The following is a 64,561-nucleotide window of genomic DNA, read 5'->3' on the forward strand; positions in this document are numbered from 1 at the left end:
GGCCTTTTTGATGCTCAAAATGTAGTTTTAGTGTCAGGGTTACAATTAGGTTATGGTTAGGGTTAGGCATTCATTTTTAATGGTTAGGGTTAGGGTAAGGGGCTAGGGAAACCATTATGTCAATTAAGGTCCTCACTAAGATAGCTGAACGGGCGTGTGTGTGCTGTGTGTGTGTAGCAGTGGTCAGATTGACCTCTTAAATTGAGGTTTGCTGAGATGGAATCTTTTTTTGGCCCATCCTATTCCTCGAGAAATCTGTTGGTAATGTGTGGCCTTGATTGTGACTGGGGACATTTTTTTTTCACCATTAAATTGTTGTTGAGCATTGTTTACCTTGTGTCCTTATAGTTATTTTGTCTCCTTTTTTAAAATATCTGGACATTTTATTGCTACTCTTTATATTGCTTTCTTTGGGGAATGTCATAGTTTCAAAAATAAACTTAGAACTTTACCCGTCTTCATACTGACCTGCTTACTTGTTTGGTTTTGGGACCTAATCTTTCTCGACCTGGAACTTGATTACTTTACTCTATAAAATGTCTTGTGAGCCATGAATGGAAGAAGGTACAACATGTATCACTAAACATCACACACACATCTCCTTGTTCAGCTAGCAACATGCCTTTCTGTTCTGCCATGTTGGGAGATTAGTTGGATGCATTTGTTGTCACAGAGCTTCAAGTGAATGTCTAGTCCATCCATTCATTCGTTCCATTTGCCCTTATGGGGGTCATGAGGGGGCTGAAGCTTATCCCAGCTGCCATAGAGTGAGCGGCAGGGTACATCCTGGACAGGTGTGGTAATCTGACACAGAGAGACAGGTAACCATTCACACTTGCATTCACCTCTTGGGCATTTAAGAATCATCAATTAACCTAACCCCACTAATTGCCTGTCTTTGGACTGTGAGAGGAAGCCGGACTATCTGCAGACAACCCACACAAACACAGGGGAACATGCAAATTCCACACAGAAAGGCCCGGTGAGATAATAATAATGGATTGCATTTAGCGCTTTTCGACACCCTCAAAGCGCTTTACAATGCCACTATTCATTCACTCTCACATTCACACACTGGTGGAGGCAGCTACAGTTGTAGCCACAGCTGCCCTGGGGCAGACTGACAGAAGCAAAGGCTGCCATATCGCAGCATCGGCCCCTCTGGCCATCACCAGTAGGCGGTAGGTGAAGTGTCTTGCCCAAGGACACAACAGCCGAGACTGTCCGAGCCGGGGCTCGAGCTAGCAACTTTCCGATTACAAGACGAACTGCCAACTCTTGAGCCACGAGATGGTGGACTCGAACCTGAGAACAGTGCTAACCACCATGCCACCGTGCAACCATGCAAATGAAGAGAATCTAGTAAATCTTTGCTAGTTATAATAGATGTAATTTATCAACTCTGTTTTTGTTGGTTTCTATAGTATGTCCAAAGAATGTGAATCCTGCAGCAATTTGAGTGCGTGTTTATACTGGTCAGGGATCCCTTGAGACAGAACTGTGGCATCTTTATACATTTCAGAGTCAGCCTCTAAGAAATCCTTGGAACGTTTAAACCTGCATTGCTTCTGTGTGTGTGTGTATTAGTAGGCTTTTTAATGCATTCCCTATATGTGTGCGTGTGTGTCTTATTTTCATTTTTTACTTTTTGTTGCTATGCTGAGGACCCTTCTCTTTCTCAAGTTCTGCCCCGAGTCACTCGGCCTGAGTGTTGTGCTTTTCAGGACAACCTTTAACCCAGTGATTTGTGTCCCACACTAAAAACAGACTTCATTCATTCTCCCTCCACCTTCTGCAGCTGTCTGTCTCTCCAAAATCCTTCATCTCTGTAGCCATAGGCTGGTGAAGTTGCTATATAGCGTGATTTTGGCATTTGTATATGCTGCTGGTAACCCTGTAAGGCTGAGGGTGATGCCATTTTCTGACCACCTGCCATTGACTCCTGATGAGGTGGTGTGTCTCCACTTTAAAATAATCAGTCTTTATTTTAGTTTCTGTTGGTTTAAATTCTACTTCAGGAATAATGAGTGTTGTGGTTCATTCATTCCTGGAAGAAAAGGAAGTAGCTTCTAAGTCTGCATTAAAATCAGAGCAGTTCCTCTATTGTGCTAGCTGGGGGAGATTGGTTGATGTTGAAGCTTGTTTTTCAGGTTTAGAGTGGGGTTGAGGTGAAGCTGTGGAATTTTTACCAAAATCTGCCCTTGGATGTAAGTCTGACGGTGCTGATGGTGCTTGTCTGTCATTTTGCTCCAGCCTTTGTTCTCAAGGAGAAGGTTGACCCAGGGCCAGGTCTATCTGCTTCTGACACTGAGACGTTTGATTAATATCATTTTTCATCCTGCCTGTCAACACTTTCTCTCCCTGATTCCTGCTTTGTCATAAGAAAATAATCTTTCTAACTGCATTAAATGACAATATTCATTTCTTCTAATTAATTTGCTTTATACATATCTTGATTTTTCACTTTTTTAAGTTTCATTTCCCTTTATTGGATTATTTTATCTTATACTGAAATACTTTGTTACACTTAATTTCTGTTGGCTTTTGTAATTTGAGCTCCCCGTGTTGTTCACGTTTAATCTCAGAGACCGAGATTCTCAGTGATTCTCAGTCAGTCATGACTTATGTAACCCACAATGCCACTAACATGAATCTGCCTGTGGTAACATTAGCCTTAACTAAAGCTTGGTTTTAATCTTTTTGTTGTTCTTATTTAATTTTTCTGGATAAAGTTTGGAACGATGTCCCCTTGCTAGAAGACATCAGTTCAGCTCTGTTGTAAATGGGTCAATATCTACAACACTGTAGAAGAGATGGATAATATCTAAAATATTTGTTTTAAAAGCCCAGAAAATAAATAAATGAATAAATAAAAATAAAAAAACGTGGGAAAGAATAGCTTTAAATTTTAAATTTTTGTACAAGAAAAAAAGGTTGGAAACATTTTTAGCCATGAAACTGGAGCATTTAGTTTTATTTGGTTTGCCTATTTTTACTCAAGCCTCATTGGATTTAAATCGTCATTTCTGTTTCATGCATGTTTTGCAGATTGTTTAAAAGGTATTTTATAAGAGTGCTATTTATGTGTTTTTACTTCTCTTGCCATCATATTCCAATCTTATATGCAATAGCAATTACAATGTTCAAGAGGGCTAAATCGCAAACTGCAACTTTTAAATATCATGAACTGTGATCTCTGTAACATTTTATTTATTTTCATTTGTTTATTTCATTTGCAATCGGTTCCTCTCAAAGGAACAAGTACATATTTATTTGATGAGTAACTCAAACCCATGCAGACTGCCTTGTTTTCTGAGATTTGGTGAGATAGTTCTTTGTGTATAGCTAGAGAACTGCCTCCACAGGTGACTACATTACATGAAAAATGTAGATTTGGATATACACTTCTTTTATATATTATCAGTTCTTTTTTTTCTTTTTTTTAAAAAAAGATGTAAATAGCAAATTTTAAAATAAGTTCATACACCAATAAAAATACTTTAAAAGGTCATTCTGATTATGATTCAGATTTCAGGATGGACTGCGAACACTTGCACAATCTAAGCTCACCCAGAGACCTTTGACCCCCTTCAATCCTCACAGCTGACCTTCTTGACAGCCTCTTCACCTTTCTCAAGTTGGCAGTAATAGAAGGCATGCTAAAGAAGTTTTCATTCCTTTCTGGAGAGATACCGAACAGAAGCAGAAGTTGCATGTAGGGTTTGACGTGTTGTGTCAATCAGAATCAGAGAAACTTTATTAATCCCAGAGGGAAACTGAGTTGTCATAGCAGCAAATATACAACAAACATCACACACTCTTATAAAATGAGTGTAGAAACAGAGATATTGATAGAAGTTAATATTGATAGTCTTAAGTTAAAAGTACGTGTTTTTTGTTTTGTTTTTAATGACATTTTTGACAGTTGCTCCAACTGTTTGCTTAAATGTTACTGTAGGTTATTTTTCTACAAGCAGGCAAATGGTCATAAATTGAATGCCAAACTAATGAGAATGTGGTTAAGATTTGCAGGGCATGGCATTTCTTTCTAAAAGAGATCTTAACAGTGATATTATATTACACAAGTCAGGTCCAATACTGTATGTTAGTGCAACTAACCATGATTTTCCTCTTGCACTCAAATCAGGCTTTAACTTACAGCAAAATGTATACAAATCAAATTTCCTATGTCATTTTGTTTCTGTGTTGAGGATACCCTCTTTACTGTGAGGACATCCTTACTCCTGCATTTTACTTGTTCCAGAATCTTGTAGTGAGATGATGACAATAACATCTTCTGAGAACCTTATATTCAGTAGTTCTGAGATTAAAGTAAGCATGTTCCAATTTCTTTTTAGATTTGATTTAAAAAAAACAAAAAGCAAAACAAAATCAATGCATTTTTTTCAGTGAATCAATATGTAAGTTGTTTTTTCTTTTCTTGCTTGTTTGTGAGTTGTTTTTGTTCTCTGGTGTTCTGCTTTAAAATTGTTTATAGAACTCTTGATTCTATTTGATACAAAATCCCACTGTTTAATGTATTTACTGACTGTATTAACACTCATGGTGTCAGTTTTAGTCTTGTTAATGTGTCAAAGAGGCCACATCAGTTGGTAAAATGACCACTGATTTCTTTATTTCTTATTGAGTTCTACATAGTCAAAAAACTTTAGAATTTTAGTAGTATTTGATTTCTGAGTCATTTAACACTGTGTTTTAACATGAAATGTGGTTGTAAAATGTAAAGACAAAGGTTTGGAGCTCATATAGTCAGTGTTGGGAAGGTTACTTTTAAAATGTATTCCACTACAGATTACAGAATACATGCCCCAAAATGTATTTTGTAACATATTCCATTACATTACTCAATGACAGTAACGTATTCTGAATACGTTGGATTACTTAATATATTATCATGCTTTTTACAACTTCATGAATGTACTATTGCTGTGTGATTTATTACGATTACTGAAGGTCCGCAACACCAGACTGCAGATGAGCTGCACACAGGGCTGGACTGGGACAGAAAATTGGCCCGGGCATTTTGACTAGAGACCGGCCCACCATTATAGGAAAAATCATAAAGCCTTTGAATGAAAATAAACACTGTTGTGACAGTAATGTACACTGTTCTGATGGTATATATGTATCAATCTATCAATTGTTTGTTGTAAGACTCAGATAATTATTTTTGTAAAAGTGAGACATTTTAAATGGGAATAAGAAAGTATTTCCTTGTGCCCCCCTTACCCTTTTAATGCCCTACATGGACCCCTGGCAACACTTTGCTAGACCCGCCCCTGCACAGTTACCAGCTGTCAGCTACTTAGAAAAGGATCCTGGTGTTATTTGTCTCTCAGAAACAGTTCATAACTTCCCTTCAACTCATTCATGTCACCTAAAAGGTAAACCTGTTTCTCCATCACAGCTCTGATGATTCAGTAAGGACATCTCCTGGTTTCATCTTCATGTTTCCCTCTCACCAGATAACCAAACCATATCATGACCAGCAGGTTTACAGCTGTGGCTCCAGCAAACATCAGCTGATACTAGAAATTAATATTAAATAAATTCTAACAACAGCTGATCAAGCTTAAAAGTGCTGCTGTTGTTTAGCGCGACATCCGCTGGTTTCCTCTTTCTGGCGCAAAGTGGGCAATAAATAAACAAGAGAGAAAAGCCGATCAGCTGATCATTGATCAGTTTCATGATTGAAGTAGAAACAGGAGAGGGAGGGTGAGAGGATGAGAGAAGAAGAGCCAGCTGTGCAGCATAAACACAGAATAAATCCAGCTTTGTGTCTTTTTTCATTGTAGCTGAAGTCCGGGACAAACTGTTCCTTTTCACCTCAATACGAAACGCATGATATTTTCTCTGAATACGAGATGATTCCGTTTTTACGGGACAGTTTGAAACTCTAATAATTAACCTTATGAATAAAATAAAGTTCAACATCAGTAACATAGCACCCACCCAGCTGTATAGAAACTCCATCATGCTAGCTAGTACGCAGTACGAAAAAGTCAGCATAACGAAAATAAACTCCACCTAAACTTGGTTCATATCTGACCCAGATGGACTGCAGGTCATAACTTCTTACCTGAAGTTCAGTTCACGTGATACTCAGCCCGGTGGCCGCTTCGGGTCTCTCCTCTTGCCTCCCTTTTCCTTCGTCCACCTGCTGGCTTCCACCACTTGCTAATGTTATTGAATCTGTGGAAGCGCCGCGATAGCCACCACACGAAGTAACGAGTAACCATCCATCCATCCATCCATCTTCATCCGCTTTATCCGGGGCCGGGTCGCGGGGGCAGCAGCCTAAGCAAAGAGGCCCAGACCTCCCTCTTCCCAGCCACCTCCTCCAGCTTATCCGGGGGAATACCAAGGCATTCCCAGGCCAGCCGAGAGATATAATCTCTCCAGCGTGTCCTGGGTCTGCCCCGGGGCCTCCTCTCGGTGGGACATGCCTGGAACACCTCACCCAGGAGGCGCCCAGGGGGCATCCTTGTCAGATGCCCGAACCACCTCAGCTGGCTCCCTTCGATGTGGAGCAGCAGCTGCTCTACTCTGAGCCCCTCCCGGATGGCCGAACTTCTCACCCTATCTCTAAGGGAGAGGCCAGCCACCCTTCGGAGGAAGCTCATTTCTGCCGCTTGTATCCGCGATCTCGTTCTTTCGGTCACTACCCACAGCTCGTGGCCATAGGTGAGGGTAGGGACGTAGATCGACCGGTAAATTGAGAGCTTCGCTTTTACACTCAGCTCCCTCTTCACCACGACGGACCGGTGCAGCGTCTGCATTACTGCAGCTGCAGCCCCAATCCGTCTGTCGATCTCCGGCTCCCTTCTCCCATCACTCGCGAACAAGACCCCGAGATACTTGAACTCCTCCACTTGGGGCAGGAACTCATCCCCGACCCGGAGTGGGCACCCCACCCTTTTCCGGCTGAGAACCATGGCCTCAGATTTGGAGGTGCTGATCCTCATTCCCGCTGCTTCACACTCGGCTGCGAACCGTTCCAGTGCGAGCTGGAGGCCCTCATCCGATGAAGCCAACAGAACCACATCATCTGCAAAAATCAGAGATGAGATTCTGAGGCCACCAAAGCGAAAGCCCTCCGCCACTTGGCTGCGCCTAGAAATCCTGTCCATAAAAATTATGAACAGAACCGGAGACAAAGGGCAGCCCTGGCGGAGCCCATCACCCAGGAACGAGTCCAACTTATTGCCGGCAATGAGAACCAAGCTCTTGCAACGGTTGTATAGGGATCGAATGGCCCGTAGCAATGGGCCAGACACCCCATACTCCCGCAACACCTCCCACAGGACACCCCGAGGGACACGGTTGAATGCCTTCTCCAAGTCCACAAAACACATGTAGACTGGTTGGGCAAACTCCCATGCACCTTCAAGTATCCTGGAGAGGATAAAGAGCTGGTCCAGTGTTCCGCGACCAGGACAAAAACCGCATTGTTCCTCCTGTATCCGAGGTTCGACTAGCGGACGAACTCTCCTTTCCAGCACCCTGGCATAGACTTTCCCAGGGAGGCTGAGGAGTGTGATCTCCCTGTAGTTGGAACACACCCTCCGGTCCCCCTTCTTAAAGATGGGGACCACCACCCCGGTCTGCCAGTCCACAGGTACTGCCCCTGATCTCCACGCAACATTGCAGAGGCGTGTCAACCAAGACAGCCCTACAACGTCCAGAGCCTTCAGGAACTCGGGGCGGACCTCATCAACACCAGGGGCTCTGCCACCAAGGAGTTGTTTAACTGCCTCAGTGACCTCGCCCCCGGAAATTGGCGGGTCATTCCCCTCATCCCCAGACTCTGCTTCCTCCTTGGAAGACGTGTCAGTGGGATTAAGGAGGTCCTCGAAGTATTCCTTCCACCGCCTGACAATTTTCTCAGTCGACGTCAGCAGCGCTCCGCCAGCACTATACACAGTGCAGGTAGAGCACCGCTTTCCCCTCCTGAGACGCCTGACGGTTTGCCAGAATCTCTTCGAGGCAGTCCGAAAGTCTTTTTCCATGGCCTCTCCGAACTCCTCCCACACCCGAGTTTTTGCTTCAGCCACTGCCCGAGCCGCATTCCGCTTGGCCTGTCGATACCTGTCGGCTGCCTCCGGAGTCCCACAGGCTAACCAAGCCCGATAGGACTCCTTCTTCAGCCTGGTGGCTCCCTTCACCTCTGGTGTCCACCATTTGGTTCGGGGATTACCACCACGGCAGGCACCAACCACCTTGCGGCCGCAGCTCAATGCAGCAGCTTCGGCAATGGAGACGCTGAACATGGTCCATTCGGACTCAATGTCCCCAGTCTCCCTCGGAATGCTGTTGAAGCTCTGCTGGAGGTGTGCGTTGAAGATCTCGCGGACTGGGGCCTCTGCTAGACGTTCCCAGCACACCCTCACTACGCGTTTAGGTGCACCAGGTCTGTCCAGCGTCCTCCCCCGCCACCTGATCCAACTCACCACCAGGTGGTGATCAGTTGACAGCTCAGCCCCTCTCTTTACCCGAGTGTCCAGAACATATGGTCGCAGGTCTGCTGATACGATTACAAAATCGATCATCGACCTACGGCCTAGAGCGTCCTGGTGCCACGTGCACTTATGGACACTCTTATGTTCGAACAGGGTGTTCGTTATGGCCAAACTGTGATTAGCACAGAAGTCCAATAACAAAGCACCGCTCGGGTTCAGATCAGGGAGGCCGTTCCTCCCAATCACGCCTCCAGGTCTCGCTGTCGTTACCCACGTGAGCATTGAAGTCTCCCAGCAGGACAACAGAGTCTCCAGGTGGAGCACCCTCCAGAGCCCAAGCCATGTGTCGAGGTGAGCCCGACTATATCTAGCCGGTACCTCTCAACCTCAAGCACTAACTCAGGCTCCTTCCCCACCAGAGAGGTGACATTCCATGTCCCTATTGCCAGTCTTGGCAGCCGGGGGTCAGTCCGCCAGGGCCTCCGCTCCTGGCCACCACCCGGCACACAATGCACCCGACCCCTATGGCGCCTCCTGCGGGTGGTGGGCCTGCGGGAGGATGGGCCCATGTCTCCTCTTTGGGCTGTGCCCGGCCGGGCCCCATGAACTAAGGCCCGGCCACCAGACGCTCGCCCTCGGGCACCCTCCCCGGGCCTGGCTCCAGGGCGGGGCCCCGGTAACCCTATCCCGGGCAGGGTAAACTGTTCCCTCGGTATCCTTTTCATAAGGGTCTTCTGAATCGCTCTTTGTCTGGTCCCTCACCCAGGGCCAATTTGCTGCTGAGTAACGACCCTATCTAAATCCCAGTAACGAGTAACGCATTCCTGGTTTTGGCATAATAACTAGGTACCGTGCTTGTTACCACAATAATAACGTAGTTACTGTAACGCGTTACTTAATAACGCGTTAGTTCCAACACTGGTTATTATTATATTTACATGCTTCCAGCTCCCATTTCTGCTCGATGACAACTCGTACTTTTCCACTCACCTTTTTCTCCCTCCTCGCGCTCACAGACACATAACGGGTATGGCAGTCCATTCTCCCTGCAGCACGGACTACAGGGAGTGCAGAATTATTAGGCAAATGAGTATTTTGTCCACATCATCCTCTTCATGCATGTTGTCTTACTCCAAGCTGTATAGGCTCGAAAGCCTACTACCAATTAAGCATATTAGGTGATGTGCATCTCTGTAATGAGAAGGGGTGTGGTCTAATGACATCAACACCCTATATCAGGTGTGCATAATTATTAGGCAACGTCCTTTCCTTTGGCAAAATGGGTCAAAAGACGGACTTGACAGGCTCAGAAAAGTCAAAAATAGCGAGATATCTTGCAGAGGGATGCAGCAGTCTCAAAATTGCAAAGCTTCTGAAGCGTGATCATCGAACAATCAAGCGTTTCATTCAAAATAGTCAACAGGGTCGCAAGAAGTGTGTGGAAAAACCAAGGCGCAAAATAACTGCCCATGAACTGAGAAAAGTCAAGCGTGCAGCTGCCAAGATGCCACTTGCCACCAGTTTGGCCATATTTCAGAGCTGCAACATCACTGGAGTGCCCAAAAGCACAAGGTGTGCAATGCTCAGAGACATGGCCAAGGTAAGAAAGGCTGAAAGACGACCACCACTGAACAAGACACACAAGCTGAAACGTCAAGACTGGGCCAAGAAATATCTCAAGACTGATTTTTCTAAGGTTTTATGGACTGCTGAAATGAGAGTGAGTCTTGATGGGCCAGATGGATGGGCCCGTGGCTGGATTGGTAAAGGGCAGAGAGCTCCAGTCCGACTCAGACGCCAGCAAGGTGGAGGTGGAGTACTGGTTTGGGCTGGTATCATCAAAGATGAGCTTGTGGGGCCTTTTCGGGTTGAGGATGGAGTCAAGCTCAACTCCCAGTCCTACTGCCAGTTTCTGGAAGACACCTTCTTCAAGCAGTGGTACAGGAAGAAGTCTGCATCCTTCAAGAAAAACATGATTTCCATGCAGGACAATGCTCCATCACACGTATCCAAGTACTCCACAGCGTGGCTGGCAAGAAAGGGTATAAAAGAAGAAAAACTAATGACATGGCCACCTTGTTCACCTGAGCTGAACCCCATTGAGAACCTGTGGTCCATCATCAAATGTGAGATTTACAAGGAGGGAAAACCGTACACCTCTCTGAACAGTGTCTGGGAGGCTGTGGTTGCTGCTGCACGCAATGTTGATGGTGAACAGATCAAAACACTGACCGAATCCATGGATGGCAGGCTTTTGAGTATCCTTGCAAAGAAAGGTGGCTATATCGGTCGCTGATTTGTTTTTGTTTTGTTTTTGAATGTCAGAAATGTATATTTGTGAATGTGGAGATGTTATATTGGTGTCACTGGTAAAAATAAATAATTGAAATGGGTATATATTTGCTACATTCTTTAGGGTGACGCCTGTAGCATTCAGCTTAGCACAACAACAACGAAAAAAAGGTGCTGGGCCTTTCTCAATATGTATACTTGTGCGTACTTGCGTTCTCGTGTACTTGTGATACGTCATCAGTCGGAGACCAAGTACTGTTCCAATTCGAAGTCCGCATCAAGCCGAGAACGCGAAAAAAATCCCGGATGTGTTCTCGCTCCGCCCGTTTTGTCGAGCATGCATCGGTGGTGACTTGTGTGGACTTGGTACAGCTAAATATCCCAGAATGCATTTCATCCAAAACTCAAACACGGCAATGGCGGACGAGCGGGGCTAAAAACATTTAAATATTACTCTTTCTGGGTCACAAAATACATGTACACTATTTTTATTCAATTCAATTCAATTTTATTTATATAGCGCCAAATCGCAACAAAAGTCGCCTCAAGGCGCTTCATAGATACAGAGAAAAACCCAACAATCATATGACCCCCTATGAGCAAGCACTTTGGCGACAGTGGGAAGGAAAAACTCCCTTTTAACAGGAAGAAACCTCCGGCAGAACCAGGCTCAGGGAGGGGCGGAGCCATCTGCTGTGACCGGTTGGGGTGAGAGAAGGAAGACAGGATAAAAGACATGCTGTGGAAGAGAGACAGAGGTTAATAACAGATATGATTCAATGCTGAGAGGTCTATTAACACATAGTGAGTGAGAAAGGTGACTGGAAAGGAAAAACTCAATGCATCATGGGAATCCCAATTTGTGCATGTAAATGAAGAGTCCTCTTCACACACTGAGGTTAATTATGGAGTTCCACAGGGTTCAGTGCTAGGACCAATTCTGTTTACATTATACATGCTTCCCTTAGGCAGTATCATTAGAAGACATAGCATACATTTTCACTGCTATGCAGATGACACCCAGCTCTATCTGTCCATGAAGCCAGATAACACACACCAATTAGTTAAACTGCAAGAATGTCTTAAAGACATAAAGACCTGGATGGCCGCTAACTTTCTGCTTCTTAATTCAGATAAAACTGAGGTTATTGTACTCGGCCCTGAAAAGCTTAAAAATATGGTATCTAACCAGATTCTTACTCTGGATGGCATTACCTTGGCCTCCAGTAACGCTGTGAGGAACCTTGGAGTCATTTTTGACCAGGACATGTCCGTCAATGCACATATTAAACAAATATGTAAGACTGCGTTCTTCCATTTGTGCAACATCTCTAAAATTAGAAATATCCTGTCTCAGAGTGACGCTGAAAAACTAGTTCATGCATTTATTACTTCCAGGCTGGACGACTGTAATTCATTATTATCAGGATGTCCAAAAAACTCACTGAAAAGCCTTCAGTTAATCCAAAATGCTGCAGCAAGAGTCCTGACAGGGACTAGAAAGAGAGAGGATATTTCTCCTGTTTTGGCTTCCCTTCATTGGCTTCCTGTTAAATCCAGAATTGCATTCAAAATCCTGCTCCTCACATACAAGGTCTTAAATAATCAGACCCCATCTTATCTTAATGACCTTGTAGTACAATATCACCCTATTAGAGCACTTCGCTCTTGCTCTGCAGAACTACTTGTTGTTCCTAGAGTATTTAAAAGTAGAATGGGAGGGAGAGCCTTCAGTTTTCAGGCCCCTCTTCTGTGGAACCAGCTTCCAGTTTGGATTCAGGAGACAGACACTATCTCTACTTTTAAGATTAGGCTTCAAACTTTCCTTTTTGCTAAAGCATATAGTTAGGGCTGGACCAGGTGACCCTGAATCCTCCCGTAGATATGCTGCAAATGTCACGGATTGCCGGGGCAAGCCGTGTGGAATGTAGGAAGGACCCAAAAGGCAGCAGCTCTGGTGCAGGTGAGTGTTTATTAACAGGGGTGGGTAAGTACAAACAGCGGTGGCGACAAAACATGAAACTGGAAACCTAAACTGGGTAAACTAATAAGACAAACCAGAACGAGGATGCAGGGAGGTCCGGAGAAATACATATGGGAAGACGCAGGGAGACCAAGGGGAAACAACACAGACGAACCAGCAATTACTAAGACAGAAAATACAACTTAAATACACTCAGAGAACACAGGGAGATTACACACAGGTGGGAAACACAGCTACTCCCAGCTGTGTTTCCCACCTGTGTGTAATCTCCCTGTGTTCTCTGAGTGTATTTAAGTTGTATTTTCTGTCTTAGTAATTGCTGGTTCGTCAGGCGATTAACATAACGAGACTAGGGAGGCAAACTGAAAACACTCACATAAGACGCAGACCTTCACAATAAAACAGGAACACACGGGCAGAACAGAGTAAACACTAAACAAAGGAAGAACAGAACCAAAATCGAAGAGAAAACACAAAATGCTGGGTCAAAAGGACCCAGTATCATGACAGAACCCCCCCCCCCCCCCCCCCCCCCCAAGGGCTGGCTCCCGACAGCCCAAAAACAAAACAAAAAAAATAGAAAACAACCCGACCAGGGCGGGAGGAGGGGGTCCAGGACGGAGGGCTCGAGGCAAAACAAAACAGGAGCACCAGAAGGCCAGAAGACAAAAAGAAAAACAAAACACAAGTCCAAAACCAAAAGAAAAGCACACCAAAGCACAGGAAAACCGAGTCCAAAACAGAAAAGACCAGGGGGCCGGCCAGGGGGCCAACAGCACAGGAGTCCAAAACAGAAGAGTTCAGGGGGCCGGCCAGGGGGCCGACAGCACAGGAACCCAAACAGTCCAGGGGGCCGGCCGTGCGGAAGGCAACGGCGGCCACTCAGGCGATGGCGGTCCGGGGGCCGGCCGCGCGGAAGGCAACGGCGGCCACTCAGGCGATGGCGGTCCGGGGGCCGGCCGCGCGGAAGGCAACGGCGGCCACTCAGGCGAAGAGGGTCCGGGGGCCGGCCGCGCGGAAGGCAACGGCGGCCACTCAGGCGATGGCGGTCCGGGGGCCGGCCGCGCGGAAGGCAACGGCGGCCACTCAGGCGATGGTGGCCGGCCAGTAGCCTAGCCAGCGGTCTAGAAAACGGCCGCTTAGCTCCAGACCCAAACGAGGCCGGGCCAGGCGAGGCTGAGGCCACAGCAGGCGGAGATGATGAAGCCGGGCCAGGCGAGGACGATGAAGCCGGGCCAGGCGAGGACGATGAAGCCAGGCCAGGCGAGGACGAAGCTGAAGCCGGGCCAGGCGAGGACGATGAAGCCGGGCCAGGCGAGGACGATGAAGCCGGGCCAGGTGAGGACGAAGCTGAAGCCGGGCCAGGCGAGGACGAAGCTGAAGCCGAACCAGGCGAGGATGAAATTGGACCAGGCGAAGCTGGAGCTGAAGCTGAAGCTAGACCAGGCGAGGATGAAACTGGACCAGGCGAGGCTGGAGCTGAAGCTGAAGCTAGACCAGGCGAGGATGAAACTGGACCAGGCGAGGCTGGAGCTGAAGCTGAAACTGGACCAGGCGAGGCTGGAGCTGAAGCTGAAGCTGGACCAAGCGAAGCACAGGCAGAAGCTGGACCAGGCGAAGCACAGGCAGAAGCTGGACCAGGCGAGGATGAAGACTCTGATGAAGCTGGACCAGGCGAGGATGAAGACTCGGATGAAGCTGGACCAGGCGAGGATGAAGGCTCTGAGGCTGGACCAGGCGAGGCTGAAGGCTCTGAGGCTGGACCAGACGAGGCTGATGATGAAGCTGCAGCCGGCGAGGAGGATGATGAAGCTGCAGCAGGCGGCTGGACGGGCTCCTCGGGCCCCCCAGCTGATGAGGTAGGAAGCTGGACGGGCTCCTCGGGCCCTCCAGCGGAGACATGAGACGAAAACCGGAGCGGTCCTTCGGACCCTCCAGCAGAGACAGGAGACGAAGGCCGGAGCGGTCCCTCGGACCCTCCAGCGGAGACTAGAGACAAAGGCCGGAGCGGTCCCTCGGACCCTCCAGCAGAAGTCAACACTAAGCCAGCAGTCATGGAGTCTTCTGGCAAACACGAAGGCAACTGGCAATGCACTGAGCACTGGCTCTGCCCAGGCAACGCTGACATGGTGCAGTTCTCAGGTGGCTGCATAGACTTCAGGGGTCCAGAATCAGCTGGGGACTGAGACCTAGCCTCTGGGGAAGCCCTGGAGCGGCAAACTGTGCCAATGGCGGCTGAACCGCGAAAAGCCCCTTGAGGTGATATTAGACTTTCTCCCTGCATGGAGTGAATGAGTGAAACCGGGGATACTGGAGCCGGAGCTACTGGGACCTGCGCTACAGGCGGCACTGGAGCTACTGGGGCCTGCGCTACAGGCGGCACTGGAGCTACTGGGGCCTGCGCTACAGGCGGCACTGGAAGGGACACGGGTGGCTCTGGGGCCTGCGCTACAGGCGGCACTGGAAGGGACACGGGTGGCTCTGGGGCCTGAACTGAAAGGGACACGGGAGACTGAGCTGAAAGGGACACGGGAGACTGAGCTGAAAGGGACACGGGAGACTGAGCTGAGGGGGACACGGGAAACTGAGCTGAGGGGGACACTGGAAACTGAGCTGAGGGTGGCTGCCAGGGAGCTAACTGAGCTGAGGGTGGCTGCGAGGGAGCTAACTGAGCTGAGGGTGGCTGCGAGGGAGCTAACTGAGCTGAGGGTGGCTGCGAGGGAGCTAACTGAACTGAGGGTGGCTGCGAGGGAATTAACTGAACTGAGGGTGGCTGCGAGGGAGCTAACTGAACTGAGGGTGGCTGCGAGGGAGCTAACTGAACTGAGGGTAGCTGCGGGGGAGCTAACTGAGCTGGGAGTAGCTGCACAGGCGATACGCAGCTCGCGTTGACATCCGCCACACAAAACACAGCCCCTGAATGAACAGTCACGTTGTCTGGAAAAGACACAGAGTCCTCACTCACCACAGCCGGTAAATTAGAAGTCCGAACGTCCAGCTGTGGGGTGGCGCGTCGGCGGCGCGATCGGCATTTCCTCCCCGCAGACGGCTCCGACGGGCCGGGCAAGATCACATCCGGCGAGTCGGGCAGCGAGGCAGGAGTGGCTGAGAGAAGGTGAGGTGTGTGCTGGAGAAAAGCCTGCATGGTCGGAGGAAGCGATTTTAGAAGCCATGGCAGGCCGGAAAAGAGCCGTTGTAGCCGGCTTTCGACGGTGCGGCGAAGCTCCTCTGGAGGGTTTTCAAGCCACAGCCCGAGGAGAATCTCCACGTTATATGTAACGTCGTCCTGGAGCTCCTCGGACGGATTTACTGCTGCTGGGTCCATGGTGGCTGGTTCGTACTGTCACGGATTGCCGGGGCAAGCCGTGTGGAATGTAGGAAGGACCCAAAAGGCAGCAGCTCTGGTGCAGGTGAGTATTTATTAACAGGGGTGGGTAAGTACAAACAGCGGTGGCGACAAAACATGAAACTGGAAACCTAAACTGGGTAAACTAATAAGACAAACCAGAACGAGGATGCAGGGAGGTCCGGAGAAATACATATGGGAAGACGCAGGGAGACCAAGGGGAAACAACACAGACGAACCAGCAATTACTAAGACAGAAAATACAACTTAAATACACTCAGAGAACACAGGGAGATTACACACAGGTGGGAAACACAGCTGGGAGTGATTAACATAATGAGACTAGGGAGGCAAACTGAAAACACTCACATAAGACGCAGACCTTCACAATAAAACAGGAACACACGGGCAGAACAGAGTAAACACTAAACAAAGGAAGAACAGAACCAAAATCGAAGAGAAAACACAAAATGCTGGGTCAAAAGGACCCAGGATCATGACAGCAATAGACATAGGCTGCCGGGGGATTCCCATGATGCATTGAGTTTTTCCTTTCCAGTCACCTTTCTCACTCACTATGTATTAACAGACCTCTCTGCATTGAATCATATCTGTTATTAACCTCTGTCTCTCTTCCACAGCATGTCTTTTATCCTGTCTTCCTTCTCTCACCCCAACCGGTCGCAGCAGATGGCCCCGCCCTTCCCTGAGGTTTCTTCCTGTTAAAAGGGAGTTTTTCCTTCCCACTGTCCCCAAAGTGCTTGCTCATAGGGGGTCATATGATTGTTGGGTTTTTCTCTGTATCTATGAAGCGCCTTGAGGCGACTTATGTTGTGATTTGGCGCTATATAAATAAAATTGAATTGAATTGAATATATAAGTCACTTAGATCACTTCTAAATGTTAATGTTTGGTTTATTTCAGTGTTTTATTTGTTCCTGAGTAAATCGGTTTGGCTGAGATTAAAGTTAAGCTTCATAACATATTAATCACAGTTAAATTAAGAGGGGACGACAGTAAAAACTCTGGACCTGTGACATCATCAAGTACGCTGGTGTTCCAATTGTAGAAATTGCAAGTCCGTGCTTGCGTTCTCGGCGAGTACGGACTCCCGTGTGATCTCGGCAAGACCGGTCTCGCCGAGAACGCGAGTACGTACTTGCGTACTTAGAATTGAGAAAGGGCTGGTCTCTCTTCCAGGAAACACACAGTCGCAGAGAGAGCGCGTCACCCTGTAACCATGGCAACCGTAACGCTGCCGCCTGCAACAACAGAACGACAGAACAAACAAAACCCAAACAATATGAAACAGGAAAATACCGCCGTGTAATCCATTTATTTCGTTAAAGTAACTGTATTCTAAATACCACCTATTTAAACGGTAACTGTAACAGAATACAGTTACTCATATTTTGTATTTTAAATACGTAACGGCGGTACATGTATTCCGTTACTCCCCAACACTACATATAATTATACTGATAAATGTCTTAAAATAATATCCAAACTGGCAACATGCATGAAATGGACGATAACTTTAACTAGCTTTAACTGTCTTTGAGTTTAAATCGGTGACAACATTTCTAATGATACTAGACTAACAAAAATCTGTGCACAATCATACGGAGCCCCACAAGGGATATGGGAGGGGAAAAAATTAAGATGAACTTTTGCGAGATCTCGCAAAACTAACTCGGGATCTCACAAAAGTTGAATTCCAACAATGGCGGCAGCTACTTAGTTGTAATATTACTCTTTCTGGGTCACAAAATAAACTTTTAAGATATTTTGAGGCGTGAATGTAGCTGTGTAAATGTCAAATATCTGCTCGATTTACAAGACATCACATATTTGCAAAAGTGCTCCGACGTTTTCGGAGACGTCTGACACCCACCATCTCGAAGCTAACGGGAGGTCGAGACCTACTATAGCCGGGGGGAACACCGCTCACCCGGCACATTGTTTTGTGAGATCTCACAAAAGTTTATCTTAATTTTTTTTCTCCCATGTCCCTTGCGGAGCTCCATACAATCACAACTACCATAAATTAAATATCCTTTGTGGTCCTTCTTCCAACATAATGGGTCTCTTTTGTTAATGTTGTGGTGGACCACTAGAGGGCTCCACTCACACCCAGTGTAGAGGAAGTGTGTTCCTGTGTTTTGTGGCGCGATATGCGCAGTTGATGTTGGAGACGAATAAAGAAGGAGTGAGAACTGAGAGCTGTGTCGTTGATGCTTACCTCCACATTGGTGACCCCTGACTCGAGCATGCAACGGGCCGTAGATAACGCACACTCCGCTATGGATGCATCAGCGGCCGCCGGACCTCCGCCTCCTGTTGCAGCTACGTTCGCTGTGGCGCTGAAACTGCCGGACTTTTGGCTCCATGACCCCCCGTCATGGTTCGTACACGTGGAGGCTCAGTTCGCCCTTCGTGGCATCTCGGCTGACGACACGAAGTATCACCATGTGGTGGCCTCGCTCGACCCGCTGGCCACCCGTCACGCGATGGCGCTCCTCCGGGACCCACCCGCCCAAGGGAAATACGCCGCCCTCAAAGAGCTGCTTCTTCGGCGCTATGCCCTCTCCGACGCCGAACGAGCCGAAAAGCTCCTCAACCTGTCAGGCTTGGGTGGCGGTACCGCGCTCGAGCTCATGGAGAACATGCTATCGTTGCTCGGGCCGGATGACGGTGGTTTCCTCTTCGTGCACCTCTTCCTTCGCCAACTACCGGCCGCCGTGAGAGCTGTCCTCGCGAACTCTCCGCTTCTGCCTGCGAAGGATTATCGCTCCCTGGCTGAAGAAGCGGATCGTATTCTCCTGGCTAGCCGCACTTTCGACGTTCACGCCCTGGCTACGGACACGCCGGCGGCACCTTCCACGCCTCCACCTGCCTCCCCCGGAGCATCCGCCCCCTTGCTGACGGCAGGGATTGCTACACGCCGGCACCGCGGAAAGAGCATCTGTTTCTACCATCAGCGTTTTGGCGACAGAGCGCGTCGCTGCCTGCCGCCTTGCGCTTTCACGGCCCAGGGAAACGGACCCGCCAGCGCGCCATAGCAGCCACGACCGCTGGCAATACAGAAAGGCTGCTCTTCATAGAGGACTCGCGCTCCGGGAGACGTTTTCTCGTGGACTCCGGCTCCCAGAAGAACCTCCTTCCCCCGACCGCTGCCGACGGACTAGCAGCGAACTGTGGGCCGCAGCTCATTGCAGCTAACGGCTCTCCCATCAAAACGTTTTGGGAAAGGTTGGTGACTGTTTGTTTTCATGGCCGGGATTTCCAGTGGAACTTTGTTGTTGCTGCTAGCTCTGTACCTATTTTGGGTGCTGATTTCCTGTGTGCTCATGGACTACTTGTCGATGTCGCTAACAGACGTTTAATCGATGCTCTCTCGTTTTCTTCGCTACCCTGTTTTACTCGGGCCGCCGAGCCCCTGATTCGGGCTAATGTAGTGACCTCCGGGGATGCTTTTCAGCGTTTGCTTTTAGAGTTTCCATCGCTGTCTGTCCCTAATTTCTCTAGCACGGTAACGAAGCATGGGGTTGAGCATTATATTCCCACGGTCGGGCCCCCGGTGTTCGCGCGCGCGCGCCGCCTCGACCCCGCGAAACTGTCCGTCGCTCGGGAAGAGTTTGCAGCCATGGAGCGCCTTGGCATTGTACAGCGTTCGAACAGTGCATGGGCCTCTCCGCTTCACATGGTGCCCAAATCGGACGGTCGGTGGCGGCCATGCGGAGATTTCCGCCGTTTAAATAATGCCACGGAGAATGACTGTTACCCCATCCCCCACATTCAGGATTTTTCTGCCAATCTCGCCGGAACGTCGATTTTTTCTAAAATTGACTTGGTGCGGGGGTATCACCAGGTTCCCGTGCGCCCCGAAGACGTTCCTAAAACCGCTGTCATTACCCCCTTCGGCTTGTTCGAGTTTTTGCGCATGCCGTTTGGCCTGAAAGGTGCCGCCCAGACCTTTCAGCGGCTGATGGACTCCGTTTTGCGTGGGCTGCCGTTCGTTTTTGTTTATCTGGACGATATATTGGTGGCCAGCTGCTCAGCGAGCCAGCACGAGTCCCATCTGCGCCAGGTTTTCCAGCGTTTGGAAGCGCACAGCCTGATCATCAACCCTTCCAAGTGCCAGTTTGGGTTGCCTGTTCTGGATTTCCTCGGGCACCGCATTTCCGCTGAAGGTGTGGTTCCGTTGCCCGACAGAGTCCAGGCCGTTTCGGCTTTTCCGCGTCCCACGTCGGTTAAAGCGTTGCAGGAGTTCTTGGGGATGATAAATTTTTACAACCGCTTTCTCCCCAGAGCTGCCCACCTGCTACAGCCACTCTATGCTGCCTTAAAAGGTAAAACAGCCAAAGATCCGGTTGACTGGCTGCCTGAACGCGTCCGTGCGTTTTCCGCAGCCAAGTCTGCGCTGGCTGACGCCGCCCTGCTGGCCCACCCGCTTCCGTCGGCGGAGATCGCGTTGACCACCGACGCCTCGGACGTGGCAGTGGGCGGAGTGTTGGAACAGCGGGTTTCAGGTCTCTGGCAACCGCTCGCCTTTTTCAGTCGTACGCTCCGGGATGCTGAACGCAAGTACAGTGTTTTTGACAGGGAGTTGCTGGCCCTGCACCTCGCGACACGGCATTTTCGTTTTTTCCTCGAGGGTCGCAACTTTGCTGCGTACGTTGACCACAAACCTTTGACGTTTGCGATGTCCAAGGTCTCTGACCCATGGAGCGCATGCCAGCAGCGCCAGTTGGCGGCCATTTCTGAGTTTACCACAGACATTCAGCATGTGGCTGGTAAGTCCAATCACGTCGCTGACTGTCTCTCACGTGTGTTGGTTTCTCCGGTGTATGTCGGCATCAACTACGCTGCCATGGCCGCCGAGCAACGTGCTGACCCGGACGTCCTTGCCCTTCAGTCAACAAAAACGGGCCTCGTGCTGGAGGACACCCCGGTGTGGGACGGCGGTCCGCACCTTCTTTGCGACGTTTCCACCGGTCGCCCCCGCCCGGTGGTTCCCCTTTCGTGGCGTCGTCGTGTTTTTGACTCGGTGCATGCCCTCTCTCATCCCGGCGTCCGGGCCTCGGTCAAGCTGGTCAGCGCCAGGTTTGTTTGGCCGGGCCTTCGCAAGACGGTGAAAGAATGGGCGGCAGTTTGTATCCCATGCCAACGCTCGAAAATCCACCGGCACACACAGGCACCCCTCGAACCTTTCCGTGTCCCGGGTAGGCGTTTCGATCACGTTCATGTGGACCTGTTTGGTCCCTTGCCGCAGTCACAGGGTTTCACGCACCTTTTGACTGTGGTGGACCGCACAACCAGGTGGCCGGAGGCGGTACTCGGACAGGGGCCCCCAGTTTGTTTCCGAGCTTTGGTCTGCTATGGCTGACGGCCTGGGAGTCAAGGTCCACCGCACCACAGCATACCACCCGCAAGCTAATGGGATGTGCGAACGGTTTCACCGGTCACTTAAGGCCGCACTCCGTGCTTCCTTGACAAGTGGCGACTGGGTCGACCGTCTTCCGTGGGTTTTGCTGGGTTTGCGTAGCGCGGTTAAAGAAGACCTCGGGGTTTCCCCGGCTGAACTGGTCCTCGGCCAGCCTCTCCGGGTCCCCGGGGAACTCTTACCTGAGAGCCCTCCCCCATGTTTCGATACCTCTTTGTTGCCTTTTCGCCCCCCAAGAAACTCATTTCCTGTTCCTGGTCCTGTGCACCACTGCCTGCCTGACACCTTTGTTCCGAGTTCATTGGACTCTGCTCGTTTTGTTTTCGTCAGGCACGGTGCCCATAGGACTCCACTGCGTCCACCATATGACGGGCCATACAGGGTTCTTAAACCAGGCAACAAACATTTCGTTTTGGACTTTGGCGGTCGGCAGGAAGTTGTCTCTGTTGACAGACTTAAGCCTGCACATGTTATGCAAGAGGATCAGGTGGTCCCGGCCCAGGCCCCTCGCCGCGGCCGCCCACCTGCCACCGGGCTGATGGATTCTGTTTTTTCCCCCAGGAGCGACCCAAAATCAACGGAGTCCGAGTCGTCTTCAGCTTTTTCTGACCGCCAGTGCCAGCCTCGCTCCCGGGCTGGGTTGCCCTCTGTCAGTTCCCCACCCCCCCAGTTCAGCCGCTCCGGCCGTTTGCTTAAGCCCCGGGTCCTGGACTAGTTCTGCTGGGTGTTCGGGGGGGGGGGGGGCATGTGTGGTGGACCACTAGAGGGCTCCACTCACACCCAGTGTAGAGGAAGTGTGTTCCTGTGTTTTGTGGCGCGATATGCGCAGTTGATGTTGGAGACGAATAAAGAAGGAGTGAGAACTGAGAGCTGTGTCGTTGATGCTTACCTCCACAATGTAATGTGTTTTTCTCTCAAGAAAATGAACAAGGTTGCAATACAATACTGTGACTGCCATCATCTTCGTCATCAAGTGTAACAACATTGTCTCCAACTGATAGTGCTCTGTATTCACCAGTACCACAGTCACTTTTACAAATACCATTCATATCTGGGTTATCCATTCCTGCATTGTTGACTATGCCCTGACACATCTGAAGAGGGGATTACCCTCCTTGTGGTGAAAGTGCACAAGTATTCTACCGGTTCTGAAAAAAGAAATTCCAGAAAAGGTTTGAATGTGATCAACTAGTTCTTCTGAAGAACAAAGAATCTGTAGTCTCTCTTTGAATTTGTTCAATACATTCTAATACATTATTTAAAAAAATCTTATGGCATTTCCATTGCTACTTACTCCCCAAATTAAAAACAATACTAGTAAAGAAAACTGAATGATTTTGAATAGCTTCTTTGCTTAGTTCTTCTGGTCAGGTCTTGATTAGTAAAACAAAGTTCCAAATGTATATTACTGTGTGGTTTAATAGTGACTTCCTGCTTAGAAAATGCATTTATGTGAGAGTCAAAACGTATATCTGTAAGAGTAAATGATAAATACTGTGTGTGTGTGTGTGTGTGTGTGTGTGTGTGTGTGTGTGTGTGTAAAATAGGTAGTGTTAATATATTTGCAAGACAGTATGTGAGGATCCAGATATATGGATGTAAAAGAAGAATGTATGTGTGAGAATGAGGGACTAGATTTTGGCTTGTACAACCCCTCATATATCTATCTACATAACTTTTGTATTAAATAACTACTTGGATCATCCATCCATGGAGGCAAAAGGAAGATATGAAGAGAAACTATGCATTCTGGTAATTTGTGGCCCACATTATATCACAGCAGCTTTATTTTAATCCCCGAAAGTGGATACATGTCTCACACAGCTCCAGTCCGGTGACATCTACATGTATCTTGTAGACAATCCCTCATATTACCCTGTTACCAGAGTGAAAGCTTTCAAAATACGGACAGCTACATTTTTTTATGTGGATGGGTAAATAACGCCACCATGTGGGAGGTGAACAACAAGAATTTCCCCATCATTAGCAAAGATAAGTGCTACGTATATTGACATGAAGAAATATAATGGAGTTTGGCCCACGAAGTTACTTTTTTTTTGTTAGAGAGGATTTGTTTGTTGTTGAGCTCAATGTTAAAATGCTTTCTTTAAAAAGCAAAAAAATATTTAATATGAAGGCAATATGAGCAGAGAGTACAAACATGTTGAGGGATTGGTTGTGTTAGTTCAGTGAGAGTTATTTGTAAAGAAAACAATTTTCACTAGCAGTCAAAACCTAATGTGTACACTTATATCTGCATTTTCATTTTAGTTAAATATGAACAAAAATGATAGCAGAGGTGCTGCCATGTGTCTGGCCAGAAAGAAAGTACCAAGTACAAATTTAAGTACCAGTAAAAGGCTTCAGTTAGTTAGTGAGAAAAAAATGTGTTTTCACGTTTGGAGTTTTGTCTTGTTATACAATATTTAAAATTCAAAAACAAACAAAACACTGCATTTCCAGAATTATTTGTGGGTGTTTTCTTGTTTGTTTGTACTACTTGAACCCTAAAGTATCCCTCACATGAGATGACAGTGCCAGCAGTGGCCCACGGCTCATTTCAATTTGAGACCCTTAGAGTCTACACGCTTCTGACAGTTGTAAATAAACGTTGGGCTATGCATCCAATAGCACAGCAACTATGTGGCATCTTCGAGTTAAACTCGAAGAGATCAAAGCCGGGAGGGCAAAGGACCGCAGTACCGTTTTGTCCTCCAGGTGGGCGTGGCTCTGGCGTCACATAAAATATATGAAGTGATAGGTAACTGCGTTGCTGTATTGGAGAGTGGTTGGTTTGGGGGAGGACTAGTTTGACTTTAAGGTGCAAATAAATATGCAAGCGTGGCAACATAAGTTTGAATTCTGCCAAAAAAACATTTTTATTCAGAATCAGCGCACAAGTGGAAATCATGCCATGTCAATTGAAGTTGAGAATTTTTCGTAACCTGAAAGGCAAAGTGTACTTCATGGACAGCTTTTGTCAACTGTGTTAAAAGCAATTCCGTTAGTGAAAATGTGAGCTTATAAAAGGAACTGTTACGTTCGCCATGTTAACATCACAAACAATCTAATGAAGTAATTGCTGGTAGTCAGGTCAGCCAACAGCGAGTTCGTCCCAGCGACAACAGCGGAATAAACTCGGCGCCTCTCCCACAGCCTCATCTCTATCTGCAGCAGTAACACCTCCACCGCCACGATCCGCGTGCAGCCGCTCCGCGTCACGGTACTGTACCGGCTTCTGCGTAGAATTCAACACAACTCAACCCCCCCTCTTCCTCTAGCCGGGAGCAACACAGGACCTACGACGTCCAGTTGCTCCAGTCCCGCCAACCCGGGTGGAAGTGGCTCGGACGGCAACCTGGTCCACAGGCAGAGAGTGTCACCGCTGTACAGCAGGAGCTTGCCTGTTCCCAAAGGTAACCGCTTCCTGTCTAGCAAATGAAGTTTATCCTAAATGCACCCATCATCGTTTAGCTTCGTGCTATGCTAAGTGGTGTTCAGTCACCTACTGAGCGACCGCCAAACCAAAGTAGCTTGACAAATCGGGCAATAGAATGGTTTCGACGATAAATGAATAAATGCGTCCTTTGATTAAAAAAACAGACCCAACCTGTTTCCGAATAGTTACGTTCCACCCTCGCGTTCGGCCTATGTGTAGGCCCCTGTTCAGTACCGGAGAAAATAAAATACTTAATTTTTCATGCTGTTCGAAAAGCGGGGGCCGCGTTGTGTTTTGGTGACTCAAAATACCGAGGAAAGGGAACAAACAGTCGAAGCAACTCCTAAATTACTTAATTTCATGTGAAATGGACTTGCGCCAAATTCAAGATTTCATTGTCATAATTCAGACAAAGGCCGGGAGTGTTTGTTTAAAGCCAGTATAGCATTTATTATAACACATTTCAATAGCTAGCTGTAGTTTAGCGCACCATCCCCCTTGTAGCAAAGTCAGAGCTCACCACACTCGGGAGCTATGCTAGGCTAGTTGCTAGCACTCTACGTGTGTCGTAATGCAGTCGACCTATCTGATGCTGGATGCTAGAAATAGCAAAGAGGTACATCATCGCCATATGTTCGCCATAGTTGGGTTGTTATCGTCCGAAGTTAAATACTATTTCAGCTCCGCCCATGCGTTCAGTTTTATTGTTGGGGCACTGTATAGCAACTATTTAAAATCAATAACTTGATATTAGCTGATAAACAGGATTTCTACGGTACATTGTGACGAGGTAACGACGTCAGGCTGTAGACTCCAGTGTGGTGGCGATGATGCAGCTGCTCTGTCGAAGATAAACACGACTCTCTGATCTGAGTGTTATCGATGGTTATCCAGATTTCCATCAAACAGTTTTTTTTATTCATCTGCTAAATGTACCTGTTTGCTGTCAGTGGAAGGGAAATAAAATATGTTGTCAACTGACTGTATTTAGGTCTTTTGGTAATTGGGGCCTAAGAGACAAACGGAAACTATGAGCAAGTAGGCTAGTCTCTTCATCATCCATGTCTCTGTCTACACGCCAGTATTTATCAGGCTCATGTGCAACACAGACACATGAAACATGTCATGATTATTTCAGTTAGCCTGGCTAATCTCTCTGGAGTGGGTTATTACATGATGTTATCTACACTTGACGTAAATATCACTGCTGAAATTCAGGGTGTTTTGTCTGGGGGCCTAAATATGCCATAAACAATCATTATTTCTTTAGTGACATTGTTTAGCTATTGCTCTGGTTATTACTTACATTTTTGGGGTGTAAATTTATTTCCTTTAATATTAAAGGAAATCAAATGACCCCTGGGCAATTAGTAACCAGTGGTGTATATTGCAGAGAGATATTGGTGTTGGCATAGACTAACCATAGGCCAGGCATAGACTAACCTGGCCTGTACGAAATTTTTCATAGTTTTTACATTTCATCATTATATCCGGAAGTGTTCGGTAGGGGCGGCAGCACGGTGGCATGGTGGTTAGCACTGTTGCCTCACAGCAAGAAGGTCCTGAGTTCAATTCCACCATCAGGCTGGGGTCTTTCTGTGTGGAGTTTGCATGTTCTCCCCGTGTTTGCGTGGGTTCTCTCCGGGTACTCCGGCTTCCTCCCACCGTCCAAAGACATGCAGCTTGTGGGGATAGGAATGGTTGTCTGTCCCTATGTGTTAGCCCTGCGACAGACTGGCGACCTGTCCAGGGTGTACCCCGCCTTTCGCCCTATGACAGCTGGGATAGGCTCCAGCGCCCCCCGCGACCCTGAAAAGGATAAGTGGAAGCGAATGGATGGTGTTCGGTAGGGTTTAGGTCAGAACTGCAAACAGGCCATTCAATCCTCTCCATTCCCAAATTCTGGAAATGTGTTGTCGTCTTGGAGTTCGGTCCAAACTGTGAAGCTATAGGAATGCCACTGGTTGCAGCATTGAGATTGACAATAATGACCAAGCCTCGATTTTCCAGTGCAGGAGATGCCACCCCCCACCATCCCACTGTCACAAACCGACTCCTGTGGCGTTCAAAGGATGGCTGTATAGCAAAGGCAGCAGTACTGATTAGCACCTGGTTGTCAGCACTTGAGAGCATTTGTCACCACATGGGGTACCAGAAGCAAGAGTCATTAACACATTATATTATTTTTTTTATGTAGTTCATATATATTAATGTAAACACAAACACAGTGGGTAAAATAAGTATTCAACACATGACCAATTTTCTACGTAAATGTATTTCTAAAGGTGCTATTTACATGAAATTTTCACCGGATGTTAGTAACAACCCATCCAATCCACACATGCAAAGAAATCAAACCATAAATCTCCATAAATTATGTGTAACCATGAGAAATGACTAGGGATGGGTACCGGTATCGTTTCTGACATAAACGGTAGTAACCAGACTGAAAAGCAGCGTGCATTTCGGTGCTTTATTTTTTTTACTGAGATGTGATACGCTTCAGATTCTAGCCAATCATTTTACGTTTCCAAGGATAGTAGGCGGGCCCAGGTACATACGTTCTTTTAGAGCAGCGCTAAAAATGCCCAAGGCGAAGCGGTCAAAAGTCTGGCTGTACTTCACAGCAAAAGATGCAAACTCAGCAGCCTGCAACAAGTGCTTTACGGTGATACTGTGCAAAGGAGGTAACTCCTCGAATCTGATGAAACACCTGGCGACGCATAGCGTTTTTTTTTTTTTTTTTTTTTTTTTTTTTTTTTTTTTTAAATCCAAGAAATGCACCGTTCCTACTAAGGGTGTGTTGCTTGTTATCGGACCCGGAGTTAGCAACATCCCCCCAAGAACCCGAAGAGGAGAGTCCTGGCCCCTAGCCCTGCCAGTGTAGCAGAAATGATGAGGATGATGATGGCAGCAGCAGCCTTTCTTCTCTGCGTGAGCAGCTTAATGTTGTTCGTGTGTAATTTACGTTGAGTAGGCTAACCACGTTATTACTAGGGGTGGGGGGAAAAAATCGATACTGTGTAGTATCGTGATATTTTGTTTGCTAATAATGTATCGATACAGGGACAGCAGAAATAGATATTTTGTTACAAAAGTTTTTGTAGACTGGAACATGCTCTGACTTCAGAGCACGTTGATCCTTTTTCTGAGCAAGAATCCTGACATTCCTTCACTGTCCAAATGTGTTTAACTTTTTTTTTGGCAGCAATAAACTAAATTTAAGACATGTTTTATTTTAATTAAGTTAAACTTTTTTATTTAATGTAAAATTATATTTTGTTTTAATTTACTTTCAAATTCTTCAGTTGCTGAATGGGCTGCATAGTTTTCATAAATTGCATAGTTCAGAATAGCTATAATTGTACCAGATGGTTGCATTCAGTTAAGTTGGACTAGACTGTAATACAAACCGTTCAGTTTGTCAACAATAAAACTGACTGAAATGAGAGAAAGACTGAGTGTGAGACTTTGATATTAGATAAAATGAATATTGATAAAGTTTACCTTTATGTACAGAATCTGAATATCGCAAAATATTTTTAAAAAATTGCAATAATATCGTATCGTGGGATGTATGGTGATTCCCACCTCTAGTTATTACATTAATGCACGTAAGGTGAACTAGCAAACACCGTCATAGCTACATGCGGCTGTCTTCTTGTTTGATGGCAGATACTCCCTTCACCCTGGCCAAAAAGGCTAAAATGACCAAAGAAAAAGTGGAAAACAGTTAAACATGAGAGGTTTTGGACAAAGTTTGTGTTTTTTCCATTGTTTAAGCACTGCTTCCAGCCAAGAGTGATGCCATATATGCTCTATAGCTGCAGAAAAGGCTAACATTGTTATCTTTTTACAAAAAAACAGCTGAACATGAGAGGTTTTTGGACCAATTTTGTGTTCTTGATTCTTTAAGCACCGGTTTGAGCACCGTTTAAGCACCGGCACCGTTTCAAAAGTACCGGTTTGGTACTGGTATCGGATAAAACCTAAATGATACCCATCCCTAGATATTATACATGGTTATGCTCAGGATGTGTCAGCCCATTTCTACTGGAAATGCCTTTCTACTGGAAATGCCACGCGCACCACGCAGGACTCCAATGCTGAAGAAAATGCATGCTCATAAGTACATTTAAAGTTAACAGAACAAGATTTAGACAAGCCTGTGAAATTCTGGGAGAATATAGCCTGGTCAGATGAGACCAAATCTGACTGCACATTATCCCCAAAACACCATAGAAACAGTGAAGTTTGGAAATGGGAATAACATGGCAGGGGGCTGTTTTTTAGCATACGGAACTGGAACTAAGGCTCAGAGTTCATAGAAGGGGGCCATCAAACCTTCCAGATTTGAAGACTTTGTGGGATAGGCAACTCCAGGCCTCGAGGGCCGGTGTCCTCCAGGTTTTAGATGTGTCCTCAACCCAACACAGCTGATTTAAATGGCTAAATGACCTCAACATGTCTTGAAGTTCTCCAATGAATGAACTCATCATTTGATTCAGGTGTGTTGACCCAGGGTGAGATCTAAAACCTGCAGGGCACTGGCCCTCGAGGCCTGGAGTTGCCCACCCTTGGTGTAGAACAATGGGCCAAAACCACACCTGAGCAATACAGGATGCATCTTAAAGCAGTCATCACCGACAAAGGTTTTTGTACAATGTTTTAAATACATTTCAGTAAGCGTGTTAAATAGCCTTTTTCTGTGTCATTTCTCACTGTTACATATAATTTATGGACGTCTGTGATTTGTTCTTTGCACGTGTGGATTGTATGGGTTGTTACAACATCTGGTGAGAATTTCATGTTAATAGCACTTTTAAAAATATATTTACTTAGGCATGTTCAGTATTTTATTTACTCGCTCTGTGTATGTGTGCATTCCATGAAGCTCTCTGTGCACTAACCTTAAGCTAATCTAAAATAATGCAGAAATAGTCACTCCCTTGTGCAGGTCGGGTTTGTTATTGAAGTCTGAGACAAATTCATCCACATGTGGCAAGTCAGGATTCAGGATCAGCCGTAGCTATCAGGTTCTGTAGCTACATTACAAGTTTTTCAGATCTGAAGCAATACACCATCTGGGTACTAGGGATGGGTATCGTTTAGGTTTTATCCAATACCGGTGCCAAACCGGTACTTTTGAAACGTGCCGGTGCTTAAACGGTGCTCGAACCGGTGCTCGAACCGGTGCTTAAAGAATGGAGAACACAAACTTTATCCAAAAACCTCTTATGTTTTTATTTTTAGCAGTCTCTTTTTTTCTGCAAAATGATAGCCTTTTCTGTTGATACAACATACCTCCTTTGGTTGGAACTGGTGTTTAAACAATGGAAAATACAAACTTTGTCCTAAAACCTCTCATGTTCAGCTGTTTTTTCTGTAAAAAGATAACAATGTTAGCCTTTTTTGCAGCTGTAGGGCATATATGGTATCACTCTATCAAACAAGAAGACAGCCGCATGTAACTACGACGGTGTTTGCTAGTTCACCATACATGCATTAATGTAATAACGTGGTTAGCCTACTCAACGTAAATTACACACGAACAACATTAAGCTGCTCACGCAGAGAAGAAAGGCTGCTGCTGCCATCATCATCCTCATCATTTCTGCTACACTGGCAGGGCTAGGGGCCAGGAGTCTCCTCTTCGGGTTTTTGGGGGATGTTGCTAACTCCGGGTCCGATAACAGGCACCACACCCGCAGTAGATGTGCTCGGTGTGAGGTCTCGCAGCAAGCTATCAAATACGGTGCATTTCTCGGCTTTTAACATAATGCTATGCGTCGCCAGGTGTTTCATCAGATTCGAGGAGTTACCTCCTTTGCACAGTATCACCGTAAAGCACTTGTTGCAGGCTGCTGAGTTTACATCTTTTGCTGTGAAGTACAGCCAAAGTTTATGACATCTCAGGAAAAAAAAGCACTGAAATAAAGCACCGAAATGTGCGCTGCTTTTCGGCCATAATGGCACCGGATATTGGTACCCATCCCTACTGGGTACTATTAACAACACTAACTTTTTGACATACACATACCTGAACTGAAGAAACTGAAAAGAACTGAATTCTGAGTTTATGGACTTGCAAAAAAGGACAGTTAAAATTCTCAAATTCTGAAATGGCTGTGTGGTGTTGTTTTTGTTTCAATAAATATTTTTAAACTTTATTAGCTGAGTGTCATTCACTCATTAGCCAATACCTAGAAAAGAAAGACCCAGATGGCTTACCTGTACTGACCTGTAGTGATACATATTACTATATACTGATATGAAAAAGTGATCAGGATAATTCATGTCCCATATCGCCCAGTTCCAAATTTCAGTTAAAAAGAACAGAATATTACGCCACATTTTCATTATCTGCTTTATGGTGATACCTGACCACAACGCTTACAAAATGTAAAACAACGGCTGTGGTTTTGATCAATCCACATTTTATGATAACTGAACTGAACAGTCTGCTTTAGTTCAAACGTCATAAGCCATTTTAGAGTACAAAAAAGTTATTGCGTATTGCGTAGCCATTAATTTATTTTCACCATTTTCTTATAGTTGAGTGAAGACTTGACTGACATGAACACATGATCTTGATCAGCGGTCCAACCTTTTTTGCACCACGGCCCAGTTTAATTTCAGACAATATTTTCACAGACCAGCCTTTAAGGTGTGGCGGATAAATACAACAAAATAAAATGATATGACCAAGACAAAAACTGTGGTATTTTGTAAATATAATAATAAACGCAAATTCACTGTGTAATTGTGTAACTTTATTAGCAGCGTCCTCCTGAAATGCGCCAACAACATTAAAAGTAACATCCTCATCTCTGCCCCTTAATGCTCTCTGGTTGCTATGGTAACGTGTAAATATTGCTTTCAAAATAAGACGCACAACTACAACACGGGAAAAGACCCAGGGAAACAGAGTTAACGATAAAAACCCTGAAAACCATAAATTTGACATCCGAGCCTGAACTCTCCCGGCCCGGTACTTGTCCATGCCCCGGGGGTTGGGGACCACTGATCTAGATTCCTAGAGAAAGAGATTTTTGCAGTTTTGGCTGATCGGTTCGTAAAACTCTCCTTGTCATTGGTCTCTAGCATATTGTGCGAGTCACTGATATTTTTCATCAAACATTCTCTTTCAGGTTCTATTGCACTTGTTAAGGTTTTACTACTGTTGGTACTTCGCAATAGAGCAGGGCGATATGACCAAAAATATTTATCACGATATACATTTGAAAATTTGCAATTACGATATAACTGATGATATTATTGACACTAGACAAAATACTTTACAACTCCACAACTTTATTAGTGCAAAAAAACAAACAAGCAAACAAACATCAATGTATTTTCACTTAAACAAGCAGCTGTTTTTTTTTTTTTTTTTTTTTATGTGCATTAAAGTTATATAAAAATGTAACAGTGCAAATGCAAATTCTTTGCTGACAGTTTAACCAAAAAGCATTTCCAGTGGAAACTGGCCGACATATCCTCAGCATAACCATGTATAATATCCACAAAACTTAAAAAGAGGTTATACACACACAATACGGTAACATTATGTTGCCGCGGCGCGGGTTCGTAGCTTAGCAAAGTCGTACTACAACATTTGACAGATTTGCGAGCGCCGTGTACATAAAATCATTTCGAGGTCAGTAAACACAACCAGAGTTCATACATAAGGCACACGGGATTATAAGGGGCTCTGTCAATTTTCAGAAAAATCAAAGGGTTGATTTTAAGTATGCCGTATTTTCCAAAAAACACGGTAATAACGACGGCCCGCTAGCATGCTCTACCAAAAATAGTGCTTTGTTGTGTATCTGACGGACGAAAGCTAAACCAGTTCCACACCACTGAAGTTGCAGCATTTTTACAAACCAGTTCCACTTCATCCGTTTCATTTGACGATCCGCTTTCGCCCTTCTCATTCTCCGTCTCCGCCATGCTTTTTCCACCATGTGCGTATGAAAACAAAGGCACTGCGCATGAGCGTTTTACCCATATTCTATCGCGGAATTTCATTTTCTTATCGTTGCCCAACATTATACCGGTATTACCGTGAACGGTATGAAATGGCCCAGCTCTACTTCACAAGTTTTTGTAGACAAGTCGGTGTCTTCCACGTAGGCTACAGGCAACTGCAATCTTACTAAGGCAATCATGAGGTTTTTGGTGTGACAGCGTCTGTGCAGCTAATTTTACCTAACGAATTGAGCATTACACATTTTTCATATCTACTTTGGCAGACAACTCTTGAGCAATGTGTGCATGATGTCACCTGAGAAACTTCAATAGTTAGATGTGATAACAAAGAGACTTGGTACTCAAAGGATGATGAATAAAAACCTTAAAAGTCTACAGAAGAATCTGCAACATTAAAGTGACAGTTTTCCTGACCCCAAACAACAAACAGCCAGTCCAACAGCTAAACCAGGAAACTTGAGCTGCTCAAGTCGTTGCAGTGACACATACAGTGGGGCAAAAAAGTATTTAGTCAGCCACCGATTGTGCAAGTTCCCCCACCTAAAATGATGACAGAGGTCAGTAATTTGCACCAGAGGTACACTTCAACTGTGAGAGACAGAATGTGAAAAAAAAATCCATGAATCCACATGGTAGGATTTGTAAAGAATTTATTCGTAAATCAGGGTGGAAAATAAGTATTTGGTCAATAACAAAAATACAACTCAATACTTTGTAACATAACCTTTATTGGCAATAGCAGAGGTCAAACGTTTACTATAGGTCTTTACCAGGTTTGCACACACAGTAGCTGGTATTTTGGCCCATTCCTCCATGCAGATCTTCTCGAGAACAGTTATGTTTTGGGGCTGTCGCCGAGCAACACGGACTTTCAACTCCCGCCACAGATTTTCTATGGGGTTGAGGTCTGGAGACTGGCTAGGCCACTCCAGGACTTTCAAATGCTTCTTACGGAGCCACTCCTTTGTTGCCCGGGCGGTGTGTTTTGGATCATTGCCATGTTGGAAGACCCAGCCTCGTTTCATCTTCAAAGTTCTCACTGATGGAAGGAGGTTTTGGCTCAAAATCTCACGATACATGGCCCCATTCATTCTGTCCTTAACACGGATCAGTCGTCCTGTCCCCTTGGCAGAAAAACAGCCCCATAGCATGATGTTTCCACCCCCATGCTTCACAGTAGGTATGGTGTTCTTGGGATGCAACTCAGTATTCTTCTTCCTCCAAACACGACGAGTTGAGTTTATACCAAAAAGTTTTACTTTGGTTTCATCTGACCACATGACATTCTCCCAATCCTCTGCTGTATCATCCATGTGCTCTCTGGCAAACTTCAGACGGGCCTGGACATGCACTGGCTTCAGCAGCAGAACACGTCTGGCACTGCGGGATTTGATTCCCTGCCGTTGTAGTGTGTTACTGATGGTGACCTTTGTTACTTTGGTCCCAGCTCTCTGCAGGTCATTCACCAGGTCCCCCCGTGTGGTTCTGGGATCTTTGCTCACCGTTCTCATGATCATTTTGACCCCACGGGATGAGATCTTGCGTGGAGCCCCAGATCGTGGGAGATTATCAGTGGTCTTGTATGTCTTCCATTTTCTGATGATTGCTCCCACAGTTGATTTTTTCACACCAAGCTGCTTGCCTATTGTAGATTCACTCTTCCCAGTCTGGTGCAGGTCTACAATACTTTTCCTGGTGTCCTTCGAAAGCTCTTTGGTCTTGGCCATGGCGGAGTTTGGAGTCTGACTGTTTGAGGCTGTGGACAGGTGTCTTTTATACAGATGATGAGTTCAAACAGGTGCCATTCATACAGGTAACGAGTGGGGGACAGAAAAGCTTCTTACAGAAGACGTTACAGGTCTGTGAGAGCCAGAGATTTTCCTTGTTTGAGGTGACCAAATACTTATTTTCCACCCTAATTTACGAATAAATTCTTTACAAATCCTACCATGTGGATTCATGGATTTTTTTTTTCACATTCTGTCTCTCACAGTTGAAGTGTACCTCTGGTGCAAATTACTGACCTCTGTCATCATTTTAAGTGGGGGAACTTGCACAATCAGTGGCTGACTAAATACTTTTTTGCCCCACTGTAGTAGAAGTTTATGACTGAGCAAATATATCTATTTGTTGTGGTAATAAATATGAAGTTAAGTTTTCTTACTTTATAAGGTTTTTGTTTTTTGCTTACTTTCTCCCGGTTAATGACATTGGTTCAATGCTCCAGCAGGAGGAGCCAAAGACGAAGATTATTGGGTTGGATTTCTCATTAAATTCCTACCTTCATATTTAACAATAATACAAGCTGCATGGGAGATATTAAATATTATTGTATGTATTACAAATATTTGTAATGTCATAAATAATGCTTTAACATTCAACATACATTTAATGACTTAAAGTTGGCATTCACTATAGCGGGAGATGTACCAATTGCAATTTTTTATTTTATTTTTTATTTTTTGCCAGTTCTGTTTTTATTTCTAAGAGCTATGAAAACATACAAATAAAAATCAACTTTTGTTCAATGGAAATAAAAGAAACTCACAGTGGCACAGTGATTAGCACTGTTGCTTTACAGCAAGAAGGTCCTGAGTTCAACTCCGCCACCTGGCCGTGTGGAGACTGTACGTTCCTTCTGTGTTTGTGTGGCTTCTCTTCAGGTACTCTGGTTTCCTCCCAAAGACATGGCATTAGACAGGTTAGGTTATTTGGTGAATATAAATTGAACATGGGTGTGAATGTGAGCATGAATGGTTGTCTTTCTCTCTGTGTTAGCCCTGCATCAGGCTGGCGACCTGTGGCTGGGATAGGCTCCAGACCCCCATGACCCTGATAAGGATAAACGGAAGAGAATGGATAGATGATTAAACTCTGCAACTTCCCCTGCAACTTAACAGTAAGTTCCAGGGTCTTCGCTCACATAAGCAACTGAAAATAAAGTGCTCTGCTACTGGTAGAAAGTATAACTGAAAATGAGTCGCTCTAGACCAGGGGTCTCAAACTTCAGTGAGAGAGTCAAAAACTAATGTGTACACTTATGTCTGCATTTTTATTTTGTTAAATACGAACACAGTTATAGCAGAAGTGCTGCCACTTGTCAGAAAGAGAGGACCAATGTGTTTATTTGGTAGTTTAATGAAAGGCTTCAGTTAAGAGTGAGAAAAACATTTGCATTCACGTTTTCTGTTTTGTCTTGTTATACAATATTTGAAATTTAAAAAAAACAAACAAAACATTACATCTTCAGAAATATTTGTGGGTGTTTTCTTGTTTGTTTGTGTTTGTGTTTTTTTTACTACTTGAACGCTAAAGTGGCCCTCACATGAGATGACAGTGTCAGCAGTAGCCCACATCTCATTTAGGTACCACACAGTTGCAACAAAAAAACGTCAAGTACCTTAATAGTTTTCCCAGTATGTTTATACATTTGCAGCAGCATAGGCTGTCATGAGTAGTGATGGGTGGTTGTGTAACCAAAAAATGAAAAAAAAAAGGCTTGTAATTTAATAACAATGGTTAGTTTACTCTCTTAGTTGGCGAATCACTCACATCCTACAGCTGTTCCTGTGACAAGCACTTCAGTTTTCAGGGTTTTCACTTGTAAGCAAAATGTCATAAACCTTATGAGTGATGGTAAAATCTGTAATTACTGTGTTGTTATGGTTCTTTTCACATCGTGTTTTTCTTGAAATCCCAGAGATGTGGACATAGATGGACACACATTCACAAGCACCCACGCAACAGGAGTTAAAAAAGAAAAAACTGTGGCAAAGTCAATGCTTGTGATTAGGGGTGGGCGATATAAATGATATACGATAGAAACTATATAAATTTGGCCAACGATAGAGATTTTGACTATACCGCTCTATCGCGATAGCGCATGTTGATGATGTCATAAAGCTGCGCCTGTTTTGGTCGAAAGCGTTGCAGCGGCTACAACCATTATCATCTGCAAATTATGGCGGGCGACAGTCATAGTAAAGAGATGAAGCACTTTAGAAATATGGGAAAAGCCAAAAACTGCGCTTCCTCCACTTCCGTAACATTGATTCATTAATGTTGAATTCTCTTGCAGCTGCTCTATTCCCATATTGTTGCAGTGTATTAATAACCAACCTTGTATTGTGGATGAATAATCTCAGTTGTTCTCCTGACTAATTTTTGGCCCGTGTATAGCATCCTGCTATGCGATTGCATTTGTCCCTAACCATCAGAATCCCTCACGTTAACTTTTATCGAGTGGAAAAAAAATTGGCGTTCATCCTCCAGCTTCACTGTGCTAATGTTATGCTAACATAGCTGTGTCGCTAGCAATCACGTAGCACAACATTATATACCTCAGTAACCCTGCAAACGCCACTGCTGTTTAGTTTTCTGTCTTCATTTATATTGGAAGTGGTAGCAGAGCTGTACGTTTTAATTAGTTTCAAAAATCTCTCAGTCAGAACATGGTATGTCATGTTTAGGTGGAAACTAGCGAGCTAACTTCCTGTTAACTTCTAACTCAGTTAAATTTAATAAATTCTGTTTTCATGGATGCCTGGATGTTAAACTTAATTGTTACACCTGGTAAAGCAGCAACGCTGATGATTTTATTAAAAATGAAAGAATTTAGACCGTTTTTAACTCTGTGTTCGTTTGACTTTGGGACCTGAAGCGGACGGAGTTTTGGACTCAGTTTACTCCGCGAAGCTCCTCACTACGGCAGCCGTAATGCTCTGACAATCCATCAAGCAGTGCAGCTTACCAAAGTTGTACTAAAACATTTTTTAACAGATTTCTGCCAAAATCAGTTCGAGGTCAGTAAGCACAACCAGAATTCATACATAAGGCACACTCACGATTTTTGTGAAAATTAAAGGATTTTAAGTGTGGAAAATACGTTATACAGAAGAAAATAATATATCACGATATATATCGTTACCGCACATGGTTTAAATTATATCCCGATATGGATTTTAGGCCATATCGCCCAGCCCTACTTGTGATGCACCTGGCTTGTTTGGCTTGCATTCATCAAATTACACTGATACTTTGTTTCTTAGTAAGAAACTTTGTTGTTTCTTTAACACTTCTGTGTTTAATTCAGAGAAAAAATTGAAGGCTGACTAACTTTAGCCTAAATGGGTTGGAGCACATTGATGAAGGCCCGGTGATTTGTTAAAATTTGTAAAGGGCGATCGTGGCTCAAGAATTGGGAGTTCGCCTTGTAATCGGAAGGTTGCCGGTTCGAGCCCCAGCTCGGACAGTCTCGGTCGTTGTGTCCTTGGGCAAGACATTTCACCCCCGTTGCCTACTGGTGGTGGTCAGAGGGCCCGGTGGCGCCAGCGTCCGGCAGCCTCGCCTCTGTCAGTGCGCCCCAGGGTGGCTACAATGTAGCTGCCATCACCAGTGCGTGAATGTGTGGATGACTGGATGTGTAAAGCGCTTTGGGGTCCTTAGGGACTAGAAAAGTGCTATACAAATACAGACGATTTACCATTTGTTTCCTGTATTGAAATGTATTTTAACTTTTTTTTTTAGTTTGATTTGATTTGTTTGTCTTGGAGCAGCTGTGACCATGTAATTACCTCTGGCATCATGGATAATTCCTCTGCAAGCACAGATACAAGAAGTCTTCATACTATAATGCAACTCATGTTGCACAGTGGAACAAATATGGATAGCAAATAATCATCTGTAATATCATTTTAATGTTTTACAGAGATTTTAATGAATTTTACTTTTTTATTTTGAGATTAGGTTTTATTCTGTGGACTTACTCTCTGGACACTATAACTGGACGGTGATCTTGAGATCCACATGTGCACTACTCATCTTATATGAAAGATAAATCCACACAGGTGAGCCAACACACTTCATATATTCTATGAATCTGTTATCCCCAGAAGAGATAAATTCATTATGGTTTAGGAAAAGGCAGGTTTACTTATTTATTCCACGTCTTGACTAAGATGTTGAGAGTTATTGCTAGTCAGAACAATTTCATAACACACACTCATTGAGGTGTTGTAGGGAAAACAGTTTTAAGTTAACAGCTATTAATCTGCTGCTGTGTTCAGACACCTGGATGTTGGAGTGACGAAACGCGAAAGAAAGAAGACCATTCAATTTGCTCTGCATCCTGAGGCAGTGCTGACGAGTTCAAAGAGGTATGATACTAAACGCTTGAAAGGAAATGGTCCTTACTTTGATAGGCAGAACTATCAGCTATAAGCTTTAATATGAAGCTGAAATTGAGAAATTGAGCAAATCACAAATGTCTACAACCCTTGTTGCCCTTTTTAAAAAGCTATTCACGAGAGAAGACTCACTGTCATATAGTCTCTAAACCAGGAATATCAAACTCATTTTACATTGTTGGCTACATACAACCCACTTTAATCTTAAATTGGTTGAACCAGTGTAACTGCCCTTTCTGTCAAAAAGAAATCTGTCAGCACAACTCTTTGAGTTTAAATGGTAAGGAATAAATGTGCAACATTTCAGAAAAATTTCGAGTTGCTCATTGAAAAAAAAACAAAGTCTATTGTAATTGAAAAGCAGAAACTTTTCTGTCATTTAATTGTTTAATCTCTGATTAATTACTTTAGTATGACTGACTGTGGGGTAGGGCTGCTCGATTATGGCAAAAATGATAATCACGATTATTTTCACTGAAATTGAGATCTCGATTATTTGACGATATTTATTTAACAATAACAATGTGTTGAATAATGACTTTAAAGATTGTCAAAAAATAATATAAAATAGTGTGCAAATACTGATAACAGTGCAAATGTTTGCAATATAAAAAATAAATGAAAAATGTAAACATCTATGTTTAGTGAACTTTGCAGTGTTGCTCTGTGGTGCAGCTACGACACCGTAGCAAAGTTTACACACTGTGTCTACTTGATCCACGTCTGACTCCGCGAACCCATAATGTTTCCACACCACTGAAGTTTTTTTACCTCTCTTTTCAACCAACAGCAGTCACTCTCCTCTCCAAATAACTTCTGCTTAGCTTTCCGAGCTTCCCTCGGGTCCTCTTAATTGTTGTGACGCGTATTCGAAATGCAGAGAGGTGCGCTCGATTTGCCACACGGAGCAGCGCGAGAGTAAAGCACGAGGGAGGTGCTAATAATCGGCTCCATCATTTTTAATGATCGTTGAAAGCCCAGATCGTAATCGAGATTAAAATTCGATTAATTGAGCAGCCCTACTGTGGGGTAAGTCTGTTGAAGTTTAGCTTTCTATAGAAGCTGATTTCTGATAAAATTATCACACGTTAGACTACTAATCCATCTGATACTGAATTATATGACTTGGTGGTAGGGCTGGGCCATATTATACCATTCACGGTAATACCGGTAGAATGTTAGGCAACGATAAGAAAATGAAATATCGCGATAGAATATGGGTAAAACGCGCATGCGCAGTGCATTTGTTTTCATACGCACATGTCCGAAAAAGCATGGCGGCAACGGAGAATGAGAAGGGGGAAAGCGGATCGTTGAGTGAAACGGATGAACCAGAATTGGTTTGTAAAAATGGCGCAGCTTCAGTGATGTGGAACTGGTTTGGTGTTTGTCCGTCAGATACCCACCAAAGCACATTTTTTTTGTAGAACATGCAAGGGGCCGTCGTTATTACCGTATTTGTTGGACTAAGGTGCTCGTAAATCTGGAAGTAATCTGGGTCCTAAACTCCATCTTCTTCAGATCCCAAAGTCAAATGAACACTGCAGCATCACTGAGAGTTACAAACTGTCTAAATTCTTTCATCTTTAATAAAACGATCAGCATTGCTGCTTTACCAGGTGTAACTATGAAGTTTGACATCCAGGCATCCATGAAAACAGAATTTATTACATTTAACGGAGTTAGAAGTTAGCGGAAGTTAGCTCGCTAGTTTTGCTTGTTACCTAAGCATGATATAGAGATTGACAGACCATGTGACTTTCGCGCATTGCTTTGTGGGTACCCGTGGCAACAAAATCAAAACACTGCATCAAGTGCTAGTATTTCCAGCACCGGTAATCATTAATTCTGCGGTTTTAATCCCTACTTGCATTTTATTTGCCCCAAAAACAGTGATGTACAAAACGACGGAGAACACAGCAGGGCCGTACAAAGACAGACTTGACGAAAAGGCAAAAAAAAGGACGAGGAAAAAAATCAAAGGCGTGAAAGGGTCAGACCCATACGAGCATACAGAGTGTAGTAAGGACGTTAGCGTGCTGCCCAACTTTCATCACGCACATATTTATTATTATATGGTCATAAGTGTGAGTTCATACACTCACAAAATGTTTAGTAACTTTAGATCCCTGCAACAAGCCCAGGTCCAGTTTACTTTGGTGATTTGGACTGTTCCATACTGGAAAACAGTTATTCATCACTTGCTTGCTTCAGTACAACACTTGGGCACATACATGCGGGACTTTTTGTGGCTGTTTAGATATCGCTCTCTCTCTTAACCGATCAAATCTGGCTGTGGTAGCAGCTTTAAACTCGGTATGACCCAGGTTGATAGAGGGCGGCCTAGTCTGGATCACATTCCAGCATTTTGTAGGCTGGTTTTCCTACAAAACACAACAAACATTAGCCCGCAAAGCCACCGTGAACAAAGCAGCATAGCGCGACGAATTCAATTCAAATCAATATAAGACTTATTTGTAACCTACATCAACAATTATGTTATGATAAACTACGTAATAACTACTAGAAGACTTACCTTTGTGGAAATGCTTGGAGCAGACTAACATGTGAGCTGGAGTGTTCTGGAACGTTATATTTGGTCTTCGAATGGCTGCAATCCAGGCCATCCGTCGGCTCTTTGTTACTTCGGAAACACGGCTTAAACAATTTTTCTTCCGCGACGTAATCCGATAACAACCGATCTCTTTACCCGTCGGCTTCCCGTGGCTGTCATGCGACCGGCTATTGCAGTTAATAATACAACAGCTTCTTGCCATTTTTTGTGTTTCTTTTTATCGCTGAGTGACTGTTTTCATGTGAAAGCCTGCGTGTGCTAGTACCGCTTGCCACGCATTCCCAGAATCCTTTGCGGTTTTACCCCAGAATGACGTCACATTTTCAATCTCTATAGCACGTTCTGACTGAGAGATTTCTGAAAAAATTCAAGCGTACAGCTCTGCTATCACATCCAACATAAATGAAGACGGAGAACTAAACAGCAGTGGCGTTTGTAAGGTTACTGAAGTTGGGCTAGCTGGTATATAATGATGTGCTACGTGATCGCTAGTGACACAGCTATGTTAGCATAACATAAACAGTGAAGCTGCAGGATGAACGCTAACACGTTTCCACTCAATAAAAGTTAACGTGAAGGTTCCTGGTGGTTAGAGACAAATGCAATCGCATGGCAGGATGCTGTAAACGGACCAAACTTCAGTCAGGAGAACAACTGAGAAAATCCATCCACAATAAAAGTTTAGTCATTAATATACTGCAACAACATGGGAATAGCAGCTGTGATAGAATACAGCATTAATGAATCAATGGTACAGAAGTGGAGGAAGCAAGAAGAATGAGTTGAATAAAGTTTGATTTATCTGACTGTTTTGTTTCGCTTAATGTGCCTTATAATCCCGTGCACCTTATGGTCCGAAAAATACGTACTGCACACTGCAGTTTAATGTTGCAAAGCACCTCTTTTTAACTTCAGTGGATATTATACATGGTTATGCTCAGGATATGTCAGCCCATTTCTACTGGAAATGCCTTTTGGTTAAACTTTCAGCAAGGAATTTGCATTTGCGCTGTTAAATGTTTATATAGGTTTAATGTACATAATAAACAGCTGCTTGTTTAAGTGAAAATAAATGGATGTTTTTTTGCACTAGTAAAGTTGTGGAGTTGTATTTTGTCTCGCAGAAATTATATCGTCAGTTATATCGTTATCGCAAATTTTCAAATCTATATCATGATATATATTTTTGGCCATATCGCCCTGCCCAACTCTCACAGCCTTATTGTTTCAAAATATATTGATGACATCTTCTGCACAGGAATTTTTAAAATACTGACCGTTCCAGTAAGGGCTGTTGGGATCATAATCCAGAAGTGGAAAGAACATCATTTTATGATAAACTGAACACGACTTGATGCTCCTTGCAAGGTTTCAGACAGAGGAGTGAAAAAAAATGGTCAAAGGAGTTGTCCAAGAGCCAAGGAACAGTTGTGGAGAGAGACAGAAAGACCTGGAATTAGCAGGTACAATTGTTTCAAAGCAAACAACAAGTAAAGCACTGAGCCACGCGCACCACGCAGGACTCCAATGCTGAAGAAAATGCATGCTCACAAGTACAAGTTCAGTTATATCGTTATCGCAAATTTTCAAATATATATTGTGATAAATATTTTTGGCCATATCGCCCTGCTCTACTTGGTGGACTAGTGCTGGCATATTCCATTACTTCATTTTGGAGCTTTGCTCACTACAGAAAGGGAAGTGATGAGTGGCTGACTGAGGTGAATGTAAAGAGATTTGTCTGGCTGTGTGGTTTCAGTCTGTAACTACTGTGCAAGGTCACATCGTGTTCAAATTTGTGACTGTTGTATGTCACCATTTCATGGTGTCTGCTCTCACAGCTTCTTGTGTTTTCCTTTGTAATTCCAGCAGAGTGCAAAGCTCCAGCACAGTAAAGAAGAACCCCTCAGTAAAGGCTGACTCTTCCAAGTACATTACAGCATCAGCACCCTGCCCTGACTAGTACCATCAGCCATCTTCACCTCAGTCATCCACTCTCAGGTATCTCTGATAACCTTGTCAAGCAGACTTTGATTTTAAGAGCAAAGTGTCCTGTAATGGCCATACATTAAATGAATGTAAAAAATAAAGAAGTTAAAATGTACATAAAGACAAGTGAAACATATCCGCAAATGTGACCTTGTCAGACTGCATGCCACCGATTGGCTAGTCAGTGGCATCACTCACCTTCACGAAAATCAAAACCGCCAGACAACAAGACAAATGGCTGCACAACAAACAACACTGTGGTCCCTGAGGCTGACAAAAAACCACAGACCAAGCAACACCAATGTCATTTCCTCGACATCCTGCTTTTATTTTGTCATCTGTGTCACATACAAATGATGTAACAGGACATTTGGCTGCGTTGCTATAATGACCCCACGCACATTAGGTGGTACTTGATTGTAATAGAAAATGAGCCAAATTGAGTAGGTATTGTTGGAAAGGGTACGAAAGCCCTGCTCGGCTCAACTCGACTCGACTTCACTCTGTTTCAGCCGTTTTCCATTACCTCAGTGTGCTTGGGGTTATTCTAGCAATGTGGCCAAAAGTCCAGTGACATTATTTGTATCATTTGTGTCTTTTGCTATATGCAACACAACAATGGAGAATGTCAAGTCAATGCTATACCTACTGCTCAGTCTCTGGGTGTTTGTCATATAGACCTCAATTACAGTACAGCTTCCCACAGCTTGGCCACAACCAAGACCAAAGCCCAAAACGAACTCAGAGTAGCTTCCAGTGTTGCTCTGAGAGTGAGCCTTTCCCCTATTCCACCCAGACTGGATCTGATTAGGTCTCAGAGGCAGGCTCTAGTGTCTCATTAAGAGGTGAACATAAAAATGGGCTGTTGTGACTGTTTGTTGTTGTTCATTTGTCTCAAATATAAAGAGTAACTTCTGGTTCTGCCAATGAAAAAAAGGTTTACTGCTGAAGCAACTTTCAGATTCACTCATAGGCATAAGGCTATATTTTCTAGGGCTCGCAAAATTTCAAAATCCCTGGTAGCCCTTCGGGCAGGGACTCTTCAGTTTTTGGTAGCCCAAAATAAATTTAAGTAGCCCGAATAAAAAAGAGAGCAATTTTTTGATTGACGTTTTGTTTCCTGTTTTGTTTCCTTTACAATATTATACTGTAGAGTACACCCAGCACAGACACACGCACACACAGGCAGGTATAGCCAACTTCCACGTTTATTGATATATTTGTATTTTGACAGCTGACTCAGTCGCACCGTCTGACAGCTCGAGCCCAGCTGATCTCCTCTGGCCGCTCCTCCTCGTCTCACTATAAACACAGCGGAGGAGACCATCATCAGTCCATAAACAATATCAGCTGTTCTTACCGGCCTCGCGGCGCCGCCCCGTTGAGCCTTCCGCTCCACTCCTCCCCTGCAGCTGCGCCCGGGGCCACGCCTCCGCCACACACCCCCACCGCCCGTTCGAGGCCGGGGAGCCGTCCGGCCGAGCCAACTCCCCCCCCCCCCCCCCCCCCGCGAGCGAGAGAGGAAATCGGCCACTGCCATCTGCGCCCCCGGCCTATGGATCACCTTGAACTTAAAGGGCTGCAACGCCAGATACCACCGGGTGATCCGGGCGTTGGCATCCTTCATGCGGTGGAGCCACTGCAGCGGGGCGTGGTCCGAACAGAGGGTGAATGAGCGTCCCAGGAGGTAATAGCGCAGGGAGCCGACCGCCCACCGGATGGCCAGGCACTCCTTCTCCACGGTGCTGTACCGGCGCTCGCGCTCTGCTAGCTTCCGGCTGATGTATAGGACAGGGCGGTCGGCCCCCCTTACCTGCTGGGACAAAACGGCTCCCAGCCCTCTGTCCGAGGCGTCAGTCTGCAGAACAAAAGGGAGGGAAAAGTTAGGAGTGTGAAGCAGCGGCTCCCCACAGAGAGCCTTTTTCACCTGCACAAACGCCGCCTGGCACGGCCCCATCCACTGGACCAGATCCGGGGCACCCTTTCGGGTGAGATCGGTCAGGGGGCTGGTTAGCTGCGCAAACCCCGGCACAAAGCGACGATAGTAACCCGCCAACCCCAAGAACCGTCTCACCTCCTTTTTCGTCCTGGGGCGCGGGCAGGATGCGATAGCCGCCGTCTTCTCCACCTGTGGACGCACCTGCCCGCCCCCCAGGTGGTACCCCAGATACTGCACCTCCCTCCGTCCAACCGCGCACTTCTTCGGATTGGCCGTGAGCCCCGCCCCCCTCAGGGACTCCAGGACCGCGGCCACCCGCAGCACATGCTCCGCCCAGGTGTCGCTGTGGATGATCACGTCATCCAGGTAGGCGGCAGCATACGCTGCGTGCGGACGCAGTACCCGGTCCATGAGACGCTGGAAAGTGGCTGGGGCCCCGAACAGGCCAAACGGAAGTGTCACGAACTGGTACAAACCGTACGGAGTGGAGAAGGCCGTTTTCTCCCTGGCCTCGGCAGACAAGGGAATCTGCCAATAGCCCTTGGTTAAGTCCAGTGTCGTGAAAAAGCGGGCCGTGCCTAACCGGTCCAGGAGCTCGTCGACCCGAGGCATGGGGTAGGCATCAAAGCGTGACACTTCGTTCACCCTGCGATAGTCGACACAGAACCGTATAGACCCATCCTTCTTCGCCACCAGAACGATGGGGCTACACCAGGCGCTGTGCAACTCTTCTATTACTCCCATCCTCAGCATTTCCGCCAATTCCCTCTGCACGATTTTTCGCTTGTGCTCCGGGAGCCTGTAGGGCCGTGAAAGCACCGTCACGCCAGGCTGCGTCACGAAATGGTGCTCGATGAGGGACGTCCGGCCGGGCAGGGGGGAGAACACGTCCGCAAAACGCTGTTGCAACGCGACAACATCCGCTCTCTGGGCCTGTGTGAGATGGTCATCACAAGGGAGGGAGGCGGGAATGATAGAATTTGGCACCTCAGGCCCCAACTCATCTCTCTCCTTCACCAAGCTCACCAGAGAAGCGGTTTCAACCTCTCGCCACAGTTTGAGGAGATTGAGGTGATAAATCTGCGTGGCTCCTCCCCTGTCCGACCGAGCGACCTCATAGTCCACGTCCCCGACTCGCCGTGTGACCACAAAGGGTCCTTGCCACTTGGCGAGCAACTTCGAGCTGGAGGTAGGGAGTAACACAAGCACTTTATCTCCCGGTGAAAATTGCCTGAGCCTAGCCCCTCTGTCATACAGGCGTTGCTGACGCTGCTGAGCCTGGAGCAAATTCTCCCGTGACAACCTCCCCAAAGTGTGGAGTTTTGCTCTCAGGTCCAACACGTACTGAATCTCATTTTTGGCGGGGCTCGGACCGTCCTCCCAGCTTTCTTTAATCAGGTCGAGCACCCCACGTGGCCTCCTGCCGAACAGCAGTTCAAAGGGAGAAAATCCCGTGGAGGCCTGGGGCACCTCCCGCACTGCGAATAACAGAGGGTCTAGCCAGTGATCCCAATTGCGTTCATCCTCGTTAATGAACTTCCGAATCATGGACTTTAAAGTCTTATTCAGCCGCTCCACCAGCCCGTCAGTCTGAGGGTGGTAGACGCTGGTCCGAATAGATTTAATGCCCAGTAATTCGTACAGTTCCCGCAGTGTACGAGACATAAACGACGTGCCCTGGTCAGTCAGTATCTCTTTCGGGATTCCGACTCGGGAGATGACCTGAAACAGTGCCTGCGCCACACTCTTTGCAGAGATGGTGCGCAGCGGAACTGCTTCCGGGTACCGCGTTGCGTAATCCACCAGGACTAACACAAAGCGGTAGCCGCGTGCACTCCGGTGAAACGGCCCGATGAGGTCCATGCCGATGCGCTCAAACGGGACCTCAATGAGGGGGAGAGGGCGCAGCGGCGCCTTCGGTATGGCCGGCTGGTTAACAAGTTGGCAGTCCGGGCAGGACGCGCACCATCGGCGCACATCCGCTCGGATGCCCGGCCAATAAAATCGGGCCGTTATTCGCTCCAGAGTTTTCTCATAGCCCATATGCCCTGCCATGGGGTTATAGTGGGCCGCCTGGAAAAGCGTTTCCCGGCGGCCCTGCGGCACCAACAACTGGGTGTGTGTTTCCTCTGTCTGAGTGTCACGACTCACTCGATATAATCGGTCGTTTAATAAGACGAAACGCGGGTAGGTCTGCGCGGCCTCAGGGCGCACCACGTGACCATCAATAGCCATCACTTGGTCAAAGGCTGAGCGTAGGGTGCCGTCACGAGACTGCTCCAGTGGGAAATCGCCCATGGGGGACACTTCCGGGGCCGGCGGGACGTCCCGTGAGGGACCCGCCAGCTCCTCCCCCCCGGAGTCGGTGTCGGACGACCCCGCGTCACCGCTGAATGCCGCGCACACGCTACACCCCGCTTCCAGTCGTGATCGCACCCCCGCGTACTGCCCCAGTAGCTGATGAAACCCCGGCCAATTGGTACCCAGAATCAGGGGGTGCGACAGGCGCGGGCTAACCGCCGCCGTTACTCTATGCGTTTTGCCCTTATACTTTAATAACAGCGGCACAATGGGATACCTGTGAACGTCACCATGCACACACCTCACCTCCACCCATTCTGCCTCCAGCAATGCCCCGGGGCGAACCAAGCTTTGGTGTACAAGGGTCTGCGTGCAGCCCGTGTCCACCAACGCCTGGCGTATACCCCCTCGAGTCCTTACCGGAATACTGTATGTCCCTCCTGGACCGGGGGAGGGTGCTGGGGCGCCAGCAACACGAAACACCTGCCCCACTTCCATAAGCGGACAATCCCTCCTCAGGTGCCCCGGCTGCCCGCACTTCCAACACTCCGGCCCCGGCGTCTGTGCTGCTCTCCGTGGCTCGGGGGCGGCTCCACTTGGCTCGGCTGCCCTGGACGGCACCAACGCCGCGAAAGGGTTAGTGGGGCCTGTTTGTTCGGCCTCCGTCCGGCGTCCCCGGGTTCCCCTGCTCCAGCGGCAAGGTGGTCTTCCGCTAGCGTCACCACTACCTCCAGGCTTGCGGGCCGGTGGCACCGGACCCATCTCGCCGTCTCCGCTGGCAATCCCTCCGTGAACTGTTCCAGCACCACCTTGTCCACCAGCTTCGTCTCGCCCTCCGATGCTCCCGGTTGCAGCCAGCGAACCGCCGCGTCGCGCAGCTGCCGGGCCCAGGCGAATGGTCGGTCCGTTGTAGCCAGCCGACAGGCCCGGAACCGCCGGCGATGGTCTTCGGCGGTGAGCCCCAGCCTGTCCACCACCGCCCGGCTCACGTCCGGGAAGCTGCTCCTCGACGCCGGAGGCAGACTCAGGGCCGCTGTTTGTGCCTCCCCAGACAGCAGGGGGAGCAGCCGCGGAGCCCACTCCTCCCGCGGCCATTGGCAAGCCTCCGCCGTGGCACGGAAGGTCTCCAAAAAAACTTGTGGGTCGTCCCCGTCCCCCATCCGGGGCACCGACACCGACAGCGGCAAGGGCTTCGGCGTGGCAGCGGCCCCGACCAGCCGTTCCAGAACTTGCGTCTGTCGGTCCGTTTGCTCCCGCAGCGCGGCCAGGTGGGCACGCTGGTCGGCCGCCTGATCCCGGCTCATCGTCGCCATCTCCGCCAGCATCTGCGCCAAGAATTGCAGAGGCTGGGCGGGTGGCGTGGCCTGTGGGTCGGACATTTCCCCACCGGCACTGTCCTGGGTTTCGGCACCACTTGTAGAGTACACCCAGCACAGACACACGCACACACAGGCAGGTATAGCCAACTTCCACGTTTATTGATATATTTGTATTTTGACAGCTGACTCAGTCGCACCGTCTGACAGCTCGAGCCCAGCTGATCTCCTCTGGCCGCTCCTCCTCGTCTCACTATAAACACAGCGGAGGAGACCATCATCAGTCCATAAACAATATCAGCTGTTCTTACCGGCCTCGCGGCGCCGCCCCGTTGAGCCTTCCGCTCCACTTCTCCCCTGCAGCTGCGCCCGGGGCCACGCCTCCGCCACATATACATTAAAGTATAATATTGTAAAGGAAACAAAACATTAATCAAAAAATTGTTGAAACACAAATTACAACATTGTATAAAAATTACAATCATCAACTCAAATACTTGGTTCTAATTGAACAGAAATTTCTATGAACTTGTAAGAACTGTGTAGGACATGAATCAGTCTGTGTCAGATCCTGAATTTGAAATTTGCACTGAAGTCACGGGTAAGAGGCAAGTGGAACCAAGATCTAGGACATTTGCTTTTTGAAGTTTGCAAAGACTGCTAAATTTTGCCAGTGGTAGTTCACTCTTTGCAACATAGTACGCTGTTCTAAACAGATCTTTCAGGTTTATTTTTAGTATGTTATTTTCAATTGGTGTTTGTTCCGGGAAAGATACTGCAGACTGAGCAATAATGCATTTCTTGCATTTCTCATGGGTTCTAATGGGGGCCTTTCTTAAAATTACTGGTCCCAGTAACAAAGGCGCTTGTCGACTCAGAAATCAAGGGAAAACCAACAACACACCCGGCAGAACATTATGTTATTTACACGGGTGCACATAAGTGGTCCGCAGGTACGCATTCGCTGTCAAAATAAAAGACGCGCACCAGATAAGAAGTTGCAACGCGCGTTTGCGTCCATATAAAAAGCACTGTTTTTGTCCGCTAGAGTGGGATTTTCACGGCACATTCTGAACCACATCTCTGTGCGTTCATTATTTGTTTGAAGCCAGCTCACCTCCTGCAACCACTTTTCCGAGAATACGTGCTTCTTTTGTGGTTCGGACTCCTTCTGACATTTCTTTGGAGGTGGAGGAACACCAAAGTAATTGCTTAAAGGAGCTTCTTCGACATCTTTAAGAGTTCTAAACAAATGTCTGTCCTCCTCCAGAAAAACTTCTCTTGTGCGTGTTTTTTATTTTGACAGCGAATGCGCACCTGCGGACCACTTATGTGCAGCCCTGGTTATTTAGCTCGTCATATTGCAGCCACAGAAATTATTTTGTCCATGAAACCATAAAGCTGCACTTTCTTTTTGCCTTATAGTCTGATTTGTCATAACTTCTCCGTTTTGTGGTAAGCTTTTCTTTGGCTGTCACTTCTTCACCCTGACCTGTCTTATTTGGCTCAGCAGAACTAAAATATATATCCTGCTGCTTTTACACACACACACACATAACGCTCAGCGATTCTCTGCGCGATCAACCTCTCACATGTTTAAGCTTGATGCGGGAGATTTCACTTGTCATGTTTGCATAGTAAGCTAACGATTGATAAGACGATGTCAGAGGAATTGGTGCACAAATTATCATCACTCACCAATCAGTGCTGTCGCTCTCTATACACAGTTCACACGATTGCAAAGTGAAAGCAAAAAAACAAGCGCAAATTCAAACGCGATTTCAATATGTCACATATTGACAGTGGCTCACTGATGCCAATGACATAATTACCCAGCTACATTTCTGAAAGAATGCAAAAGCATTGACATATATTTTTCCTTCCTACGATAGCCCGACGGGCAGGGCAGAGATAGATTTTGGTAGCCCGACTGGAAAAATCGCTAGCCCGACGTCCCGGGGCTAGCGATTTTGCGAGCCCTGTTTTCATTTGCACTTTAAGTTTTAAAACTGTTTATTTATTCGTTTAATTAGAAAATTATTTTGAATGTATTTATTTTATCAAGACATTATTTATCCGATTTCTATTTTCCCATTTTGTCCTGGTCTCTTTTGCTGGAGTAAAATTGAATTATTCATTATTTTTGTGTTATTAAGCCTGACTTGAATCTTTCAATTTCTACTTGAAGTTTGATTTGTTCCATGTATTGTTAACCTGTTTGGCATTTTGTTTTATGTGCAGGTTCACTTGCACATAATAAATAAATGTCTTTGTGATTCTTGCATTGCATCATCATGTTTATTTTACAAGGTTTTAGCTGTTAAAATCAAGTACATTTGATTTAGTTATTAAATATAAATCACCTGTACTGAATAAATTGATGAGCAACATCAGTTTATTCAATACAGTGTTAATATCTGAGTGGGCCCCGAGCCACTTTGTGGTGGAAAAGTTGGGCCCCGAGGTAACAAAGGTTAAGAACCCCTGATATAGAGGGACTGTGGTGTTGGGTTTTGTACAGCCATTTCCCCTGTTGCCGGGTTTCATAAATGGGTTGCTTGCTTGGAACCCTGGCTGAACCGTTATTCAGACAGTACCTGGTACCAGGTAATCCCACCTAATACAAAACCCCAAAATTGAATTAAGTCGAGCCAAGTAGGTACTAGTGGAAAAGAGACATTACGGAGCTGAGAAGTGGCTATAGTGAAGCTGGAGTAGTGTGTGTGCCTCAAGAAGGTTCGTGTGTGTGTGTGTGTGTGTGTGTGTGTGTGTGTGTTTGTTTGTGTGCTCGCTGCAGCAGTTTTCCATGTCGAAGTCTGCCCAGATGCCACTGTCCAACATCACTGTGCCAAAGCCCTCGATCTCCAGGGTGCCCAGCAGCATGGAAGGCATCAACCATGAGCTGGAGAAGGTCTTCATTAAAGACAATGGAGATAAGGAGGAACTTAAGGTGGGGCTCAGTTTCCATTTTCAGCATGGTATTTTAGTAAACCTGTGACTTGTGTCACTGCCATCTCTTGACTGAGCTTTGAATCTTATATTGTTTTCTCTGCAGTCCCTGGAGGTTCCCGATGGGCGACGAGCACCTTTCCCTCCACAGCAGCGCAGCAGCAGCACCCGCAGTGTGGACACCCAGACCCCCTCAGCTCCTGGCCGGTCCAGCAGCTGCTCTAGCCTGTCACCATCCCCCTCGCCAGCCTGCCCACTGGGATCACATGATGGCAGTCCTTACTCCACAGATGATCTACTATATGACCGAGATAAAGGTAAGCAACGCTAAGGTCCTACTGAAGTGTCCACAAAAAGTAGCTGCTGGGGTCAAGGGATTTGTTCCTATCCTGACCAGATCCTGGAGGAGATCACTAAAACTCTACAGTATTGCAAAGGAATGGAGTAAATCAAATGTAGACCATAGCCTATATTGGCTATGTAACATCTTTTGATGATAATGGAAACTTAAACCTATAGAGGCGTGAATTCAAAATTCTCTGCCACTAGTCCATTTTGGTGAAATTTCATTGCAGAAACTCAAATTGTTGTCAGCAGTTTGTATGGCCTTCATGTGCTTGTATGCATGGGGGCATACTCCTAATGAGTCAACAAATGGTGTTCTGGGGGGGATCTCCTCCCAGATATGACCCAGGGCATCACCGGGTTTCTGGACTGAGATGTTCTGCAATTCGATGGCGTCAGATGGACCAAAACATAATGTCCCAGTGGTCTTCTTCTTCATTTAGGTTAGCGGAGCATGGAAGCCATTCTTTCATCCTCCAGGAACTACCTGCATATTCTGACCACATGAGCCTGGACATTGTCATGCACCAGAACCAACTGCACTAGCATGTAGGGTCTGAAAATGGGTCCAGAGATGTCATCCCAATATAATAGCAGTCAAAGTGCTGTTGCCAAGCCTGTAAAGGTTTATCCATCCCTCCATCCATATACTGCCCCATACCATCACTGACCCACCGACATACCAGTCACTTTGTTACGGGCAACATTCAGAAGCGCCTTGAGGCGACTTATGTTGTGATTTGGCGCTATATAAATTGAATTGAATTGAACATTCTGTGGCTTCTCCAGACCTTTGCATGTCTGTCACATGTGCTCAGGGTGAACCTGCTCTTATCTGTGAAAAACACAGAGCACCAGTGGTGGACCTACCAATTTTGATATTCTGCGACAAATGCCAGTAGGGCAGTTCTAGTGCTGGACACTAGATGTCACCAGATATCACCTTATGCTACCGGGAGTGACACTGACCCCAGTCAACTGCAAAACAGACAGAAAAAAATTAGGAGCAAAGAATATCAGTTGCCTCCACCTTTAAAACCATTCTTGTTTTGGAGGTTGTGTAATAATATCAATGACGATAGATTAAATAAATACATTTCAGGTAGATGCCTGTGTATTGTAAAAGTCTTCTGTGCTGATTTGAACTGAGTATGTCGTTTGTTCAGTCTCTCAGTTAGTGTTGCGCTCAGTGCATGCCTTACTGTACATCATGTCATTAACACAAACATTTTAAAGGTGATAATTTAGGACTTCAACAATAATCCAGACAGCAACATGGGTTGAGCATCTTAGGGATAGTTAGTTGTGTTGGGAATTAAGCATTTGTCTAATTTTTTTGTGTTATATATGAAAGAAACATCAATATCTGATGACAAGACTTATGAATCGCGGTCCAGCAGTGGGGAGTTTTTTGCAGTTCAATTCAATTTTATTTATATAGTGCCAAATCACAAATCGCCTCAAGTAGGCAACACCTCAAACAGTAAAGCTTCATCCATATCAAAACCCAGCAATAGGCAGCAGTACTTGTCCCTGTACAATTCACAGAACCGTCTAATCCACATCTGACTACCGCCAAGCCCACAAGCACCATAACATAGTTTGTTACCTGAAATTGAACAATAAAAAAGGGTTGGAGCAACCTGTCAAAGCTATTTACACTGAAATGAACTTTATACTCAGGTTTTTACTTTTACTGTTTCACAAGGAGTTAAAAAGTAAATGTCCACAATTTAGACTTTAGTTGCAAGATATTTTATTAAAACAATTTAACAAAAATTTAATAAAAGTACAGTTTGGTGTATAATAATCAAATTAACTGAATTGCATTTATCTAATTAACATAGTCTGAGCTAATGCTAATTATGTTCTGATCCTTTTGAGGAGAATGGTTGGAGCGAATAAATGGATGCACTTATCTCTGTATACCGAGTTGATGATAACCACCCAACAGGAAACCGGCATACCCTTGTCATTCAGTGGCCGTATGGTGTAAACCAAAATCCTTCTGAATTAATCATCTAATGTGGCAAAAACTGAGCAGAGGAAAAGCCAAAAATATACAAAACCAATTTGCAGGTTCACAGTTTGGCATCAGTTGATCACTCCAGCGTTGGAATTTGCAGCTGTGACCTCTTAAGATCCCATCTTCTGAACTGCTCATCTCGCAGAAGACAAAAGGGAAGAACCTCATATCTTTTAATTCTTAACAAAGTCACATATGCTTCTAATTGACTTCATGTTTCATTTAGTTTATGTAATTGTAATTAAATTAGATTTGTCTTTAGCATATTCTCACATGAGCCTTCATTTTAAAATAATCCCCCTTTTAATTAAAATACAGAGGAATACTTTCTTTCTTGTTTTTCTCTTTAAAACTCTGTTTTTGTCAATCACAGTATACCCAGTTAGACTTTTTTGATAAGTCACACATTTTATAAGTCAGACACACACATAGAATCTTTATTATACTTCGGTTGACTTTTAGCAAATAGGGATAACAATAATAATAAATCTCCAGGGTGGGCCATTTATATGGATACACCGTAATAACATGGGAATGGTTGGTGATATTAAAGTCCTGTTTGTGGCACATTAGTATATGTGAGGGGCAAACTTCTCAAGATGGGTGGTGACCATGGTGGCCATTTAGAAGTCGGCCATCTTGGATACAACTTTTGTTTTTTCAATAGGAAGAGGGCCATGTGACACATCAAATTTATTGGTAATGTCACAAGAAAAACAATGGTGTCCTTGGTTTCAACGTAACTTTATTCTTTCATGAGTTATTTACACGTTTCTCACCACTTATAAAATGTGTTCAATGTGCTGCCCATTGGGTTGGATTGTCAATGCAACCCTCTTCTCCCACTCTTCACACACTGATAGAAACACTGCAGGAGAAATGCCAGCACAGGCATCCAGTATCCGTAGTTTCAGGTGCTGCACATCTCGTATCTTCACACCATAGACAATTGCCTTCAGATGACCCCAAAGATAAAAGTCTAAGGGGGTCAGATCGGGAGACCTTGGGGCCATTCAACTGGCCCACGACAACCAATCCACTTTCCAGGAAACTGTTCATCTAGGAATGCTCGGACCTAGCACCCATAATGTGGTGGTGCACCATCTTGCTGGAAAAACTCAGGGAACGTGCCAGCTTCAGTGCACAAAGAGGGAAACACATCATCATGTAGCAATTTCAAATATCCAGTGGCCTTGAGGTTTCCATTGATGATGAATGGACCCACTATCGTTGTACCCCATATACCACACCAAACCATCACTTTTGTTGTTCCAACAGTCTTGGAGGGATCCATCCAATGTGGGTTAGTGTCAGACCAATAGCGGTGGTTTTGTTTGTTAACTTCACCATTCACATAAAAGTTTGCCTCATCACTGAACAAAATCTTCTGCGTGAACTGAGGGTCCTGTTCCAATTTTTGTTTTGCCCATTCTGCAAATTCTGTGCGCCGATCTGGGTCATCCTCGTTGAGATGCTGCAGTAGCTGGAGTTTGTAAGGGTGCCATTTGTGAGTAGCTAATATCCGCCGAAGGGATGTTCAACTAATGCCACTCTCCAGTGACATGCGGCGAGTGCTACGCTGTGGACTCTTGCTGAATGAAGCTAGGACAGCCACTGATGTTTCTTCATTAGTGACAGTTTTCTTGCGTCCACATTGTGGCAAATCCAACACTGAACCAGTTTCACGAAACTTAGCAAGCAGTTTGCTAACTGTAGCATGGGAGATAGGTGGTCTCGTAGGGTGTCTTGCATTGAAATCTTCTGCAATGACCCGGTTACTGCGTTCACCAGATATAAACACTATTTCGATCCGCTCCTCACGTGTTAACCTCTTCGACATGTCAATGGCTGTGAACAAAGAGAAACTTGTAAATAACTCATGAAAGAATAAAGTTACGTTGAAACCAAGCACACCACTGTTTTTCTTGTGGCATTACCAATAGGTTTGATGTGTCACATGGCCCTCTTCCTATTGAAAAAACAAAAGTTGTATCCAAGATGGCCGACTTCTAAATGGCCACCATGGTCACCACCCATCTTGAGGAGTTTGCCCCCTCACATATACTAATGTGCCACAAACAGGACTTTAATATCACCAACCATTCCCATTTATACAGTGTATCCATATAAATGGCCCACCCTGTATATATCTTGTCCTTTGTGCCCGTTTAAGAAATGTTGATTTTATGAAATATCTGCTTTTCATCTTATTATCTTTGAAAGAAACCAGTACAAAATTGACATGGCACAAAAAGGGCAAATATGTGCTTTGAAATGGAACGATATTTATGCAGTGCTTTTATTTTCTTACTGACCCCTCAAAGAGTTTCAGACATATAAAGGCAATTTTATATTCAGTGTAGAGTGTTTTAATTTATACACGTTCAGCACTTTATGTACCATCCATGGAGAATTTTGAATCACCCATTAGCCTAACATGTCTTTGAACTGTATTCTGTAAGTATCTGTGTTCTCCTGAAAAGTTGAGAGGAGACACTTGAATTTGCTCACCAATGTGATAATATCTCAGGAGTTTTGGTAGAAATCGAAACTTTAATCAGTTATTATATAAAATATGCATTCACAGTGGATCTGTGTCATTTGAGCAGATGACTGCAGAGAATAGTCTTTACTAATCAATCCCAAAAAAGATAAAAGCATCATATTTCTGTTTTCAGACAATGGAAGCAGCTCACCGCTGCCAAAGTTTGCCTCCTCACCCAAACCCAACAACAGCTATATGTTCAAGCGGGAACCACCAGAGGGCTGTGAGAAGATTAAAGCTTTTGAGGAAATGAGGTATAGATGCTTTGATACTTATACTGAATTTCCTCAGTACTCTGCTGCCCCCTTTAATTCCGCTGAACATGTTTTTGTGCAGCTCCAGGCAGTCCACATCGGCACCCCTCTTCTCCTGCCCTGACAAAAACAAAGTGAATTTCATCCCAACGGGTTCAGCTTTCTGTCCCGTCAAACTCCCTGGCTCTTTACAACTCACCCTTGCATCAGAGCCCGAGGAAGACGAGGACAGCAGGGAAGCAGGTTCTGGCTCTGACCCACACGGAACCACGTCATTCTATGGTGTCCCTACTCAGGTGTCCACGAGCACCAGCACAGATGATCCCCCAGAGGAGCCTGCCTCACCCTCAGAGACATCAGAGTCCCAGACAGACAGCCCGGCCATCAGCTAGACCTGAGCAGAGCTGGCCTCTGTCTCTGGGATGTATACTTGCAACCATCGAGCACCACCACTGACTTTCTCACCAACACCACCTTCTGCTCCACCAGGGGGTCTCTGTCTCTCTGTGCCCACTGTCTCCGTTGCCCTTCTATCTTTGCATGGCGTAGCAACAGTGTCCAGAATATCCACCACAACCAATATGATTTGCTGCCTCAACCTCCTGTCCTGCATAATAAGTGAGCTGCTGTTGGCAGGAAGAGACCTGACAGTTCAAGGGTTCATATGCAGGCGTAGTGAGGAGTGCAACACAATGGATCGGGGAGGGGCATGCATTTTAAGCTGGTAGTGTATTTCTGATGAAATGATGTGTTGTGTTCTGTTTCAACATTCACAGTATGAATAAGCTCTTTAAACATGTATATCCACATATAGCTCTATAAAAAGAAAGAAAAGTCTTTGTTTAAAACTCTATGGCTGTGTTATAAATGGAACAGGAAAGACAACAAGAACAGGATGATGTTTACACTGTCCAGGTCATGTTGTTGAGCTTTGTCTTAAATGCAACAAGGAAAACGTTGGAAGAAAAGGAGAAAATGGCCTCAAATGGTTACACGGTGTCAGATCTTGCTTCAGGTATTTCACAATCGGAGTCTATACTCAGGTAATTTGGAATGTATGTCCATAAAAAGCAGAACAGATTCCCTGACATTTATTCCCTCACATTTTCATTAATATACGAATCACTCTTTTCTGTTCAGTGACTAGACCTGAGCTCATGGCTGCAAATAGTGAAGGCTGTTGTGACCTCTGCCATGTGTTGTTGTGGATGTACTGATGGGGTTGAGCTTGCCTGTTAAGCTTAATGATAATGTGATTGGCTGATGGTGGAGCAAAAGCAATGAGGATGCAGTAACACTATGTGAAAGTATGAGGAAAATGTTCAAATGCAACCTGTCTTTGAGGAAATAAAACTTTGAGGACGTAAAACTGGCACTGGATTGGCAGATTAGACCGCTGCTCAAAGGGTAATTGCGGTTTCCACCCAAAATATTGTGAGCAGCATAAACTTGTTTTTATTTATAACCCAGATGCGTTACCACAACATTTTTTAAAGTTTAGTTTTCCACATCTTAGAATATATTCAGTCAAGCCTGGAGGTTTGACACAGCAAGCTTGCTGTTAAGTGACAGACCTCACTACTCCATAGGACACAGAGATGATAAAAAGCTGGATAAAACCAGGAGAGAATGATTATTGGACTTGTGTTTGTCAGATCCAGACAGAGAGAACTTTAAATAGTGGACCACATCTACTGAATGTCTAAATAGGGAATTCAGAGCTCTGGAGATGTTCCAGTTGTCAGCCGCCACATGGAGGCAGTGTTAAATGTATGGAGCTATATCTCTTAATGATTATGGGTTGCTGATTGCATCACTTCCAAAAGACGTCAGCCCTTTTCAGGCATGAGCTACGTGACCTTACTGTTTTTATTGCTCTGTAGAAGTGACAGCAGCATTCTTTTGGATCGCTACAGTGACTCCCAAAACCTGGAAAGTAGTTTTTCCTCTGAGTGAGCTCTGTAGTATCTTCATTTATAGTTCAATCCAAGCTTTCAAACAAGCAGCAACTGACCTATGCATAGCACTGTTTTCCAGAAGCAGCATGCTTTTGGCGTGTTGATGGACTGCAGGTAAGCATGTTCCCACAGGGTCTGTATTGTTCTAATTCTGACAATCTTTCCAAGTGTAGGTCAAGAGCTACAAAACATACCAGTGACAGGCAGCTTTTGCCCTTAACGAGTAAGTTGTTTTGTTGCCCCCAGGTGGCCAAAATTAAGAAAAAAGCGTAAATAAATATATAAATCCAGGTAAATTGTGACTGACAGATCAAAGTCTGATTTTCACTATTCATGACGCCTGGTCTGGGATGACGCAGTTCTTGTGCAAGTTAAAAATGAATATTTGTACAACCTTTCCCTCCACTCTGCACTCTGGTAAGCTTCGAAACTTACTGTTCTAATGAAATCCATTCCATGAGATATGAGCATGAGAGGTGATTGATTCCTAAATTATGTTTGATCTTTGTTTCTGTACTCAGACTTTTGGTTGCAGCTACAAGAGCGCCTTCTGCTGTATGATGCATAGAGAAAGCATTACACTGGCCGGCCTCGTTTTCACTGTTATTATTATTATTATGGGATGCTGTAGGCACCCTGATGCTACCACCAAACTACAATACCATAGCATTTCATGTTTTCTGTGCAATGTTACAAACAGACATGAACATGGCCAAGTGTAAATAACCAGTGCATTTTCATCTTACTCATCATTTCTTTGGATAACTGGTGTATTTGTTGAATCCCTGTATTGACACTCCTTTTGTATATACGTTATTTTGTATATACAAGGCTTTTAAGGAGGTTCAATGTCGTGGTTTCTAAAGACATTTCAGCACCTTACCAAGAATTTTAGCTTTCCCAATGTTCCACATATACTTGGCATTGGTAACCTAGATGTGTGCAATAATAGGAAAAAAAATTAAAAAGAAAAGGTGTTGTCTTTTCGTTCTTTGACACAAATGTCTCATCTCACATTCCTTTGGTTTTGAGCATGAAGGCTGAATCAGCAAGAAGTTTGTTGTTAAAGCCATCAACTGATACAAAACCAGCAATGACCAGAGCACACCACTGGCAGGTCAGAGTGTTCATCAGCTCCTCTTTGTGTAACCAGTAGTGTCAAAGTTCATGCACAATGGCAATAAAGGAAAAAAAAAATCTGGATTTTGTCTGTTCATTTTTGTGTGTCATACAGGGTTTTATTCATCACAGCTGTGAAATGTGTGATGACATAAGGAACTTTTTTTCTTTTTCTTAGTCTTGTACAGGTCATTAGAAATCAAGAGTTAGCTATCTTATGGAGCTGTTCGGCACTTCGGGATTGGTGGGAAAATATAATGGTGGTAATTTTCAGTGTTCTAAAAAGGAGATTTGGTATCTCACCAAAACTGTCCATACTTGGTATAACCACAGAACTTTCTGGTGGAGATTTTTCCAGTTATACAAAAAGATGGATTATTCTGGCTCTTACTACGGCCAAACGGGTCCTGCTAAGACATTGGTGGAAAAAGAACCCCCCTCCCTATGAAGAGTGGCTAAAGACAATGGCTAAGTTGGCGTCCTACGAAAAAGTGACTTATGGTTTATTAGACAAATTGCATCAATATGATTGTATTTGGTCCCCTTTACAAGCTGGCTTTCTGTAACTTGAGGAACAGAAGAGTAATGACAGAGTGGTGGTGTGGGGATTGGTGTGCGAAGAAAGAATAGGATAACTTTGTTTTTGTTGTTGTTTTTGTTTGTTTGTTTTTTTTAAACTATTTATTTATGTAGTTATCCTTAAGTTCTGTTATTGAAGTTTAAAATGAAATAAATAAAAATTGTTGATGACAAAAAAGAAATCAAGAGTTAGCTGAAGCAGGTAGGTCTTCGTGTGTATCTAAGCAGTCTGATGTTTGCAGCAATCACCCTGAAAAAAAAGATGATGGTGATTTTGATTAAAAAAGAGAGATGAAGATGGTGGCAAACATATGCACAAATAGTTTAAACATTAACACTTTATTCATTCCATTTTAAATATAATTTGTTTTCCAAGAAAATATTGTGAGGCACTATATAAGTTGAATTGCAACTAGTGAACACCCCACTGGCAGAAATGACTATGAAATTAAATTACAGTTTTTAATTATGAACTCATTTTTGCCTTTTTTAATCAACTTTTGACTATGACACATACACTTGTGCCTGTGTGTTTCTTGGGCTAGTTCTTAAAAAGCCTTGTATTCACATCAGTTGTTTAGGTGTACAGTTGTCCACGACAGTCCATTAACCCGCAGTTTCATGTCCAACCCTGAGATGCAATCAAAATCCTACAAGTACAGCCCACCTGAACGAGCATCACTACCTCAGCAGCTGCCCCAGCGCTGCCTAGAAAACAAATCCAAGCTCCATTTCTCCAACGAGGGTGATGAGTAAAGCTTCAGACTAAACTCCAGTCATAGTTTGTCAAGGAGCTAAGCCTGACAGCAGAAATCTGAAATACATTTAGAAAGAAATCAAAATTATTAAGAAGACATAGGGAGAGCTTTGGACAGCTCAGTTAAGATGCTGAGTCCTGTCCCGCTTTCTTTTCTTCCCTCCTTCCTTTCTTTCCTTTTAGGTCATCTGAAGTCAGAAAATGTATTTAGTTTAAGATGAGATTCAGCAACCAGCGGCAATCCCATATCCCCACAGTGTGCAACCGAACCCTATCCTCCAAGATGATAACACTTGGCCCCACAGAGCAGGGTTTATCAGACACCTCCAGAATTTGGAAGAGGAGAGGATGGAAGGGCTTGCCTGCATCCCCAACCTCAACTCCATAAATACGTCATACCAGAATGACCAACAGCAACCACAATGGCTGAGTTGTGACAAATGCCGGTTGAAGAATGGGTTGCCATTCACAGCTCATTGACATTAGCATTGATTTGACAAGTATTTCATACCCAAATACTCAACCTTTGGTGAACCCACAAATATTGTACCTTTTAAGGGGAAATAAACAGGCTTTCTAACAATATAAGATTTCTTGCCAAGAAGCATTATTACAATGAAGAAATAATCTACTAACCAATAAGTTTATAGTTCTTCACCATATGTGGAAGCTCAGCTAGAGGGCAGTGTGCTCCCTAGACCAGTCATCCTGTCTTTAGTTAATCTGATTTTCTTACCAACTAATCTAACCTCTTTAGTTTAAAATCCATGCGATAATGTTTTACTCTACTGCTATTCTACTTTGTCTCCCTCACATTTATATTTATAGCCAATTTATAATGACTCTCTAAGCTAATTTCTTGGTTAGAAATTATGTTAATTATGTGTGCTGAAACCCATAGTGCCACACAGAAAAGCCCCAGTCAGCATTCAAACAAAGAAATATCACAGCAAGGAGGTTAAGACACGACAGAACATTGTCTAATGAATAGTATAGTTGTTTACCTATTACATAAAGCACTACTACTGTTGTGAACCGGTGCTGTATTTGAATAACAGCTGTTTCATTTGTTTTATAAATTGTAACCTCTGCCCAGCAGTGATATATATCCCCCAGCAGATGGCAGTAGACAACCGGCACCCAGTTGAATTTGGCTGATTTCAGATTTTGTCACAGTTTAGCATGTAAAGGGCTCAAACAGCTGTTTGTATCTCTCATTTTGAGAGCTCCAAACCTCCACCTGTCTTTACAACTAAAACTTGTTCTAGCCGTTGTGCACTAAGGGATATCATAGCACCAACATTTATATTTACATTAGCTTCTAAATTCAGAAAAGGAAATATTTCTCTGCCTGACAGGAACAGTTTCTCTAAACAAAAGCATCATTGGCCCTGTTTCAGCAGCTAATCGGCTTTGTCACAAACTCGATTCTCTGTGCTAATCTCGAGCTTCCAGCACATCCTAACTGAACCTAATAGAACAAAGGTAAGACTCTTTTAAAAGCAAATTAGGGAGCAGAAAGCCTCTTGTAATCCCCAGATTCCCGGCCTTCTGCTTCCTGCTGTGCTGCTGTTTCTCCATTCAGGAGCAGCTCTATGCAAAATGCTAATCCTCATTTATCAAAGCACAGAGATAATACAACAAATAAGAACCCCAGATATGATGTCTGGTTTTATTAAGACATAGCCACACAGCTGGGTTTGCCCCTCACTCTGAATTCATATTTGGATCAATCAAGCCTTCAAATTATTAGATGCATAAGAGAGTTGTCCCTAATCAGAGCTCTCTCCAATCAGTGCTGCTCACTAAGACAGAGTTAAAAGGTTAAAAGGTTAAAGTCACACTTGCACCAAGAGGCTGCTTCTAAATAACAGATATTTATTCAGACCTTTCAATGAAAATAAAACAAAAATATTTCTCTCTAACCATTCATCTGTTATTTTATCATATTGATTAACTTCACCTGAAATTAAACAAAACATGGAAAATTTCAACAGCAAGCATTTTCCTTACACCCTCAAAATCTCAATTTGAGATAAACACTTATTTTATTGAAATTGTTATTTTTTGTTTTTGTTATTTTTCCTCATGTGCAGATTTAATTTGATTCTGTAGAAATAAAGCTCAACACTGCTACAATATTTGAATGGGTTTCGGCTCCATATTGGTACTGAATGTTAGCCCCTGTAGAAGCTTTGGTCCATGTCTTATAAACTAGTCTTAAGCGTACGTATATATGTTTGACTCTTATTAATAAAGACTGTGCTTTTTCCAAAATCTGCTGGACCTATGGAGCAGGCAGAGAAGAGTAGCTGATGAGTAGTCACGCTAGTTTGGGGTGTTTCATTCGTTTTAAGGGTAGTTTTAATTTAGTTTGAAATGAGTCAGTATTTCTCCTTTCTTTTTCTGAACACTCTACCCTAAAATCAAATGGAACAGTTGATTTTTCGGTACTTACTCACGTGTTTCTCAAATGTATGCACACATTTCATGGAGAAATTTGTTATTTGTCAATATTTTCTAACCTAAATTTGTTTACATTCTACCAACAAATGTAAAACTACCCCAGACCTTGCTTACAAACAAATGGCCAAAGTGAGTGAAAAGACAATTTAAAAAAGCTTTTCATTTGTGCTGATGCGGAAAGATTGCAGTTTGAGCTGTTTAAAAAACTACATAAAACTTATTGCCACTTTAAAAAAATGTTCCTCTGTTTATGCTCACTCCTAGTATAAACAGATG

At 45.0% G+C, this 64,561-nt stretch overlaps 2 protein-coding genes across 11 annotated transcripts in view; both read left to right on the forward strand.

Moving 5' to 3' along the window:
- The window catches only part of umad1 (UBAP1-MVB12-associated (UMA) domain containing 1), an 11,082-nt gene extending 10,626 nt beyond the window's left edge, over positions 1-456 (forward strand). For all 3 annotated transcript variants that reach the window (XM_085445734.1, XM_085445732.1, XM_085445733.1), the window contains one exon: positions 1-456. This exon is cut by the window's left edge. The gene's annotated coding sequence lies outside the window, so the exon portion shown is untranslated.
- Positions 457-24,594: 24,138 nt separating this feature from the next.
- Positions 24,595-59,654, forward strand: glcci1a (glucocorticoid induced 1a). Of its 8 annotated transcripts, none has more exons than XM_085447013.1 (9): positions 24,597-24,964; positions 35,761-35,881; positions 38,723-38,828; positions 39,048-39,137; positions 43,612-43,743; positions 52,088-52,237; positions 52,343-52,553; positions 57,286-57,406; positions 57,489-59,654. In XM_085447013.1, the coding sequence occupies exons 6-9, from the start codon at positions 52,094-52,096 to the stop codon at positions 57,796-57,798; spliced, it is 786 nt and encodes a 261-aa protein (XP_085303139.1). In that variant the 5' UTR covers positions 24,597-24,964; positions 35,761-35,881; positions 38,723-38,828; positions 39,048-39,137; positions 43,612-43,743; positions 52,088-52,093; the 3' UTR covers positions 57,799-59,654. The 8 variants fall into 8 exon arrangements, with proteins under 8 accessions (XP_085303142.1, XP_085303143.1, XP_085303139.1 ...); XM_085447011.1 differs by having other exon boundaries at positions 24,598-24,964; positions 52,085-52,237; XM_085447014.1 differs by having other exon boundaries at positions 24,598-24,964; positions 43,615-43,743; positions 52,085-52,237.
- Positions 59,655-64,561: the final 4,907 nt, after the last annotated feature.

Source organism: Copadichromis virginalis, linkage group LG22 (genome assembly GCF_057382275.1).
Source record: "Copadichromis virginalis isolate Kocher_CV1m ecotype Utaka linkage group LG22, C_Virginalis_male_GT1.1, whole genome shotgun sequence".
NCBI lineage: Eukaryota > Metazoa > Chordata > Actinopteri > Cichliformes > Cichlidae > Copadichromis > Copadichromis virginalis.

Excerpts from the sequence above, each read along its gene's own strand:
- glcci1a (XM_085447016.1), top strand. The coding sequence starts at position 52,094 with ATGTCGAAGTCTGCCCAGATGCCACTGTCCAACATCACTGTGCCAAAG. Across the intron at positions 52,238-52,342 it reads GAGATAAGGAGGAACTTAAG|TCCCTGGAGGTTCCCGATGG; the intron begins GTGGGGCTCAGT and ends TTTTCTCTGCAG. Across the intron at positions 57,407-57,488 it reads AAAGCTTTTGAGGAAATGAG|CTCCAGGCAGTCCACATCGG; the intron begins GTATAGATGCTT and ends GTTTTTGTGCAG.